The 71,027-nt window shown below is 46.4% G+C and overlaps 4 protein-coding genes and 1 long non-coding RNA gene across 6 annotated transcripts in view; all 5 read right to left on the bottom strand.

Annotated features, from left to right (window-relative positions):
• LOC119388038 (uncharacterized) overlaps nt 1–9,289 on the bottom strand; it is a 13,414-nt gene extending 4,125 nt beyond the window's left edge. Inside the window, exons 1-3 of the long non-coding RNA XR_007415010.1 lie at nt 9,187–9,289; nt 3,625–4,437; nt 1,221–1,331 (exon numbers count right to left, since the gene is read on the bottom strand). This is a non-coding gene — a long non-coding RNA (uncharacterized LOC119388038). The remainder of the gene's footprint in view (nt 1–1,220; nt 1,332–3,624; nt 4,438–9,186) is intronic.
• Nucleotides 9,290–25,908: 16,619 nt separating this feature from the next.
• Nucleotides 25,909–51,288, bottom strand: LOC119378838 (E3 ubiquitin-protein ligase MARCHF3). 2 transcript variants are annotated; one of them, XM_049411559.1, is made up of 3 exons: nt 51,127–51,288; nt 50,985–51,039; nt 25,909–27,034 (listed from the first exon to the last, which is right to left on the bottom strand). In XM_049411559.1, exons 1-3 carry the CDS (start codon nt 51,185–51,187, stop codon nt 26,239–26,241), a joined length of 912 nt encoding a protein of 303 aa, XP_049267516.1. In that variant the 5' UTR covers nt 51,188–51,288; the 3' UTR covers nt 25,909–26,238. The 2 variants fall into 2 exon arrangements, with proteins under 2 accessions (XP_049267516.1, XP_037511570.1); XM_037655642.2 differs by lacking the exons at nt 50,985–51,039; nt 51,127–51,288 and adding an exon at nt 27,174–27,387 and having other exon boundaries at nt 25,909–27,083.
• Nucleotides 34,419–36,026, bottom strand: LOC125756162 (E3 ubiquitin-protein ligase MARCHF3-like). The gene is made up of 2 exons (XM_037647859.2): nt 35,766–36,026; nt 34,419–35,677 (listed from the first exon to the last, which is right to left on the bottom strand). Exons 1-2 carry the CDS (start codon nt 35,824–35,826, stop codon nt 34,773–34,775), a joined length of 966 nt encoding a protein of 321 aa, XP_037503787.1. The 5' UTR covers nt 35,827–36,026; the 3' UTR covers nt 34,419–34,772.
• On the bottom strand, nt 42,343–43,657 carry LOC125756176 (E3 ubiquitin-protein ligase MARCHF8-like). The gene is made up of 2 exons (XM_037647865.2): nt 43,575–43,657; nt 42,343–43,484 (listed from the first exon to the last, which is right to left on the bottom strand). The coding sequence occupies exons 1-2, from the start codon at nt 43,633–43,635 to the stop codon at nt 42,706–42,708; spliced, it is 840 nt and encodes a 279-aa protein (XP_037503793.1). The 5' UTR covers nt 43,636–43,657; the 3' UTR covers nt 42,343–42,705.
• A 10,054-nt stretch (nt 51,289–61,342) lies between the features above and the next one.
• On the bottom strand, nt 61,343–62,486 carry LOC125756096 (E3 ubiquitin-protein ligase MARCHF3-like). Its single transcript, XM_037647864.2, has 2 exons — nt 62,228–62,486; nt 61,343–62,133 (listed from the first exon to the last, which is right to left on the bottom strand). The coding sequence occupies exons 1-2, from the start codon at nt 62,286–62,288 to the stop codon at nt 61,343–61,345; spliced, it is 852 nt and encodes a 283-aa protein (XP_037503792.1). The 5' UTR covers nt 62,289–62,486.
• Nucleotides 62,487–71,027: the final 8,541 nt, after the last annotated feature.

Below are 71,027 nucleotides of genomic sequence, written 5' to 3'. Positions count from 1 at the left end.
GTTGGTTCTTAATAAGGTTATATCTAACAAAGAAAAACGAGCCCTTAAATTCCCCTTCTTTTGTTCCCACATTTTGCAGCAACACACATGTGACAACTTCACAAACGTTGTAGCCTGGGAGCATTTGTATAAAAGTTTGCATAACAGCATATATAGTAATAAAAAAAGCAAGACACAACATGCACTTGTACCAATTCAGCACAAAATTTGAAATACTAATGCCACCACATAATTACATTGAGAAAAATGATCATTGTTTCCAGCAAAAGCTTAATACACAGAATGTGTTTGTGTACCATCAGCTACATATGGTCACCACTGGCATAGCTGGGGGGTATGGGTGTTTAACCCCCTTCCACCCACCCCCCCATTTTTAAAGTTCGCATGTGTACAAGCTAGGTGTTTCAAGAAATGTGTCCAAAATGCTCAAAACTTAGGGAAATGCAATATTTGTTCGATGTCTTCACAATTACTTCTTCTGTAGCCACAGGCATTTTAAGATGACTAAAGACATCATTAGGGAAAGTAATTAATAAAGTTAGATTAATTAACTTTTTAATTAGTTCAGTTAGGCAGTTATGTCAAATGGGAGAATCAACGTCCTTCTGAAGTCCTACTGTTCCAAATGATGTCTTTAACCATCTTAAGCTGCCTGCCGCTACAGAAGTCACTCACTCATTCTGGACATCTCAGAAGAATACGGCAGTTGCACTCTTCCGCGTTTCTGTTAAGGTTTTGCCATTGAATTTGGTTGAATTTCATTACTTTTCAATTATTACTAGAGGCTGCTTTTTTGAAATCTCAAAGCTGCAATGGGTTCTTCACATGAAGGAATTCAATTCTCTCATGTGACATAACCACCTAACTCCACTAATTAAAAAGTTAATTAATTTAACTTTCTTAATTACTGTCCCAAATGATGTCTTCTTAAGATGCGTGCCACTAAAGAAAAATTAATTCTGCAGGCAGCAAGCAAATATCGCATTTTCATGATTTTTGAAGATTTTGGACACATTTCTTAAAACACCTGGTATACACGCACACATGCAAACACATGCATGAGCATACATAAAGGGTGGTTGACCCCCCCCCCTCCCCCCAAAAAAAAATGTCCGGCTATGCCCCTGTGGTCATGCACAGGTTTCTAGAAGAAAAGTGAAAGCAGCCATGAGAATTATCAGCTTTCAGTGTTCACTATCTAAGCTCCTCCACAATAACACTTACCAGCATGTAAGGAAAGGTGGACCCAGAGTTTTCACTGCGTAATTTCTGGCATTCTCAAATGTTCAATTCCTGAGTAGTGAAACCAAGACAAAATCTTCTTCCTGCAGCTATCGAAGCAACCACAAATGCAATGAGTGACACAGAAAGCAGCATGCCATGGTTCACTGACAGTGGCATTTTTTCCGTATTGTTAAATCCTTTCTGCTCATAAAATTTGGGAGTGTATTGGAGCAAAGAGTGCAATTTTTCTATTTCAGGTGTTAGTGGTTGTGCATACATTAGAATAAAGGGCCTATTAAAATTCACTGAGTACATTTTAGCATCTAATCTAAATTTCTCGTGCATTTGAATGCCTCTATAACACAATGATCTGCATAACGAAGGATTCTGCATGTCTTGGCCAACTTATTCTTTCATACGTATTGTGACCTAAAACAGTGAATACCACTAAAATGAATTTGCCTGTGCAGCGATGATTTTTAGGCCTCTTTTAACAGCCGATTTGGTTGCCATCGGTGCCACTGCCATCAGTAACACACCCTTGAGCTGTGGTGCACATAAGTGTGTGCCTGAATAAATGACAAAAAAAACAGTGGAGAAGAGTACAGACTTAACAGTAGCTATTGGCTACGAAATCTAGCAGAGTTACTGCCTGGTGGCCATTGGGTGAGCCATGCGGGTATGGGTAGCTCCTGTGCAAATATGCACAAGTTGCTGCGACGATTTGCAACAGATATCAGCTATTTACTTTGTTATTCTTATGTTTGTCTTTTGTTCTGATTACTATTGCTGCTTTGTTTTTTTTTTCACATTGTAGGGCTTACAGGCTGAAATGTTTCTTTTCTTCATGAACATATCAATACCAAGAAACATCCAGCATATTCTCCTATACACTTTGCACTGCCTCACCAGCTGTGGCAAATTGCTGCCAAGCACTAGCTCACCAGGTTCCTGGCTGTTGTGGCTTCATTTTTAATGGTAGTGGAATGCCTAAATACCAAAATTTAGAACCATGCTCAGCAGCACAAAATGACGAGAATTAATTGGGAGCCCTCAAGAATGGGGCCGCTCAGAGCTCCATTGCAACCTTGGGATGCTAAACCCTATGAAGCAAGCAATTAATTTTCCTAAAAAATAAACACAGCAAAATCAGAAAACCAGAAAAAAAAAAACAGAACGAAAGTTATATGCCACAAACTAAAGAGCATGAATACTTACTATGGCAGGCGGAAACAACACAAAACAGGCAGTAGGCTTTGGCGACCCACACAATGAGGGAGTTCATGTTGCTATTTGCTCTCAGAATAAAGCACTATTAATGCACATAGCTGTCCACGTGTGCACTATAACAAACAAGAACCTGTGCCACGAGTGCCACGAACAAGTCTTTACTCAAGTTAGGGCGAGCTTCCATCCTTCTTAATCCTTCTATTCGTCTGCTAGGTTCCACCATGCCATAGTCAATTTTCATCTTTTGAGGGGAGAAGAAAGCAGAGACAACCAATGTTGCATAGCAAATTCAGAATTACATATTCCTATTGCCACATGAAGTTCCACATTAGGCTGCTCACTACTCGCCCTGCTGATCATCCACTAAATCCGACTGCAGCAGCCTAGCTACTGATGATGAGATAGAATATACAATGGCCTTACTGATCAATGGCGTTACAAAGAGTTTGTACACGAGTGCACCGTCAGTGCAGCAGTACATTGCAGAATGAAGAAAACTAAATAGAAGTGAACATTGTGCAATATTGAGGTTAGCCATACTGTTTAACAGCCTTATATATATTGCAAAATACACATTTCTGCATTTCCTACGTACTTGTGACCCTTGTGACAATGGTAATGGTTTTCTTTATGGTCATTTGTGAGCTATTCAATTTTCCTTGATGGAAGCCATTCACAGAAAAGAGAGGTCTACAGCAGCCTTCAATCTATACAACTGTGAAATACCTAGTTCCTGGTTTTTTGTCATGTAATGCTAGTGCTTTGGTATGGTTACCCCACACTGCAATCCTTTCAAATAAACTTTTCACATCACATGCAACAGGTATATTCAATGATAAACCTTCCTGCAACGTCGTCCAACTTCTGAATGTATTCGAAAATATCAGTAACTTGCCATTAATAGCAGGTGGGAAGCTGTATCCTCTGTCTCCCCCCGTTATCTACTTCATATGTGCCATTTCAAACCACACAGACAGTGACCAGGTTCTTCATGTGTTTACACTATTCCTGCAAGGATCAAGTCTTCTCTACAGATGATAGCTCAGAATTTTCTTGGATCACTGCATTACAGCGATGCTAGTACCTTTGGCCACTGACGTAAATAAGTGGCATAAGTGGGCATCTGATCCTCTTTTTAAGTGTGACTGAATGATGATGCCCAGCACTGACCTGGCCTTGTGATGTAGAAGCCTGCCTGCTGCTACTTTGCATAGTTGTTGGCCTATCCATTGTAAGGCCGTTGATCTTGCTTCAGGAAAAATAGGGCATGTGAGACAACATTCACGATCTCCTCCCTGTAGACCACAGTGTCGTTGAGTTGGCTGTCTGGTAGCAGCGAGGATCTCCATCTGGCTGGCACAGCCTAGTTTCCTTGCATGTCGAAAAGAAGACATATCAGGTGACTTCATGTGCGCTGAAATCGGGTTTCTGGGGCAGTTTGGCGGGGAGCATAGTATTTCAAGAGATGTTGGCTCTGAAACTTTCATGAACCTTTTGAGAATGCTCCATCAATTAATGGTGCTTGCTTAAGGGCGATTTCGAAGTTTCAGACATGAAACAAGGAACTGTGCCTGCAGTGACAGAGACATGATGGCAGTCGACGCGGCTGTGCCATTGTCTCCACTCTACTGAGACGCAGAAACCGAAGAGGAGCCGTGGCTTCCACCTCTCAATCTCGGCCAGGCGGCTTTCACCCAGCCGAGACTGTGAGTGTTCTGTACTCCAGCTAGGTCCACATGATAATCTTCTTTAGCCGAGGCTGGCTGTACGCGATTGTCGCGCTGCTACAGTGCCTTAAGCTACAAGAACCCATCTTTGCTCAAGCAAGAGCTAGCTGTTATCCTTCCTCGTCTTCTTCAACTCCTAAGTTCCTCCATGCGATAGTCCACTTTCAGCTTGCAGTTCTGGCAGGCGTGCCCTGAACATAAGAGCTGTTCTTTTGAAAAATTCGATGACGTCATAATTTCTTCTCGATGTCCTGCCCTGCACATTAAAATATTTAATTGACATCACGATTCACGCCATAATACACAAATTGACAGGTTTTGATAAAGGAAGCCACACACTGGCACATGTCACGCACTAACCTTCAAACCAACTCAAATGTTAAACTACCCACATTGTTTATATATTCTTATGCGTAATATAATGATATTCATATTCTGAAGGCAGCGGAAGATTAAAAAAAGTATTTTTCAATACACTCTCACAGGTCTTTGTCAAACAGCAAGATTCAGCTGATTATGAGAGACATTAATTAAGTAAACCAGAATCAAATAGTGGTTTGCTAAGCTGAAGCATCCTTATCATATCAACAGGTCCTGTAAAGGTTTCACTAAAAAAAAATTGAGCAAAAAGAATTTGTAAGCATGTAAAAATTAAGTTGCCACTTTATGGTATTTTATGAATGTAACATATTCCCATAAAATAGCGAGAATTCATATTTCCTGCAATAATCAGTCACAAAGTGTACCAAGCAACATTTGCTTTTATTCATAAGTTAGTTGTCTGATTTTATGCTAAGGTTGATTTTTGTACATGCACAAGTTGCTCAGACTCTTAAATGGGTCATGAAGCACCCCTTGGGCTTGTTGAAAAAACACATCCTGTGGAAAGCTGACATGGCTATGAACTGCCCTGCCAAATATTACAGTCGTGCGCGCCGCGTAAAGGCCACAAGCGGAGCGCGAAGTTGCCGTTTCCCCAGGCACCCTCTTTTCAAACAGAGGCCGGTTCTCACTCTCGTCGGTGGGCGGGGCATCTGCATGTTGACGTCGCGGATCTGCCAATTTACGTCGCAAGAGACATAGCATGCTTATTGGCTGATAGCCGACGTAAATCAAGAGCGGCGTTCGGATCAGATGCGCTTCTTGCCACGAGGTGCCACCACTTGCCGGCACCGCACTCCTCAGTACATGGTAGCCGCACTCGCGCACGCGAATCACAGTGGGAGAGCGATCGCGTTTCATGACGTGCGCTGACATAACTTCTTTCCCTCGTGCCATCCTTCCCTATGTAGCTTCCAGTGCACTCGTCGGAACGAGAAAAGAGAGAAAGCGCTGAGAGCATGCGCCAAACCCCCGTAACTCCGCTCATTCTTGACGGATTCGAGAAATTTTTGCGGCAATCGATTCGGGAGGCAGTAAACTCCGATACTGAGGTCATTAGATCATTACTTGGAAAAGTGGTTCATGACCCCTTTAATATACAGTCCGCTTCAAATAAGCATGTATAAAAGCCAATATTGGCACATAACTGTATGGCCAAAATTGAGGACATGAGTCATTATTTTTGAACAAGTGCTAAATCTCCGAGGAAAAGAAATACAGAAGATGACACACTCGCAAGCACGTGAGAAAATACACATATGTGCTTTCAGAATTTTTATTATTACGTCCAAACAGAAAAAATCCAGAAATACTGCAATTTTGAAGCTACAAAAGAAATTAGAAAAGTAAAAAAACAATTAAATAACTTACATAACAACTACTTGAGCATGTCTCCTATTAAGTTAAAGGCTTTTGCATGCCAAAGCAACTCTCACACTATGATCAAGAGAGACTGTAACAGGAGGCTCCATATTAATCAAAACCCCAAGCTGGGTTTTATATGTGGAATTACTTTCTAATCATGGACAAAAAAAAAGTTTATTTTCATGCTGGTTCTATTGCAACAGCGATTACACTAATACTCAAGGCGAATTTTGACCCGATACCAGCCAGTGCAGCTATGGGTCTGAACACCTTGTACTTACTTTGTGAATAATGTATTAATGTGAATAAAAAAAGGCAATCGATTAAAAACAAAATATTTGCCATTGCATCATAAAACGATTTCGTTACAATTTTTCATTGTGACTTTTTCTGGTTATACAAAGAGGTGGATTTAATAACATACTTCTGGGTTATGTAAACATTTAAAATATAGTACAGATTACTTCTCCAAATTTTATTGCGAAGCTGCAATTTGATGCACTTCTTGAACAGTTGGAAAACTCGCGACCAACTTTTGTTGCTTTTGTATTGAAAAAGACCAAGCTGCAAACAAAGTGCCGTGAAAGTGCCACTACTCCGACCCCGTAAACGTGAGCACACAAACATACATAGCACTGAAAAAAGTTGTTTCCAGAGGTAGCATTCTCGGACGTTCACTTCAGACTTGGTCACACAGGCCTTCACTCTAAGAAAAACAACAAGTATTTGGGGAGTACTTCTGCCACAAAACTATAATTGTCATCTACCTCACATACTTTCCTTGCGTTATCACCACGGCCCCGGCACTTCCCGGTCACGAAGAGCGTGCGCGTTATCAGTGTGACATAGCATTCTTGATAGGAAAGTGGCAAGAGCTGGGTTTTCAAGAAAGGATACGCGAGCAAGGCAGATGATTATGGTTGTGTGACAGAAATACTCCCCAAATACTAAACATTTTCTTATACCTGTGCCACGTGGGCACAAAAAACGACATTCATAGTTAAAGCCTTAAAGGGACCCTAAAGAGAAACAATGAATTGGTTTAGAATGATGAATTGTACTCTAAAAACTCTAATGATGTTAATTTAGCCATCATATGTTCATTAATAGAGGAGATAATCAAGGTCAATGTTTCACTTTCAAATTTCGCGCGGAAATCTCCACACGCGACATCACGGATTTCAAAGTGTATATTTAGTACTTTGGCGACATAGGCTCAAAGAAATTTCCTAAAACTTAGCAAGTTAAGTCTCTGGCCGCCTCAGAGCACAACGTACTTCATTTCTAACAATAAGGAATGTCGTATGCCCTAGTAGAAGCCATCAAAATCTATGACGTCACGGTGATTGGTGCTGAAAGTTCAAGGTGCCGTCGTCACCCGCATTTTCCTTTTACGCATTTTCTCGCTTACCAAGTGTCTTCTCACGCCAAGCATGGCGATTTTCAAATTGTGAAAGAGTAACTCACTCATACGAGAAAAATCTTATTTCTCTTTAGTGTCCCTTCAAGTTATTGAATGCCATTTCCTTCAGCGGAGCAGCTACATGTCTAAATTTAATGGCATTTGACCTGATGATGTTTATAACAGTGACTTCTGAAGTGAGCAATATTAAGGTAATAATAAAAAATAAGTATGCATTTTAACAAGTGTAATCAGCATTGAAGGCTAGTAAAATGTAGAAATAAGCATAGTACGTTGAGTTCATTGCTGTCTTTTTCAATGTTGCAAATGGTCAATGCTTGCTGAATCCAAAGTGTAGAAGCAACACGGCAACTGTCATGTCGAACCTGTGGCTTGGATTTCGCTAGGTGCAACTACGTAATAGCATTACATTTGTTAAAAGCCTTGCATAAAATGTTTGCTACATTATAGACACTATTTCAAATGTTTTAAGTATACTGCACCAAGTAAGCTTTGGCATCGAGAGTACACATATCTCAGCCAAATGAGTTCTGGATAGGGCATCAGGTGACGAATGGCATTAAGGCGAATGCCATTTGATTTGCCCCCGTGGCACTGCGCAAATGACATTAAATCCTAAGGCATTAGGAAGTTAACGCAATTTTGTGTGCCCGTGTGGCACGAGTATAAGGTGTGCCTACGCACAATAGTACATTGACATTAGCTTGTGTTTGTAGCTGTTTTTTACAACTTTGCAAACAATCATAGTAACTACGACCAATGCTTGCTGAATCCAAAGCCGAGAAGCAACACAGCGCCAGTCATGTCAAACCCGTTGCTTGAATTTCGCCAAGTGCGACTAGGTAATAACATTAGCTTTGTTAAAAGTCTTGTATTAAATGTTTTCTACATTATAAACGCCATTTCAAATATTTCAAGTATTGAGCACTAAGCAAGCTTTGGTGTCGAGAGTATGCATTTCTCAGCCGAATGATTTCTGGCAGTCATTAGGGGACGAATGGTATTAAGGCGACGAATTAAGGTATTAGGTGACGAATGGTATTTGCCCGTGTGGCACTGTGCAAATGGCATTAAATCTTAAGGTATTAGGAAGTTAACGCCACTTTGTGTGTCCGTGTGGCATTAGAATAGATAGGGTTTGTCCACCGCAAACTCAAACGCAAAAGAATCGCGCTCGGATCTACCCGAGATCAACGCGGAGGAGCTTCGGGGCATTTTGGAAAATATGGGCCGGAACGCTAACTCAAAGCAGCGTTGCTCAAAGGAAAGAGTAGTTTGCGAACGCATACGCAGTGGCGACAACCCAAGGCGACTGCATACGCAAAGCTCTGGTTACCATTCTAAAACTGCCTTATACGATCAGCTTCGCAAGATTTTGTATGGTTCAGAGCAGCACGCTTAAATACCGCTCCAGGTAATTCGACTGCATTGGCAGCTTGTTCCTTCACTTAAAGTAAAAAGTAATAATTCCACTTTTACAGCCTGATAACTGGCCACAATCCGGGGAGTTCCTTCTGCGGTTTCAGTACGACTAGATTTCCAAACGTCTCTTGAGAAACAAAATTACTCAAGCTTATAGTGTGGGCTTGTGGCGAATCTCTAGCGCGACAATCCGTCACAGAATTTAGTTATACAATTTGATACAACCGTGGTTTGCTGGCGAGTTGGTATTGCGTATTTACTTGGGCAGGGCGAAATAACGAAGACGAAAGAAGGTGAACAGAGAGACAGCGCCGTGGCTGTGTCCTTCTGTCGTCTTTGCTACTTCGTGCAGCCCAAGCTAATGACAACCACATACAGTACACGAAAAGGCCACACGAAAAACAAAACACTCACAATGTGCACAAAGGATCCTCGCGTAGCTCAAATGCTCTGCTCTGCACAAAACTTAATTGACCCGCGTTGGCTTCGTTGCAGTTGTCTCACAAGCCGACTTGTTTTCATTGTGGCCAGAGCGGCCTCCAATGCCTCTAACTAAGGCATATATTCTAAAAAGACAGAGCTTGCAAACACGGACACAAGAAAGAAGTCAGGACACCACAAACGCCGACAAACAACTGAAGAGACGCACTACGGCGGAAAAGAAAGAAGGCACGAAAACGTATCTGCGTATGCCCATGCAATGGGCGGACCTATCAATCCGGCACGCGTGGCGGTCTACCTTTGCACGCCCTGTCTTTTTAGGATGAATACTTACCAACTCGCTCAGCTCTCTGTTAATCGACGGTTGGCTCACGCATGCGCTACCACTATTCTCGATATGCCAATCATCAGGCGCGTATCTTCACTTCTATGCCGGTACAACACTGCGCATTCATCGAATTTTGGCGTGCACTTACAAACTCGACAATGTAAAGATAGATTAGAAGGTGAGCCTCCGGTTAGCGATCAATGCAGCGACCCGTCTGTCCTACGTAGAAGCGGCTGCAGTTGTTGGCGTGTTTTACGAAACGAATATCGGTCCGCTTCTTGTCACTTGCTCATTCTTCCTCTGCACAGCGGCACAAATCTTACCTAGCTTATTGGCAGCCGTGAAAACAACATTAACGCCGTATTTGCTTCCTACTTTCTTTAGCCTGTGAGATACGCAATGAATGTAAGGTATACCTACGACACGTTTCTTAATTCCTATCGCTTTCTGCAAGCATGCTCGGCTTGACATAATGGACTTCTTTAAACGTTCAGCGACAGTGGCCACTGCATCACGAGGATACCGTACTGTCGACCGCAAAAGTTTGCGGGATCTGCAGCGCGTGGCGGAGCGACGGAAAAATGCATTGCTGCGTCACCTACCGTGACGCGGCCGGTGTTCAGGCTATTGGCCTCGGCGATTAGCGACGGCGTGTTTAGACAACGTGCCGTTGCCGGATCTAATCGCGGAGGCCGCGGCCGATAGCCTCAAACACCCGCCGCGTCACGGTAGGGGACGCAGCAATGCAGTTTTCAGTCGCTCCGCCACGCGCTGCAGATCCCGCAAACTTTTGCGGCCGACAGTACATCTAAAAGACGCATAACCTGTGCGTTGAAGCTATCACTCATTTTGATCACACGACTTGGTGAGGGCGGACTTAAATGGCGATGCCGTTTTTTACAACCTTCGAGTGCTTCGACGAAAAATTTAACAGCAGTTTCGAAGATCTAGGACAATACTGCCAGCACACGTGGTTCTTCTGAAACGTTAAGGAAATGACTAGAAATTGTATGCCATTAATCTGAGGCACGTCTTTAGTAAAGTTCAGCCCTCCTTCATTTAATTCACAATTTTCGCTCACTGAGGTTACCACCGTTTCAAAGTCCTCACCACTACAAAAAATCAAGTAATCGTCCACATAACGAAAAACCTTAATAACCGAATTACTTAAGACGCCTTCCAAAAGTTTGTCAATTAATAAAAACCGGAGCAACCTTATAACCAATACATATCCCTGATTTCTGCACATAAACGCCTTCCTTCCAACCTACCAGCGTCGAATTTAAATAGATGGAAAGAATTTCTAGAAAAGCCCCGGTAGAAACACCACATTTATCGGTGAAAACCGTCTCGTGCCCTTGTTCGTTAATACATTCATTAACACATTTTAACAAGTCCTCATGCGGCAAAGAGTATAATAAAGGTCTTCAACATCCATACCAAAAGCTTTACAACAGCCGCGGTTCTCCTCTGAGAGGAACTGAACTAGCGCCTGAGAATTACGCATATGAAAATGGTCTGAAAAACTCAAAGAGGTTAAGCAGTTCTGCAAATAACTAGATACAGCGACTTGCCAGGTGCCTTGCTCTGAAACGATTGCTCGAAACGGAATCTCGTTCTTTATATGTGTTTTCGCTGAAAAAAAAAAAACAATTCTAAAGTAAGTGACTTAGCCTTCTTGACATTACAAGTTATTCTCTCAAGGTTATGTCTTAACAAAAGGTCGACAGCACGTACGTTGCCTTACCGATGGTTTAAGTTTTACCGTCCTAAAATTCTTTTTTATTGCTGTTAATGCTTTTTCTGAGAACAAACTGTCCGGCGTAATTACAAAATACCCTTCCTTATCTGAAATTACAGGCCTGAGTTTCTTCTCGGCACAGTAATTAACCAAAGGCCGGATAGGATCAGGACACTTGAGATGCATATTAGATCCCTTGATACTAGCAACGCAGTCAGAAATGCGGTGGGAGCGCTCTTCGTCAGGAACTAGTCTAGTGATTGTACGCGGCAAACTTAAAACGTCTATTGGTTTCAGGTTTGGCTTAAAACAGTATTTGGGACCTAAGGCAAGGGTTTTGCAGTGACTATCATCTAAGGCAGCTCCTCCAAGGACTAGCCAAGTTATTTTGCGCTGAAACAGTAGAAATAATCTTCCTGTTACATATGGTTGAAGTTCTCGAAGTTTTACCCTCCATATCAATTCCGCATGCTGGTTAGCTACCCTCATCCAGTCGGCGTACAGTCGATCGCGATATGAACGTTATCGCACGAGCGTCGACCAAGAACTACAACAGCGCGCCATGGCCCAGAATCCTCTTTCGAGGAGAGGGAGGTATCAGGCAAGCTTCATTCACTCGATTTTTGCTGTTCCTTAAGATGCGATCACTCCCGTCTGAGGAAGGCACGTTTTAATTTCTTTTTTTTTTTCTTTTTGTATGACAACGCGATATATTTTGTTCAACTTAGCAAGCCGCTCAAACGAAGCAATACCAAGCACCAGCTTTACCAGATCTTTCCCAGGAATTTTGTATCGTCCGCGGAGATATTAAGAACCAACGAAGAATACATTTGATCGCAACGACTGGAAAGCTTAAAATAGAGAGAAAGGGTGTAGAGTTCGTCGTAGGGACGATTGTTGTAGCATGGAACAGCCAACGTTGGCGAGAAGAATAATGCGTAATCTTGATTTTCACTGTTCCGAAATGTGCCGCTAGGTCCATGGGACGCTTGGCCGGTAGACGCTCGCGCGATAGCCTTTATATCGCGCTCGACTGTACATCTGCTTCTGGCGGCGATCGTCACACGGAGTCGAGAAACGGACCTTGATGCATTCTTGGTAAAATCTCACTTGACGCCATGATTCCGCGGTCAATATGGCACATATCCTCCTGGCATGTCCGGTAGATGGTTGCAGAAAGCCGCACAAAAGTTGAACTTCAACTGGGCAAACTCTATTAGAAAACCATGAAAAAGTCCTAGCACGCAACAAGCAAATAGTTATTATAAAGAAGCCAAAGAAGCAGGATATTTCTTCCAAAGCGATAGGAAGAAATGTGTCGTAGGTATACCGTACATTCATTGCGTATCTCACAGACTAAAGAAAGTAGGATGCAGATACGGCGTTAATTTGTTTTCACGGCTGCCAATAAGCTAGGTAAGATTTGTGCCGCTGTGCAGAGGAAGAATGAGCGAGTAAAAGACAAGAAGCGGACCGATATTTGTTTCGTAAAACACGCCAACAAATTGACTGATTGCCGTACAAGTGTGGTTTATAAGGTCCCTTTCAGCTGCGGCCGCTTCTACGTAGGACAGACGGGCCGCTGCATTAACCAGAGATTATTGGAACATAAGAGATCGCTAACCGGAGGCTCGCCTTCTAATCTATGTTTACATTGTCGAGTTTATAAGTGCACGCCAAAATTCGATGAATGCGCAGTGTTGTACCGGCATAGAAATGAAGATACGCGCTTGATGATTGCATGCATGGCATATCGAGAATAGTGGTAGCGCACGCGTGAGCCAACCGTCGATTAACTTGCATAAAGATGAAATCAAGTGCCTTCACAGTTATCTACCACGTAGACCCCATGCGTTCCGGATTGATAGGTACGCCTATTGCATGGGCATGCGCAGACACGTTTTCGTGCCTCCTTTCTTTTCCGCCGCGGTTGTGCGTCTCTTCAGTTGTTAGGCGTTTGTGGTGTCCTGACTTCTTTCTTGTGTCCGTGTTTGCACGTCCTGTCTTTTTAGAATGAATACTTACCAATTAGTTCAGCTCTCTGTTATCTTTTTCGGGAAGGGGCACTTCCCTGATCTGAAGTGGGGGTCGGGTAGGCAGATGCGATCGAGTGTCATTTTGTGCTCTGTACGCAATGGCAAAAAAAGAATTAAAAAAATGACACGGGCAATGGCACGGGCCCGGTGTGTCCGCCCCCCCCCCCCCCCCTTCCCCCGGCTACTCCACTGGATAGCATAATAAGGGATAGCATAATAACGTCTCTTGTGTGTGTGTGTGTGTTTTTTATCAGGCTTTATTACCGATGAAACCAGCTGCCGTCAATTCGTTTCGCTGTCCCTTATTATTAAAAAAATACGTATCGCAACGAGGTGATATCCTTGACTGCCTTGAATGGGTCATCAACCGCCCCTCGTGCCATGGTGAAGAAAACACATTCTGTGGAAAGTACAGTCGTGCGCGGCAAGGAGAGTATGAACGGAGCAGGGGCGTAGCCAGAAATTTTTTTCGGGGGGGGGTTCAACCATACTTTATGTATGTTCGTGCGTGCGTTTGTATATGTGCGTGCCTATATACGCAAGCAAAATTGAAAAATTTCGGGGGGGGGGGGGGTTTGAACCCCCCCAACACCCCCCCCCCCCTTTGGCTACGCCCCTGGAACGGAGCAAAGTTGCCGTAGAGTGCCTCGATGGCGCGCGCATCGAGGCACATAAGTTGCCGTTCTCTCAGGCGCCCTCTTTTCATACAGAGGTCTGTAATCACTCTCTTCGGAGCTGCCGGCGTCTGCTGTTTGACGGTAAACAACTGATAGGATGCTATTGGTCAGTAGCCGACGTAAATCGAGAGCGGCATTTGGATTATATGCGGATCAGGCGCGCTGTTTATGACGCGCGCTTGCGTAACTTCTTACCCCCGCGCCATCCATCACTGTGTAACTTCCAGCGCGCTCGTCGCGACGAGAGAATAGATAAAGCGCTTAACCCTTTGTGTGGCAGCGGGACACACACACCACTTTTCCTTCTGCAGAATTTTTTTTCTCCCCCATCACCTGGCGCAATTAGCGCAACGCGAAGTGGCTGCTATCTTACCTAAGTCTGTAAGCTCGAGCAAAATTGTTTTACCGCGGTTTCGGAAGGTGGCAGTAGTGCCACAATGCTGTTAAAATTTGTTGCATTTTTTACGGAAGCTTCCTCTCGTTCAGATTTTTAAAAAACCTGTCATTCAAAACACCAGGTAATTTTCTCTTTTTTTCTGGTTTTCTAGAGAGGCGATTTCAGCTCCCAGTCATCATGCGTTTTTGTAGACTTGGGCAGTAACTTGATTGAGAGATGCATCGAAACACAGTCATTTGCGAAATTGCCACGCTCTTCGCAAAGTCTAAGTGTGGATAACGGCACATGCGAATAATTTTCTTAATATCAGATACCTCTTGAAAAGTGGGCAGATATTCAGGCACATCAGTACTCGAACATTTCGACAGAGGAAGGATGGGAGAACAAAATCGACAAAAAATGGTTGGTGTACGCGGTGAAGCAAGCTTTACAGGAACAGAGCTCAGCCCCATGAAGGCTTGCAAGGCGAATGTGCAGGTGCTGTTCTGCAGCTGGAAATGAGATGCGCACAACATTCCTCTGCGCAACTCACAACTTGAGAAGTGCTCCTCTGCGCCACTAGTTTCGGTCGTTTCATCCCAAGTACTCGGCGATGTGGTCGCACGATAGTACCTTCATGATTCAGTGGGGCATATGTTATATGTGTCCTACTTTTTTTCCAGCAAAGTATTAGCTTGATATTGATGAAATTTGTTTTATGCTACTTCTTTGTGGTTTTTATGTATATACAGCAGCCAGTTTTTATAACGTCGCGTCAAAAATAACGGCGAACCTACGAAGCGTTAAAGCACGCGACAAATTCATGTAACTCCTTTCGTTTTTCGCGGATTCGAGAAATTTTTGTGGCAATCGATTCATGGCTATAAACTCCGCGATACTGAGGTCATTCGATGATTACTCGGAAAAGTGGTTCAGGGTCCCTTTAAGTGACTCATTCAAGTACGTGGCTCGTGCATACATGAGCGGGACCAAGAAATCTCAATCTGCGAAGGGAGCTAAGCAGAGTACCGCAAAAATGAGCAAGAAATCCTCAAGCACTGCTGTTTTACGGCAACTTCGACAAATCGCAGCGGTACGCAACGGGGCGAACTGGTGCGCTGTTTCGCCCAATCAACACCGTGGCCCAATCCCTGCAGCGCCTGGGTGCCTTGGTGCGCACCGGTGCAACTTGTCGAAGTTGCGATTAGTTATCCGACGGCGTATGAAACTGCTAATTTTGAAACACTTGCGCGTCTACATCACGTCGACGATATATAGTTGACGGCCCCATGAAGTGCTCGCGACTGATCAGGTCAAGGACGTACGTTTCCAAAATATTAGTTAAAACTCAATCTAACGAAACCCGATTTTAAGAATTTCCCGATCTAACGAAGAGACTTTCATTCTCCGGCAGCTATCCATAGGTATTCAATGTTATCAACTCGAATTGACGAAGCTGTCATGGCACTAAACCCGATTGAATGAAGTTTTTCCGCAAATAAATGAGTAAAAAATGCAGTGATTTCTTTCTAATTTTGACACAGACGGATTTTCCTTCGGGCTTACTGTAACTTAATGAATTATGAAGCACCTTATATGTATATGTAGCACTAGACAGGCGCATACTGCAGGTATGTACACATTTGCACAGTTAGATCTGTTCTTTCTTTTTTCTTTTTTATAAAGGACAGCTGGGGAGGGGGGGGGGAGGTATACTATACAGATGCGCCGCACGCACCTCCAACATATAAGCTGTCACTGACCTCTTTCAACATTTTGCAGGGACTGACCTCTGAACCTTCCTTGCATGCGAACATATTTCAGGCTTTCCATCGCTCTTATGATTACGGAGTCGTACCAAGCTAAAAGAAAAGTACTCTGATAGGCAGCCAGGCAATGGAAACTTAAATAACGTAAAAGAAAGAAAGAAAGGAGAACGTTGAGAAGTCACTTTTATCAGCGAAAATGATTTTGTTTTCAGGGGGTAATGCATGCAAACAAATATGCATCATGTCATCTGATATGATCCAACGAGCGCAAGCCGCACGATTGCGTCGGCGCAGCCGTTTCAATGCAGTAGTTTTTCTTTTTCTTCTTTATATACATGGAAGCGTTGGCGTCCCTGTCGACCGTTTCTTTATTCGCAGGGACGGAAGATAAATCTGAGGAAACGGTCCTAATTTGGTAAATACAGTGTTTTCGGAAATGATGTGGGATAGCGAGGAGAGTTACGGTCAGAAGAAAACGTTACGCCTTTACATTTGACGCGATTTATATTTTCCAGTTATGTACTTTTCCTCTCCTTTCTGGTTCATAAAAAAAGAAACTGGCCTGTCGGTCCTGCAGGCTGACATGCGACCATGCTGAAAGGCCGTCCTCTGGATGCCGGCGAGTTAAACAGCTGCGGGGGTGTCGTTGCAACAGGGTGTTTTTATTGGCGTTGCAAAGGGGAGCTACAAATCCCGCTATCAATATTTGTATTCGTTGATTTATGGTTGCGCGCGTCCACGGCGCTTACTCTAGCCGGCCGTTCCTCCGGAATGCTAGCCGAGGACCCCAAATAGCGCTCGCCGCAACGGATGGCCCGTCGGATGCATGCACACCGTGTTTGCGGGACCGCGAGACGTCAACGCCAGGGCGACCGCGCGCACGACATCGCCATTACGGCTCTTTTATACTTGTCACTGTACCCTGCTTTAGCAAAACATTCAGTCGGCGACAGCCGAGAGCTCCTCAAAAAAGAGCTTGGAGGTCTACGTGCTCTGAAGGAGGTGGTGTTTCACGAGGCTGAAGCCTCTCAAAGTGAACAGCGCGACCAGAAGGCTACACCGCACCGCGCAAACACACCTTCAATTAATATATGCATACATGTAGCTGCTGTTATACGCGCAAGCTATTTGCGCCGCGAATAAAAGTGCGCAATATAGGAACTTCACAATATAAGAGTAGGAGAATGTTGAGGATGTGTTGCGCGAGGAGGAGGAGATGTTGAGGAGAGGAAAAGACGCTGACAGTGCATCAAATAAGTGCCAGAGAAGGGGAGGTGAGCGAGCATAATATACGTGAGAGCATGAATCCCCGTCGCATAAGAGTTTGTTTTCATAATACTTTCACCTTACGTAAGGAAGTTTCCTGATTGAACGTAAGAGCACTTTCTTATTCAGTGGCCAGTGTTAGGGCCCTCTCTATCCATAATAACGATCGATGTGAAAACGAGGTGATGCTGCGTTGGTCGATCGGCCTACATGGGGCAGTGGGCACCATGTGCTGGCAACCTTGAACCGCCTATTAATGGGGTACTTGGCCCATATATAGCGTCGTACAACTATTGGGTAGAAGGTAAGGAGTCTTACAAGGCTATATATGCTATCTCGCGCCTGCTTCATTTTTTACTGAGGTTCACCAGTGCGCTGGAAACTGTCAGAGCGCACTGCAAAACTAGCCTGCAATGAATAGTCGAATATGTGCCAGAACAGGCACCATGGACATATCCTTCCAGCTCTATTAAAAAAAAAAAATACGCACCGGTGTGCACTCACCGGTGCGTATACTATAGAGAAATCTATGGCTGTCGTACACTTCCTCTGCATGCTGACATCGCTCCCTCGCTATTACTGCTATTCTGTTGATGTGTGATACACCGCCTACGACAGTTCATGTGACACCTTCCGCCACCCTTGCTGCGGCCGGTATCGGGCGAATCATGCGAACTCTACTCAGCACGCCGGTGCAGTGTCCACAACGCCGGCGGCTAAGAATAGTGTGCATACCAATAATTAACATATTCAAATATTATTTATGAACTCCTACTATCTATCTATCTATCTATCTATCTATCTATCTATCTATCTATCTATCTATCTATCTATCTATCTATCTATCTATCTATCTATCTATCTATCTATCTATCTATCTATCTATCTATCTATCTATCTATCTATCTATCTATCTATCTATCTATCTATCTATCTATCTATCTATCTATCTATCTATCTATCTATCTATCTATCTATCTATCTATCTATCTATCTATCTATCTATCTATCTATCTATCTATCTATCTATCTATCTATCTATCTATCTATCTATCTATCTATCTATCTATCTATCTATCTATCTATCTATCTATCTATCTATCTATCTCGTTAGTGATTTATCTGTATATTTCATTACGTGTACGTAAATGGGACGGGTTAAAAAATTATTTCGTTACCGCAGAACGGATTTCCGTGCAACCATGACATTTGTTAATTTTTATAACACCTCCAACTGCAAAACCACTCTGAAATGCTTTTCAAGGAGCTCACAATATGCAACAAATTTACTGCCTTCTCGATCGGTACCGTTATTCGAGAAGTGATGACTTCGAATTATTTTAAGACTTTCACGGTATATACGCGCACGTCTGTCAGTGTTCATGAACGGAAAAATTGACATTCCCTTTTTGTAGCACGAATTTACAAAAGGAAACACACGCGGATTCCATCCTCGGAAACAAAGCATCGCCGTTGAAGAACAATTCGTTCTGGTGCGTACACTATGCACAAGCAAAGTCTCAATTTTTTTTTTTACTTTGTAGTTCTTCCGCATCACTTTCTTGAAAATCACAAATGGTTCCGAACAAGTAACGAAGTTCCTGTAATTTTTCAACGATTCAATTGACTATAACATTGCCGGAGTGTGCATTACATTTCCCGCCCATTCTCGGCTTTCCCGACATTCTCGACCCTTCGACTTTCAGTTAGCCAGTTCAAGTTTCAGCCAGTCCGCCGCGGTGGTATAGCGGCTACGGTGCTCGGCTGCTGACCCGAAGGTCGCGGATTCGATCCCGGCCGCGGCGGTCCCATTTCGATGGAGGTGAAATGGTTGAGGCCCGTGTACTTAGATTTAGGTGCACGTTAAAGAACACCAGATGGTCGAAATTTCCGGAGCCCTCCACTACGGCGTCTCTCATAATCATATCGTGGTTTTGGGACGTTAAACCCCAGATATTATTATTATTAAGTTTCAGCCAGCCGTTTTCTTCTCCTGCAATCGACGTGGACGCCTTGCAATCAGATTTTCGCGCCAACCCGCCGCGGTAGCTTCGCGGCTAAAAGTTCTCGCGCTGATAAGCTCGAAGACGAGGGTGCTATTCCCGGCCATGCGGTCCCATTTCGATGGGGCGAAATGTAAAAACACCCGTGCGTATACTTTAATTTATGTGGACGTTAAAGAACCCCAGGTGGCCAAAATTAATCCACTCAGTACCCCCACTGCGGCGTGCCTCGTGTATAATTATATCGTGGTTTTGGTGCGCCAAACACTAAAAGTGATACGATTTTTCGGACACTTGACCGCATGTATAGCCACAGCAGGCCCGTACCCAGGAATTTTTTTCGGGGGTGGCCCACTTGCTGAAAACCTTGGCTTCTTTAAGAAAAACACTTATATTTATTATTTATTTTTGGTAAAAACACATACTTCACCAAAATTCCGGGGGGGGGGGGGGAGGAGGGGCTAGCCCCCCCCCCCCCTGGCTACGGGCCTGAGCCACAGTAATAGCTGTGGCACAGATAAGTTAAGCAAGGATGGCTCGATCTGTCAGTGTAACTAGTTCAGTTCTGCCAGTTGCCTGAACACAAGAGAAGTAAGTCTTTTTGAACGCGTAACAGCCGCACAGTATATAAAGCGTTGAGCTTATCGTGAAACCTTAATGCACGATGTAGCTATACTATTCGTTGTCGTGATCACGTGCTATGCATGTGCACCCCTGAAACACTAGGTCCGGTTGGCTTGTACAGTATCTGTCTTATGTAACAGCTTGAAACACGCTGGCCTAACAATTGGAGTTGCTTTATCAGTAGTGCCAGATTTACTTTGCATCGAGAAGCCGCATTGCCTGTAACAGTGAGATTCGTCTTCTCTTGCACAGGCTTCCTATCGCACTGCCGCTCCTATCGCACCGGCTGCTATCGCGCCGTTTCGTCTGACTGAGTCTGTAATGCACTCCTAAAAAAAATGCAGAAGCCTTCCCCAATCGAAGAAATGGGGGCAAGCGAAGCTTGGAGGTCTATGTTGTTCTCCGTAATGTTGTGAAAACTACATTAGAGTTAAACTAATCAAAGGCCAAATTTACAAAACCCAGTGTCCACGAGAACAATTCTTGATTGTCACGCGCGCACTCGCTACCGCACCTTGACCCACTTTTATTGGCAGTCAATTATGATGCAGCCCCTTAAGTCCAGCATCATAACAGTTGACCATCTTGCGCAACGCCGCAAACGCTGTAAGGCTTTCGAGAAATCGGGTACAGTTACTGGCAGTAATCGCTATTTATAGAGTTTGTTGTTGTTGTTGTTGTTGTTGTTGTAAGTTTAGAGCTGTGATTAGCCAGCCACGTTTAAAGGCAAGGACGATGACGGTGGACAGAAAACGAAAATCATGCCACTGTTGAGCAGCTGTTGAGAGCAAAGTAATTAGTGCTTCTGTCACTCCTTGTCAGCTTAGCATATGGCGTACTGTTCAAAAAGGCATAACAAATGTATTTCCATTAGATATGGGAGGCAACAATTTTTTTGTAAATATACGTGCCAGAACCAACGTGGTGACACGAGGGGCGTTCTGCTGCGGATTTTAAAACCGTGTGGCACCGTTCTGGTGGGAGTGAATAAGAAGGAAAAGTTCAGTTTAGCCTAAAATGCGGCGCAGTGATGCGATAGCCAGTGCCATATTGGACGCAGTAAGCCTTGAAATGCTTCATCTGCGTGGCATCGGTTCGAGTAAACATTAAAAGACGTGCCCGATGATAAACAGTTCGGCAGCATGTTGCACTCTCTGTAACACTTGAAGGCTAAACAGCCTGCTGCACCCTCGTTAATGCATTAAGTTATACGATCGGGGACCAGGGTTCTTGCAAGACGTAACGAGCCGCACAATAAAGCTGATTCAATCAATCAATAACGAGCCCTAGTGTGGGAGAGACGCATTAAACTATACCTTGACGTTCTCAGTCGGTTCTAGGATTTCAGACTGCACATGGATGGAAACTGCAACGAAGTGTTCTGCTGCAGTCAAAAATTTTAACTTCTTGAAAGATTAAACTTCAGGAAAAAATAATTTCGAAAATTCACTGCCGTTAACGATATAGTAAGTCAGAGTTTTAAAAAGTGCATGGTCATAGTCTCATAAAAAAAGAAAAAAGAAAAAGGCTCATCTGGGTTTTTTTTTCTCGTTTTTTTTTTTCGTTCGGTCGGGGAGACTAAGCGGATTAAAAAAAAGGTGGGGCCAAGCGTAATTACTTTCGCTTTTGTGAGGGAATAGCTTGTGGCAGGCTTAATTGAAATCACTAGTGGAGCCAGTTTTGCGCTTCATTTTCTTCTTTTGTTTATTTCGAGCGTATCGTTTTGGTTGTGTTTACTTTACCATGCGTCTGGGCAGGCAGGCGGGAGGTGCGGGGTATGGGAAGGTTAAAGTTTCCATTAGGAAGAAGTGGTTTCTTTTTTTTTCCTCGCCACATTTTGAAAGGGGAATTTTCGTATGCGCGAGCCCGCTTATCTCTGTAACTAAAATTCATTTTTTTTTTTTTTTTGCTTTGTCATTTCTGCACACTGGCGTCGACCGCATATGACGTGCCTTTATCTGTCTGCAGCAGACCCTGCGGTTAGTGCGTTATCTGCTAATGAAGGTGGGTGGGCAGAATGTTGTCGTATGGCAAAAAATTTTTTAAGTTTACGCGAATTATGGCGTTTAATGACATGAAGTATAGAGAGCAGCTCAAAGCTCTAAGTAAATTTTTTTTTTGCGCAAGAAAGAAACATGATAAAGGTAGGGGTAACTGAAATACTCGTGAAGGTGAAGCAGCAAGATCGAGTTTTTCAAAGGTCTCGGACGAGCTTTAAAAATGAGATAACGGATCGCTTGACTTAGGTGCTTGCATTCAGATTGCATTGTTCGCATGAGACATCGAAACATAGCAAACGCAAATAAATTGCTGGAAAGAATTATGATCGCTGTAGAGCTAACTAGGCAGGGGAGTAGTCAGAAGTTTTTTTTTTTGGGGGGGGGGAGGGGGAGGTGGGGGGCGGAGGTGGGGTTCAACAACCATTTCTGTATGTTCGTGCGAGTTTGTAAGTGTGCGCCTATGTGTACACATACAAAAAACGTCAAACTTTCTGGGGGGGGGGGGGGGGGAGGAGGGAGAGTTTGTACTCCTAAAAACCACCCCTACGGCTACGCCGCTCTCTGACTATAGTAACTTTCTTATCTTTCTACTTCATTTCATTTGCTTACATTCGTTTCGACAAAGAGAAACAAAAAAGCACGAAAGTTCCTCTGACATCATTTTTTCAAAGTTCGCATTATGCTTCTCAAGGAACATTCCAAGCGGTAAAAGCTCCAGAACATTTTCTGAGAAAAACTTTTAAGTGCGGTCACATCCATCGCTTGGGGTACTATGCTGTTCGTGCAACATATAGCAGCAAGCAGATTGAAGGGGCGAAGCAACCATGTACGTCAATTTTCAGAGCCGTTCGAGTACAGCACTTCGTCACGCCACAGTTACACGTGTCGTGGCGTTGGCACGATAGAAATAATAATAATAATAATAATAATAATAATAATAATAATAATAATAATAATAATAATAATAATAATAATAATAATAATAATAATAATAATAATAATAATAATATCTGGGGTTTTACGTGCCAGAACTACGATATGATTATGAGGCACGCCGTAGCCTAGGGGTCCGGAAATTTCGAACCCCTGGGATTCTTTAACGTGCACCTAACTATAAGTACACGGGCCTCTATAGCATGTCTCCTCCATCGAAATTCGACCATCGCGGCCGCGATCGAACCCGCGGCCTCATGATGGAAATGCACGTGCACGTATCGTAGAGTGAAGTTACAGCATAAATAAATTCAGATGCTGTAAAGCTGAAGTGTTTCGTCCTAAATGAAATTTCTACACCAGCTCATCCCTCAAAAAAGAAAACAGTAAAAATTTGAACTGCCTACAACTATACTCGGGGACAACTTTCTGTGGCAATGAAGGGGAAGGTATACGGGGGCGGAGCCGTCTGCACATGTACTGCTACGCGAAATAGTCCGGTTTGACGCGCGTTTCGTAACGCCGTGGAAAGTGATGGCTAGCGTTGCATTTCGACGCAGACGCTGCTTAGCGTCTAAGGTACGGGTAAAAGGTGCGACTTTTTCACGCACGCAAAAAACGCCAGGCCTGCGCGGAAAGCGCAGCACAGTCACAGCGAAAGCTCGAAGAGCGGCATTTCTAGAGCCCGTTATAAACTCTCTTGTGGCTACTAATACAACTACACTAACAACGCCACTACGCCACAAATGATAATTTTTGTGAAGTTGGAAGCACCCACCACGACATTACTCGTCATTCTGCGGAGAAGCGAGGTACCATCTTTAAGGCATTATGTGCAGTTTCTTCATGGGACGACTGATGACGATGAAGAATTATGGCTTAGCCTTTTGTAATGGGTTGGAAGCTTTAAATGATCCACTAGTTACGTAATTCGCATTGTGTGACGCCCGGTCGTTATTTCATTCTCCCACCACGCTTTATAACATACGCTGACGTGAGAAAGAGATAGAGAGAGGGAATTAACTTTATTGAGACCCTGAGGAAATGGATCATGGGAGCCTTATGGGCTTCCTTGGCAACCAATAGAAGTGCACTTGCGAGGAACCCACTACGCTATAAATCATAATTTTTGTGAAGGAAGGAAGCAGCCACTACGCATTTTTTTTTTTTTCATTCTGCGCAAAACCGTGGTACCTGCTAAACACCTGTAAGGCATTATGTGCACTTTGTTGATGCTGTGGCTAATGACGATGAAGAATTATGGCAGAGCCCTTTCTTATGGGTTGGAAGCATTCAAGAACTCACTCGTTGCGCAATTCGCATTGTGTGACGCTTGGTTGTTATTTTACTCTTCTACCACGCTACATTACATATGTTAATGTGGTTCCTTCCCGATATGAAGACTGTATAGGGTCTTTTTGCAAAGCAGTTTCAAGCACCGGCATGGCTGTGAGGTAGGATACTGGGCTCCCACACAGAAGGCCCAGATTCGAACTTCGTCCCATTCTGGAAATTTTTTCTTATTTCGAGCGATAGGGGCTACGGACACCGGCGGCGGCGGCGGACAACTACGGCGCCAAAAACGGCCCTTGTTGTGATCTCATAACAGCTTTCGCTGTAAAACGCAAAGGGACAACGTATAAAGCAAAAGAAATACAAATATCTCGCTTGTGTGCGCTACGTTCCGTCTCAAAAAGCTACATGTAGAAAATGAAGGAGTATTTTATATATCTCACGCAGAAAATACGGACGCAACTGTGGGACTACATTCATTAGCGGTAGGATACGTGCATTGTGGCTGTGTAGTTTTCCCTTCATTGCCACAGAAAGTTGTCCCCGAGTATAGAGGTACTATCGTGAGCAATATGCGTGGGAACAGGCGAGCGTGTGGCAAATAGCCTCAAACCCTAATTCGACCGATATCGGATGGCACTGTCAAAAATAAAGCGTAAAGGGTGAAGCTTTTCCGCGAACTGGGGTGCAATCGCGGAACGATGCTATTTCCGATTCCAATGTTTTTTGTGCTTTTCGCGCTTGCCCAGTGGTCAGAGCGACAGTCCGTCCGCGTTTTCAACGCGATCAGCCAGCCGCGAGTGCTGGTTGATAAGAATAGCATAGAATATGGCCTAAGGCGCGCTCCGCGATAGCACCCTGGGGTGCGATAGAGGAACGATTCCCTTTTCCGATGCCAATGCTTTTCGCGCTCGGCCAGTGGTCAGAGCGTCGCTCCGTTTGCGTTATCAACGAGATCAGCCAGCCGTGAGCAGTGGATGATACGAATAGCATAGAATATGGCAGGCCCGTAGCCAAGGGGGGTCCCTAGGGGCCCTACCCCCCCCCCCCCCCCCGAAATATTAGTGAAGAATGTGTTTTTTCCAAAAATAAATAATAAAAATAGGTGTTTTTCTCAAAAAGTCAAGGTTTTCAGCAAGTGCCCCCCCCCCCCGAAAAAAATTCCTGGCTACGGGCCTGGAATATGGCATAAGGCATCGCTCCACAATAGCACCCCTGGTGTCACTACGACCCCGCGTCTTGTTTTACGACACGCTGAACTTGTGACGCGCATAACAGCTTGACATCGTAGCGCCTAGCGTTCACGCGTAGCAAAAAGCAGCACTGTTTCTTTTATTTTGCTGTATCTTGATTTTGCGAGTGACGCACAAGCGATTGTAAAACCGGTGATTTGCGCGTAGATTTAGACAGCGTACTGTCGCGCTGGGCGTGGCCGACCAGCCTTATCGCGAGCGGCGGTGACGCCAAGTCAGCTACCAGCACTGGCGAGGCGGGAGTGCCAACCTGTCCACTTTGTTTCCGAGGGCGCGAGTCGCCCTGCGTCGGGTTTAAAGCTATTTTCCACGCGCTCGGGTGTTCCCGCTCATACTGCTCACGATAGTACACTAACGATAGTACATTCGCGCCTAAATAATGCACACCGCGTAATGGACATAAAAGCAGGATTTTATTCAGAGTACGTTGGAGTAATGAAATTATAAAACAGCAGAAAAAGACATGAATATCAATTACGTGAGTATGAGATAAATTGCATAACAGATAGCGTGACATCAAATGATGTCACGCTCATGAAGAGCACTGATGTATTAAAAGCTGCCACTACACAAATTCTGCGAATGCTTGAAACACATTGCTAGCCTGAAGCACGTCTCGACTATAGATGGGCGTTCTTCTTGCAAAGAGTTTTTAGTGGTGGTTGAAGTTCCTTGAATTTGTCGCCCCCATCTTGATGTTCTGTCATCGGTTCTCGACCACTGATGCTAGCGGCGGCGACGCCGACCCGACGTCGCTGGCTCTGCGGCTGCCCGCTCGTCGTTGCCCCGTTCTGTACGGCCAAGAGTTACTACTCTTGCGGAAGGCACTGTCAAGATCCGGCGGCCCGGATGCGCATACTGCCACGCCAGGAACATATTGTGCCAATCGCACAGCCTGTCGAACATAAGCAGGTATAAATAGAGTAAGACGCAGACCATTAAATACAGCAGTAGGCCATAATAAACCCACTCGAAAAAACGGTCCCAATGACGCTCTTCCGACAAGACTAAGCGCAGGAAAAAAGCGATCGAAGCTACAGTGACCATTATCAAGGCGACCGAGAGTAAAAAATCGCGCAGCAGCGCTCGCCGCAGCCGCAGCGTGCTCTGCGAAACCCAGTGGATGAACCTAAGCACGTCTCCACGTCGGGCCGCCATCGGGAAACGCTGACCGCAGAGTTCGCAGAAGTCCACGCTCTTCTCGTTAATCCAGCGTTCGAGGCAGGACACGTGCACGAAGCCCATGGTGCCAGAGCAGCTGCAAAGCGACACGAGCTGTTCTTCTTGGTAGCCTTCGTGGCAGATCCGGCACATGGCTCCGTTGCTCCCAGCGCCGTTGTCAGTGGGTGTATCGGAAGAGACGTTGTCATCCGTGGGGTCGTCCTCGGAATCGCTTACCAGTTCAGGCTCTGGCAGCGATGGCGCTCTATTGTCCTGGGACCATGCGGCGACGTCGTCTCCGCCCTTTTGGCTCGAGTTCTCGAAAGCAGGCTGGTCGTTGACCGCAGATGACATTGATGACCTGCTGTCACAGGGCGAGGGCACGAGGCAGCTCTCCTCTTCCCTGGGGGCTGAAACGTGAGGTAAGTTAGCGGGGTGTTATGGCATTCGCGGAGCTTAAGCGTTAGCATGGAAAGATGAGCAGCGGTAATTGTGTTTACCTGATTGCAGGGAAGCCGCGCTTGTATCCGCTTTCGGATTCTTGTGCTGTTCACTGGACATAGTGCTGTGCTTCTGCTGACAAAAGGTACGCGAAAAACTGCGCAAAGCAGCTGACACTGATCTTTGTACAGGTCTCCTCCTTTCTTCCGCGGTGAAATGCAATCCGATCGTCAATGAAAGGCTGTGGAAATCTGCAACACCTTCTCGCCTGCATGATGAAACGTTACCTCGGTATATCTTGCAATCTTTCATAGCAACGGCACGATGAACAACGTGCAATATGGCATGCGCAGTGTTCATGCGCACCGATCGATCTCTACGTATCTTCCCCCCTCCCCAGCCTTCAACAAATATGAGGCTGATGTATATCTGAGCACAAGAGAACGTTTGCGCACTTTTTGCTGTTACCGACCACATCATGACATAGAAGCAACTGCGCCACAGGGAACTACGAGCACTTCTCAGGCCGCTTTTCTGCTGTATCAGTGGCCAATTTAAGCATGCCGTTGCCTGATTTCTGTCACTTTGCAAACAGTAAGCATTCTAAGCAGAAACACCCACATGGCCGGTTCTGCGCTCAGATGTTTATGACCAGCTGACAATTGATAAAACACAGGGCTGCATAACCGCATGTCGAATGCATTACCAAGGTATCACCACGCCATTATTGGATGGTACCGCTGCTGTAAAAGTGAACGACACCACCCAGGTTGTACGTACATACATTGTAAACAGGCAAGCGCGGAGCGTAGACCATAGTGTGACTACAGCGTTTTCTAAATATTACGCACATGTAGCTGCAAAAACGTGTGGTCTGTGTTGTCTAGTTCCCTTCTGTGCCCGTGTTTGTCCGCCCACCCTCTTTCGAGGTGGAGCTTCAAAAACACGTGATATTAAAAAAAAAATGCCTCATGACGTACTCTCCGCCACTCCGACAACCATCAGAGATGACGCCACGCATGAGGGCTCCTGACATGGGCGTCCAGTGGCGTAGCCAGGGGATGGCGCACCGGGCCCGTGCACTCCACCCCCCCCCCCCATTTTTTTTTGCCAAGGCATGCAGAGCACAAAATGACGCTCGACCACGTTTGCTTGCCCGGCCCCCCCTTCAGATCAAGGAGGTGTCCCCCCCCCCCCCCCCCGAAAAAAGTTCTGCCTGCCCCTGTTGGCGTCCTCACCCTCACGTGGTTAGGTGAGGAGCTGTTTGAATAAGTTGGAGCGGGTGAGGTGATGCAGGGAGGACGTCGTGAGTGGAGGGTGAGGAAGGTGAGACTGACAATGTGAGGCTAAACGAGGAAGCCGCGACTCATTTCGCTTAAAATGTAAGTACGTGTTCTTTAGGAGATGGTGCTTTCATATAGCGCCGGCTGCTGCAATTCTACATCAAAAAAATTAGCGCGGCTTGCACGAAGTCGTGCAATGCTGGGTCACAGCAGAGCTGGTGGGTAGCGTCCCCGTTATTAGCAACCTCTTGTTAGCAAGATTTGACAGAAGCCTTATGGCTCACCATCCGCTGACCAGTGTACCAAGGTTTTCCGCTACGTGGACGACTTCCTTGCAGGCCCGTAGCCAGGAAGGGGGGGGGGGGGGGGGGTAGGGGCCTGCCCCCCCCCCCCCGTAATTCTGGTGAAGTATGCGTGTTTTTACCAAAAATAAATAATAAAAATAGGTGTTTTTCTCAAAAAGTCAAGGTTTTCAGCAAGTGGCCTCCCCCCCCCCCCTGAAAAAATTCCTGGCTACGGGCCTGCTTCCTTGTACTTCACATGAGTGGGTCGTCAACACAGGAAATTTTTAACATATTTCAGTGTGAAATTAAACCACTAATTCTAACGGTTTAGCATCCCTCCGACAAAAAGATAAGATCTTTAGACCTATAGGGCTATCTTTTGACACTGACCATGTGTGCTGGCAATATAACCCCCGCTCGATGAAAGCTATATCCTACCCTTCACGTCTGCGCACTCTAAACATGTAAAGAGGGGTATCGCAGTCTCCTACCAAAAAGCGTCCCTGACCCGCTCGTGCCACCACAAGGTATCTGGTAGCTTCGAGCACCAAGTGCAACGGCTCAGCCATGCTGGTTATCCCCGGGCCTTGCTGGTGTCTGTTTCGGAAATGCTTTTGGTGAGCTTGGTAAGGGGAGGGGTGGCACGCGACAAAGAGGATAAAAGGTCTCATGCAAGCACAACCGTTATACCTTATGTCCATGAGGTTTCACACAGATTGAAAAAAAAATCAGGTGAAGCTTGCACTAAGCCGCGCAAGGCTTGAAACAGCGAAACTGGGCGATTCTGAAGACTAATCTTGTTGCTTCTAAGTTGTTTCTAGGCCTTAGCTAGGTGACAGGTTGTTTCTAGGTTGCTTCTATGTAGTAGCTAGGCTTTAGCAATGTGATACTAGGTTGTTTCTACGTTGATTCACAGCGCAGAGAGGTTGGCGTTAAACCACAGACAGTCACAGACACGACACGGATGTCCAAACTCCAGAGACAGAACCTCGCTCTGAATACAGACACGACACGGATGTCCAAACTCCAGAGACAGAACCTCGCTCTGAATACAGACACGACACGGACGTCCAAACTCCAGAGACAGAACCTCGCTCTGAATCCAAGCGTTCGCACCTCTCATAGATCTACGGACACATCGTCGTTGACCTTCCATCGCTTTGGAGTCTTCTCGCAGCCGCCGTTGCCTTTTTCCCGTTACTTAGTATTCTCGCCTTGCACGTACTCGGGGTGTTCGACTCGACGCCGTCACTTCACGGCCATTTGTTGAGCTAAGTGTTGCCTTCTTCCTTTTTAGTAGAAGTCGTGTGTAGTGGGATTTACCCAATTTCTGTGGCACATACGCGTTTAAGGTGATGATAGTTTTCTGTAAGGCCGCACAGTGGCACATACCGTTTGATGACGACAGTTTTCTTCTTCATTTTTAGTGGACCAGTGGTGAGTAGTGGGATTTACCCAATTTCTGTGGCGCATACCCGTTTATGATCGTGATAGCTTTTTGGTAAGGGGTGAACAAGGAACGATTTGCTAAACAGCTTCGCTGTTAAAAGGTTGCTGGTAAGATTGGAGTACGCCTTTCATTCAGTGCAATAAACAAACTTGCAGCGCTGTGCCGCATAGTGAGCAAGGAGGGCGAAAAGAAAGAAAACTGCGAGAAAAAGCACACGAAGCACTTTGTTGAATGCACCAATGCTGTAGTGTACAAGATACATTTCACGTGCGGGCATTGCTTCATCCGCCAAACCGGCCGATGCTTGAACGACCGGCTACGAGAGCACGCGTACTCTCTTAACAGATCTGTGCCTATAGTCACTTAGCTCAGAACTGCAAAGCATGTGGCTGACTGCCAGTTATTGAGCAGTGCACCGTTTTAGAAACGTACAGAGAGCAAAGAGCACGTGAGATTAGCGAAGCTTACCATATTCATACACACGGGAATGCTTGCGTCAGTGTGCCGTCGGTTACCCTGCATAACTGTGAAATCAGTTACTTGTTAAAAACGTGAGAGCCTGTTTTGCCGACGCATGTAACATGATGAGGTCTTGTCTATCTCTGTGCAGATGCTGTGTTTTTGTTGGTCGTCTGCGCAAAGCTTCTGTATGTATTGCATCTCCCAGCAACCGTCCCGTGTCACGCGCTGTTTGTTCCCGTCTTAATAATGTACCAACCAGCCCAGGTAGGAGCACTCCTGCAATTCTCTTTCTTTCTATATATTTCTGTCTTTCTCTCTCTTTCTCTCTGTAATCGTTCTCTTTCCCTCCTCCTCACCCTCACATCACTCCTCCTCACACACACTTCCCTTACCCACCCCCTTGCTATACTACACTACACAAGGCTATGCTTTGCTCTGCCAGCGTGCCTGGACAGCCGAGTGGTTAACGTGCTCGTCTTCGGATCGTGGGTACGCGGGTTCGAATCCCGCCTCGTCAAGAAATCTTTTTTCCGTTCTCTCTATCTTTCCCTCTTTTTTTCTCTCTCCTTGTGATCGATCTCTCAGCCGTCAGAGTTATGGCATCTCATGATGGACAAATCGGCCCATGTGTTCTGGGAATGAAGCAGAAGAGGAGGTAGAGGACGAATAAGAGGAAAAAGAGAGCGTGTGTTGGTTCATGATGATGATAGGTTTTTTTTTCTTCGACGCACGGAAAACCTTGAGCATGACGGCGCTGCTGTAATGAAAACCAACAGACAATGAGGCCAAGGAAGGTATAGTGGGAAGGTAAAGGTGTACTGTAGTAATTCTGATATAAATACGAAGAGATTAAAGTGGACGAAAAGACGACTTGCCGCCGGCAGGGACCGAACCTGCAACCTTCGGATAACGCGCTCGATGCTCTGGCTGTTGAGCTACGGCGGCGGTCGTCCTCTCGTCCACTTTATCGGGCATCTATGTACATGCAAACCTGGGCATGTTAGTCAGAGAACACTCGAAGCTTGCAGGTTCGATCCCTGCCGGCGGCAAGTTGTCTTTTCGTACACTTTAATTTCTTCACATTTATATCGTAATTACTCTAACGTCTCCTATACCTTCCTTGGCCTCATTGTCTGTTGGTTTTCATTAAGGTTGTATCAAACAAAGAAATGAGCCCTTAGGATTCCCTTCTCTAGCTCTACCGTAAAGCTACTTTAAATTGGATTCAAAGAAGCTCGTATAATTTAGCCAGCCATGAAGAAATCACATAAGCACGAAGTCTAGTCGAATAACGACACTAAGGTTGACGCAAGATACAGTCCAGTCATATAGTAACACTAATGTTGACATAACGTACCGTCGCAGGCATATGGAATATGCTGACGTTTAACGCTAAACATAGATACAAAGCCAAAGTCTATGGAACAACAAAATGAACTAAGAATTGGACAGAAACCACAGACGATGTTTATCAATGCATGGGACTAGCCGTACCTCTAAAAAAGCTAGTGCCTATTTAGAAAGAATGTTGTGCATTACAATGTACATTTGTTGCAGCATGTATAGTTAAGCGATTTTCCTTTCGCTTAACTATACAGCAAAACTATACAGCAGCAAAAAGCGCGGCGGAACACCGACACTCAACGTTTTTACCCATTCAGTTTCACAGCTCTCCCTCAGCGTGGTTAGGCGAAATTCTAGAATGGCTACTCAAGGAAGAATGCGAACGCCGAGCAACGCGGTGTGCGTCGCAAACGGCAACGCGCGTCGCGGCTCGCGGTGACAGGTGCTTGTGCCGGCACGCGCGAGGCTGTGAAAATTTATTGGTCGTTGGAACGTTGCCGATATCAACGCAGACGCAGTCGGTGTCATACGTCATGTTTCGCCGCGCTCTCGGAGCGCGGCGCCCGCGAGACGAAGGGCAAGCGACGTTCAATTTGATATTTTAGCTCTTTCCGCGGCGCGTAGCGTTGTGAATCTTCGCAGATGCGATCGTGAGCGCACGATGTATTCACTGAGCTTGTCGTCTCAAAATGACCAGACCTGGTGAGGGGCCCTTTAAGCATTCACCTAAGACGACTCGCAGGCGAAAGCCATCCTCTTTTTCTTCTGAGTCGATGTAGTGATGCTGCCCCGTCACTCTCCGAAAGATTTCTGCACATAACGTGGCTTTAACGCGATAGCGTTAAAGAGCTCGTTTCGCAGAAATTCCGGTGTCGGCGTCGGCATCGTTGGTTGTGAGCGAAAAATCAGCGTTGTCCGTGAGCGAAAAATCGAGAAAGATGCAAAAAAAAAAAAAAACCTCACAGGGTTCCTTATGCATTCATTTAAGACTACTCGAAGACGAAAGCCATCTTTTTTTTTTTTTTTCAGTCGATCTAATAATTCTGCCCCGCCATTCTTCGAAAGCTTTCTGCACATGACGTGGTTTCGCACTGCCTCCGTAATCGGACCACGTTTGACCAAGCTACGATGTCATGTAATGACGTCATCAATGACGTTACGTCACGTGAAGTCATGATGAGGTCCCAATGACGTCAAAAATTTTGTTGATATGTGACGCCGTGATGACTTCATCACGTGGTGAGGATTTCTTGCATCACTCGTGCTGTCCCCGCGCCGCCCACGGTCCATTTTCGCGTTTGATTAGGCATCTAGCTTTCGCCTTAAAATGGAGTGATGACGCCCTTCTCACAACGGCCTGCCTTTGGTCCCTGGCTTTGCTGGAGTAAAGGTCGGAAGTAAGCATTTCTTGGAATGGAACATCAGGGGCCTTCCTTCGGCCGCCATTATCGCCAAAAACCTGCGTGGCCATAACCGCCCTCTTTAAACAATGACGCAACAGTTCCTACTGAGTAAACGTATACGGGGCAGGCCACAAGAGATGTCGCCGAGGGCACAGATCGCGTGCTTCAAACCGCGTGGGCGCAAAACAAATCATTCTGGTTTATTCTTTTCCTTTTTTCATCATGCCTCTTCCCGACCAGACGATTCATCGTCTAACCATCGACTTCTTCATTCTGGAACTTGCAACATGACGCCACCGCATCACCAGCGCGCCCGATCGAGACGGCAACAGTGGTCGCGGCGATCGACACCACGAGAAGGTTCTCGGGCTTTCCCAGGCTTGCCATCAGTAGTGTAGCCACAAATTTTTTCTGGGGGAGGAGGGGGGTCCAACCATGCTATATGCATGTTCGTGCGTGCGTTTGTAAGTGTACCTATACACATGCAAAATTGCAAAAATGTTTTTTTGGGGGGGTCAACCCCTCCCCCCCCCCCCCCCTGGCTACGTCAGTGCTTCCCATGTACTGCGAACGGACCAAATTTCTGGAACCCAGGCGGAAACCAGTATTTGCTTGCGGAGGCAAAGGGGAGTGGGAGTCGGACAGTCAGTCGGAATAGCCAAGTAAAGCCCGACTGTGGAATCCGACAATCCCCGTCCCAGCGCTACAGCCAAATGTCAACATAAGGATTACGCCGAGGACTGCTGATTAGGAACAAACACTGGTGAATGTGAACGGACAATTAGAGTTCTTGAACACCATATAATATATGCTTGTAAATGTACATGCTTGTGCGCATGTACGTTAAATTATGAAATGTTCGTAACTGCCTGGATTAAGAATGTAGTACGCTTTTTGTGTGTACTGTTCTGGGCTCTGACTCGGCCTTGAAAACAACCAGCGCACCAAATACTATTAAGTATCCGCGCTTTGTTGGGGTTTTTGGGCGATAGATATATCAGCCTTTGGAATCAGCACAGCTATCTGCACAAGGTCTGCATCGAATTTACGGGGCGTGACAAAGGTACTGTCACGTCTGAACAATTATGCACACCTTTTAATAGACATAAAACCGGGATTTTATTCCGAGTACGGTGGAGTAATAAAATACTAAAATACAGGAAATGATGCGATTATCTAGCACATGAGCATGAAATAAATTGCATACCAGATAGCATGACATAATAAAATGGAAGCACCATGAACATCGCTGATGCATTAAACGCTGTCATGTAGATAAAGCCTGCGAACGCCACAAACACGTAGCTTGTCTGAAGCACGGAGTAACCATAGATGGGTGGTCTGCTTGCAAAGAGTTTTTGGCGGTGGTTGAAACGGCTTGTATTGATCGCCGCCATCGTGATGTTAAGTCGTCGGTTTTCTCTTGCTGATGCTATCGGCGGCGACGCCAACTTGGCGTGGCTGGGTCTCCTGCTGCCCGCTCGTCGTTGCGTTCTGGCCGGCCAAGGGTGCTTTCTCTTGCGGAAGGCATCGTCCTGATCCGGCGCACCGGATGCGCTAACTGCCACGCCATGAACCTATGGTGCCAATCACGCAGCTTGTTGAACATACCTATGTAGCAACAGAGTAAGAAGTAACTGATGTAACACAGTATGACGCCAATGGAAACCCATTCGACAAAACTACCCCACTGACGCTCTTCCGACAACAATGACTGCAGCATAAAGGCGACCAAAATTACTGTGACCATAATCAAGAGAAACAAGATTAAAAGGTCGCCCAGCAGCGCCCGCCACAGCCACCCATCCTGCGAAATATAGTGGAAGAACCTAAGCACGCTTCTAGGTTGGGCCGCCATCGGGAAACGCTGACCGCAGAGTTCGCAGACGTCCACGTTCTGACTGTTAAGCCAATGCTCGAGGCAGGACACATGCATGAAGCCAATGGTGCCAGAGCAGCTGCAAGGCGACACGAGCGGTTCTTCTTCGACGCCTTCACGGCAGATCCTACACATGACTTCGCTGCTCCCATCCTCGTTGCAGCTACCAGTGGGCTTATCGAGCGAGACGTTGTCATCCGCGGGGTCATTCTCGGAATCGCTTACCAATTCAGGGATGCCTAGCGGCGGCACTTTGTCGTCCTTGGACCGTGCAACGTCGCCGTCTCCACCATTTAGACTCGAGTTTGCGAATGTAGGCGGGTCGTTGACCCCGGGTGATATTGAAGACTCGGTGAAGTTACTGATATACGGGGAATGGCGAACACTGCGGGCCTCGGGGCACTGCGAAGAGGATGGCGAGGACCAGGACACCCGGCAGCTCTCCTCTTCTCTGGGCACTGAAATATGATCAGTTATAGCGGTGGTATGATATCCGCGGTGTTTATGCGTTAGCATGAAAAGACGAGCGGTAATCATTGCGCTTACCTGATTGCAGGGAAGACGCGCTTGTTTCCGCGTTCGGATTCTTGTTCTGGTCATTGGGCATAGCGTATGTGATTCTGCTCGCAAGAGGTACGAAAGCATACGCAAAACAGCTGACACTTCTCTTTATACTGACCTCTTCCTTTGTTCCGCAGACCAATGTAATTCGATCGCGAATGAAAGGCTGTGTAAACCTTGAACACCTTCTCGCCTGCTTGGCGAAACGTTAACTCGACATATCTTGTAATCTTACATAGTAACGGCGCGATAAACAACGCGCAGTATGGTATACGCGGTGTGTATACGCACACGGAGCGTATGTTCCGTGTGCATACACTCTAATCAACAAATATAAGGCTGTGCATATCTGAGCACATGGGAAGGTTTAAGCACTTTCAAATGATATCGACCATATCATTGCATACGGAGAAGTAGCTGCGCCACAGGGAACTATATGATCCATTGTCAGGCTGCTTTGATTCCATATCAGTGCTCAATTCAATATTGCCGTCTCCTGATTCCTGTCAGCTTGTACATAGGAAGCATGCCAAGCGGCAACACATGCAAGACTGGTTTGGCGTTTGGATGTACACGATTCGCAGAAAGTTGACAAAACAGCGCCGGCATAACCGCATGACCGAATGTTGAAGGTATTACCAAGGTATCCCCACGTGAAAAGAAAAGAGAAAGAAAAGCGCAGTGCGTAAATCATCCTGTGAATAGAAAAAAACGCCAGGCCTGCGCTGAAACCGCAGCCCAGTCACAGCGCAAGCTGGAAGAGCGGCGTTTCTAGAGCCCGTTGTAAGCTCTCTTGGGGCTACTAATACAAGTACACTAGCAAGGTACCCACTACGCCATAAATCACAATTTTTGTGAAGTTGGGAAGCACCTACTAAGCCATTATTCGTCATTCTGCGGTGAAGCGAGGCACCAGCTACACGTCTGTAAGGCATTATGTGCACTTTGTTGACGCGACGACTGATGACGATGAAGAACTTTACTGAGACCCCGAGGAAATGGATCATGCGCGTATGGGCTTCCTTGGCAACCAATACAAGTGCACTTGCGAGGAACCCACTACGCTATATACCATTGTAATTTTTGAGAAGTAGGAAAGCACGCATTATGTCATTTTTCGTCATTCTACGGAGAGCCGTGGTACCTGTTAAACGCATGTAAGGCATTATGCACACTTTGTTTGTTGATGATGTGCCTGATGATGATGAAGAATTATGGCGGAGCCCTTTGTAATGGGTTGGAAGCATTCAACAACCATCTCGTTGCGCAGTTCGCATTGTGTGACGCCTGGTTACAGAATTCGCGTTGTGCGATGCTTGGTGCTTATTTTACTCTTCTATGCACGCTATATTGCATATGTTAATGTGGTTCCTTCCCGACATGAAGCCTGTATAGGACCTTTCTGCAAAGTAGTTTCAAGCACCGGCATGGCTCAGAGGTTGAATACTGGGCTCCCACGCAGAGGGCCCAGGTTCGAAACTCGTTCCATCCTAGAATTTTTTTTTTTTTTCATATTTCGAGCGGTAGTGGTTACGGACACCGGCGGCGGACAACCACGGCGCCAAAAACGGCCGCTGAAATGCTCTCATAACAGCTTTCGCTGTAATAAAACCAAGTCTGCGCTAAAACTCTCCATGAATGGTCAGCAGCAAACAGTCTACAAATTAATGCAAACATGACAAAAGCCGCGATTTTCAGGTCGTGATTGAAGCAAACAAACCATAATCTCACCACCCTTCTTTACGTACGCCGAAACGATCGACATAGTAAGTGGTATGAAAATACTAGGAATAATCTTCGCGCAGAATATGCTTTGGGATGCGCACATTGAATCGGTTTTCGGCAAGTTATCCCGTTTGGTTGGCATGATGATGGCGCGACACAGATCTACAAGTACATTGCCTTTCAAAATAAACCTACTTGTTTGCAGTATACTCTACTACTGAGGAGCTGTTATGCTTTTCGTTGTGCCGTTACGCGTTCGCATAAACTATCATCATCATGAATGGCCTCTGCCTTTCTAGCGCGTGCAACGCAATAACTCAGCCGACACGCGCTTTTTTCGTCCTCCTCTTCATCTTCTGTTTCGCTCCCCGAACATGTGCGCCCGGCGCGTGTTCTCCCGTTGCGCCGATATGTCCGGCGTGGGATGCAATAACTCGACTGGGAGAGAGTTATGTCATGAGTTATGTCACCTGTATAAAAACACGCCCCGCCACGATGGTCTAGTGGTTATGGCGCTCGACTGCTGACCCGAAGGTCGCGGGATCAAAACCCGGCCGCGGCGGCTGCATTTTCGATGGAGGCGAAAATGTTTGAGGCCCAGTGTACTTAGATTTAGGTGCACATTAAAGAGCCCCAGGTGGTAGAAATTTCCGGAGCCCTCCACTACGGCGTATCTCAATCATATCTTGGTTTTGGGACGTTAAACCCCAGATATTATTATTATTATGTATAAAAACACATACGCCGCTCGTTACACAGGACAGTGGAAGGAGGTCACTATGCGGACAAATTATCCTATGGAAGAAATTATCATAAACACGGCCAACCCTCTTATATTTGTTTCATAAATCCGATATTGAGCTTAGAATAACTTCGGTACGAGTACTACGCGAACATTTCACCAATCCTCGCTCGCATGACAGATGAGGGTATTATCCTACCTTTTTTTTTTTCTTCTTTTTTTTACTTCTGCGACTGTAACATGTGAAATTGCGTCCAGCAACCTACAACATTCTCATCTCATTATATTCATAATGTGTGTGCTATCCCTGCTTGTGGTGTAAAGGTGGTTGATGGCGTCTGTGAAGTGGTTTGTCATTATTATTATTATTATTATTATTATTATTATTATTATTATTATTATTATTATTACTATTATAATTATTAGTGGCACGAGCAACGAATGGCACTCTTGTTTCTCTTCCAAGCACTTCCGGTCGAGAAATTACTTCCGGTTTTCCGAATATTTAGAAAGAGTATTTAAATATAAAACTAATACCAAATTGGAGGTCCTGGTTTAAGATTTATATTGGATACTTGTCATATCGGAGCACAAATTTACTTCGGATAAGGACCAATTAACGCGCAGGATACTTCATGAAAATTAAGTGAATGGGCTCACTGAAAGAGCAGACGGCTTTCTTGTGAGCATGTGGGATCGTTGCTGCTCATGGCGGGGCAGATCTCAACCACGCGCTTCTTTCTACGTAGCCTCCGAGATCAGCTTCGGCAGTCCGGCGAAACCAGGGTTTCGTAACGAAATGTTTTTCGTTTCGGTTTTAGTTTCGTTCCCCAGCAGAAAGCTCCGTTCCGTTTCTGTTCCGGAACGAAAAAAAAAAAATGTCCCGTAACGGTTCGTAACGGATTTTTTAAGCAAAAATTTGACGTTCCGGAAATCGTAAAACACATTGGATTTGTGATGCAGTTACTTGCCCTCCTATTAAGAAAGTGGGACAAGGGTAAAACACGTTCTTCAGAGGAGTGGACGTAACTGTACCACGAATTCCTACCAACTAGCAGAAACCAGTATTAATTTCAAAGTCATAGTATTTATTTTCTCAAAAGGCAAATACGAATTTTTTTAGTAGGCTCAATGCTTTGTGTCAAGGGAGTGAGCACGATCTCTGAAGCAGAACGTAATTGAGTGTACTCTCTCATGTGCGAGACTGCTGTTCTGATAAAAAGATCGCCAGGCCTGCGCGGAACACGCAGCACAGTCACAGCGAAAGCTGGAAGAGCGGACTTTGTAGAGCCCGTTGTAGAGTCTCTTGGGGCAACTAATACAAGTACACATGCAAGGTACCCACTACGTCATAAATCATCGCAATTTTTCTGAAGTAGCGAAGTTCCCGCTATGCCTTTTTTCGTCATTCCTCGGAGAATCGTGGTACCCGCTACAAATGTGTAAGTCATTATGTGCAGTTTGTGCTGTGGCTGATGATGATGAAGAATTATGGCTGATCACTTTGCAGTGGGTGGGAAGCAGTGTTGTGGAATGGGCGCCTCCATTCTATTCCTATTCCATTCCGGGGAATTAGAACTTGCCGCAAAAAACTTAGCCCATTCCCACTCTAGGAATGGCTGGGCAGTTCAATTCCATTCCTGTAACTCTTGAACGCAGGAAAGGCATCTTGATAGTTTTATCGAGTTAAGAATGAACGCCCCACAAAGCTGATGTCATCAGATGCATTAAGGATTGCAAAAGTACGCTAAACACGTTACCAAGGTCGAGGGATAGTAGCTTGGCGACATATCTCGTGCAGTACAACCACTCTAATTCCCATAGGGGCAGTTCTCCCGCTACCTATAGTATTTGCATGGTCAGCATGTTTGAACAAATGGTGGTGTTTTAATATTGTTTAAGCTTAAACGTGTTAGTGCTAAAACGAAGACATATTTTTACACAAAAGTAGTATTCAAGAAGACTAAGCAGTCTTGCCACGCGTCTGGAGCGGTCGTGAATATGGAGAAATCTAAGATTTGGGTAATGGGGAACAAAACCCTCTAGATCTGCTGGTATTAGTGGAACAGTGCACCGCTAGGACAACTTGTGCCTTTGCATCGAATACGGAACACTGGGCCGCACTGCTCTACAGCACTCACGCTTGTCAAGCGCGCCTCGCAAGCATGGATGGGGTGAGAACTTTCTGTGTTCGCCTGTGGGCAGGTATGCAGTGTCTTCCTTGTCGCAGAAGGTTATTTACATGTGTCAGGTACTAAACTGCTCGTGAGATAAAGATCAGGCCGTGCATAGAGTATTTGCCACTTTCGTGTGGGGTTATCAATGGGAACCAACGCGCAGGGGCAATTTGTTTCTCCCTTCGGTATCTGCTGGGATAATCCGTTTGTTTGTACACTAACTGATGCCTCGGTTTGTAGTAGGCGCGTTGCTTATAAATGTACCGTGCTTGTAATCAGCCAAGCCATTTTAAAAATGCTGTTTTATCGTTCATTTCGAGGCTCTGACTTCCTAATGTTTGAAAACGTGCTCTATTTTCGGAAAAAGACGTAATTCCATTTCGATTCCATTGCGGGCAGAAGGTGCTTAATAACATTCCCATTCCACTCCTCCAGGCGTTGTCTTCATTCCATTCCGGGGTCGCGAAAGTGTGGAATGATTCCGGAGTCATTCCAATTCTGGTGGGGCAACTCCGAAACACTGGTGGGAAGCATTAAACCACACACTCTTTGCGCTATTAGCATTGTGTGATGACTGGTTGTTATTTTACTCTTCTGCCGCGCTATATTGCATAGGTTAACACGATTCCTTGCCCTACATGACGCCTGTATAGAGTGTTTTTGCGAAGGAGTTACAAGCACCAGCGTGGCACTGGTGGAAGACCCGACTGCCACGCAGAGGGCGCGGGTTAAAATCCCATCCGATCACAAAAAAATTCTTTCTCATTTAATGTTTTCTTATATCACGTGATAACCGACACGGACACCGGCAGCGACGGGAAACTATGGCGCCAAAATCAGCTGTTGTAATCTCATAACAGCTTTCGCTGTAAGAAACTTCAGCGCCGACAATGCCCTCTCCACTTTGGCCTGCGTGACAGGCGTGCAAAAGTCCACTTGTGCTAATATAAACATCTCTGGTTGCCACTGTTTTTTCGTTTTTCGCGCAATTTCAACATATCTTTGCTTTGGAATTCCTGCCTGAGATATGCTCACATTGCATGAGCTCAGTTGTTCCGGATTGCCAAGTTTTCTCGTGAACCGAAAAACGATTGAAAAAATTTCGGTTTCACTCCAGAACGAAATAATAGATAAAGTTTCGGTTAGGTTTTCGTTCCGGTCAAAAATATCGTTTCTTTTTCGTTTCCGGTTTTTGTTCCGTTCCGACACCCTGGGCGAAACACCGTGTTAACGAGAGCCGAGGCGCGGGTGCCACAACCAGCACCTAAGTCAAGGGGATAGGGTCGCCTCCAGTTAACTATTACTACTACTACTACTACTACTACTACTACTACTACTGCGTCTGCTAAATGTTACCCACATATATATGCAAGAACAGATGTCATGCTAAGAAAAGCATCGCGCCATAGGCAAAACCAACAACCTTCGAATTGCGCCTTATTCGAAGGTAGTGGGTTCAGTCCCCGACGACGGCGAGTTGTTTCTTTTTTTTCGTCCGCTTTGTTTCATTTACATTTATGTCATAGTTGCTACAGTACAATTAAAAACTACAGATAATGTCCCCTACGCATTCCTTGGCTTCACTAGGTTGCGTCTAGCAAAGAAACGAATATATGTGTTTTTATAGGAGACGGAGCTTTCTCATAGCGCCAGCTATACTGAAAAAGAAACGATAATAGTGATGACCACAGACAAGGATACATAATGATATGAGGTGTTTATACTGGCAAAACGGATAAGGTGTGGTCAAAGATCGCCAATAGAGACATGGAAAGAAAGACTACATAAAAATCAAATTTGAAGACAGCTCGTACAATTGAGTCAAAACACGAAGAAATCACAAAAGCTAGAAGCCTAGTCAAGGCTGACCCAAGATACAGTCCAGTCACATAGCAACACTAAAGTTGACATAACGTGCCATCACAGGCATGCAGAATTTGTCGATGCATGAAGCTAACAAAGTCCAAGTTGATTGAACAGATAGCACGTCATCATCAAATGTAAACATTAAAATGATCAAAAGAACCATGAACAACACTGATGCATTAAACGCTCCTGCTACACAAAGTCTGCGAACGCCTCAAACACGTAGCTGGTCTGACGCACGTCGTGGCCGCAGGTGGGTGATCTTCTCGTTAAGAGTTTTTGGCGGCGGTTCAAACTGCTTGAATTAGTCGCCGCCATTTTTTCATCGGTTCTGTCTTGCTGATGCCAGCGGCGGCGACGCCAACACAACGTCGCTGGCTCCGCGGCTGCGCGGGCGTCGTTGAGCCCTGTCCGGTTAAGAATCACTATTCTCGCGGAAGGGACTAGCGATCCGGCGCAGCGGATGCGCCAACTCCCATGCCACGAACACGTGATACCAATCGCACAACATGTCGAACATAGGCACGTACACAAAGAGCAAGGCGCAGCTGAAGAAGCCGAGCACGAAGGCTCGACAGAAACATTCGACAGAACTGTACCACTGACGCTCTGCCCACGAAGCTGCCTCCAGGACCGATAACAACAGAGTGACCGTGATCAATATCATGGTGATCAGGACTAAAAGGACGAACAGCAACTCTCCCCGCAACTGCCTATCGCTTTGCGAAAGCCAGTGGAAGAACCTAAGCACGCTACTAGGTTGGGCCGCCATCGGGAAACGCTGACTGCAAAGTTCGCAGAAGTCCACATTCTGATTGTTAAGCCAAAGCTCGAGGCAGGACACATGCACGAAACGCACGGTTCCAGAGCATCTGCAAAGCGACACGAGTGGTTCATCTTGGTCGCCTTCATGGCATATTCGGCACATGGCTCCCCCGCTTCCACCCCCGTTGCAGGTGCCAGAGGCCGTATGGAAAGAGACGTCATCTGCGAGGTCATCCTCGGAGCCGCTTACCAATTCAGGGATTTCAAGCGATTGCTCTCTATCGTTCATGGACCATGCGGCGACGTCGACTCCGCTCTCTAAGCTCGAATTCCCGAATGCAGGCTGGTTGTTAGTCGTAGACGACATTGTTGAAGTGTTGTCACAGGGCAAGGACGAGGGCACGAGGCAGCTCTCCTCTTCACTGGGTACTAAAACATGAGGGAAGTTAGCGGGGTGGTAGGGCGTTCACGGTGTTTGTGCGTTAGCATGAAAATACGAGTAGTAGTCGTTATGTTTACCTGATTGCTGTGAAGTCGCGCTTGTTTTCTCGTTCGGATTCTTGCGCTGGTCATCGGGCATGGTGCTTCGATTCTGCTCACAAGAGGTACGAATGCCTGCGCAAAGGAGCTGGCACTAGTCCTGATACACTGACCTGTTCATTTGTTCCATAGTGTAATGTATACTCCGCTCCTGAATGCAAGGCTGTGGAAATCTGCGGCCCGTTGTCGCCTTGCACGATGAAACGTTCACTAGACGTATGTCTTAAAGAGTAACGGCGCGGGGAATAACGGGCAAGAGTGTTTATGTACACATCCCCCTACCCCTCCCACTCCTGCTTTCGAATAATGTGAGCCTGATGAATATCAAATCACAGGGGAACCTTTCAGCACGTTCAAGTGGCCCTGACAATATCATGATAAAGAAGAAGCTGCGCCAAAGGGAACTGCGATTCATTCTTAGGCCCCTTTGATACCATATCAATGCCCAGTTCACTTGTGCCGTCACCGGATTCCTGTCAGTTTGTAAACAGAAAACATTAGCAGCAACGATATACGTATGACTGGCTCTGTGCTTGGGCGTATATCATGCGCAGACGTTTTATAAAATGGCGGCTGTGTCACCGTATGGCCGGATGACGAAGGTTTTACGAAGAAATGAACGCGCTATTGTTCAACGCGACCGGAAAAGGTCGTACCGCCGCTGTAAAGTGTAAACGACGCCATCCAGATTGTGCCTTGCAAACAGGCAAGCGTGGTCCGTAAATGATCAGGTGACTATAGCGTCTTCCAAATGTTACGCACATATAGCAGCAAAAACAGACGAAATGCAAGGAAAAGTCACGTGCAATTCTTCTCGGCCACTCCGATAACCGCCGGAGATGACATCACAGGTGTGGGGGGAAGTATTACGTTTGAGCAGAGGAAATACTCTTATTAGACGTGGGCATCTGTACGAAGGTGTCCTCACCCTCAATGCGATCACCCTCGCATGGTGTGATAAGTGTGATAAATCGGTAAGGTGGAGGACGGCGTACGTTGGGAGCTATATATATATATATATATATATATATATATATATATATATATATATATATATATATATATATATATATATATATATATATATATAAGAGAGAGAGAACCGGATATTCCTTTTTACAGAAAATCACATTAGTGAAGACCGCAGGCACGGACGATGATGCGCGGTGTTTAATTGTGCAAGGGCCAAGTGCAGCCAAGGAGAGCCAACATAGACAAGAAAATAAGACTGCATAAAATAGCACTTCGAAAATAGATCGTTTAAGTCTTTCAAGCGAGTCATAAAGAAATCCCATAAGCACTAAGTCTAGTGCTACAAGGACACTATAAGATTGATGCAAGATGCAGCCAGGTAGGTGCGGGATTCGTTGCCGCATAACGCTACACATAGGTATACATACAAGGTCCAGTCACATAACAACGCTTTGATCGCACGTGTGATATGTTTAGGATCGGATGTTTTTAAGCTCACTGGCAGGAAGCCTCTCTAGCTCATATGCACATCGAAGGTCTCTTGTAACCGACCTTAGTCGTAAGTGGTTGTTGCTTCTTGCAGATAGATGTATAGCGATTGGGAGCTTATTGATCGAAAACACGTTTTATTGTCACTTTTGAGCAAGTGCATTGCTTCGGTGACTATAAAAGTTGGGAAAGGAAAAAGGAGTTCACTGAAGGAGTGGCAAAAGCAGTATATACAGTGGGTCGGTGACTTCTTGGTGTCACTACGACATTTCTTGTCTTCTCCACTGATAACCGTAGTTCAGCGCGCTCTTTCGTCCGAGGTAAAAATCCTGGAATTCACATTTTCTTGCTTTAAGGGAGGGACAAAAAGCTCACTTTTCAGGCTTTTCAGGCATCGTTAGCATTTGTTGACTTAGTGAATAGAACACCAAAAACAAGTGAGAAGTGGTAGACGATGATTCTCAATGCATACGAATAGCCGTGCTTTAAAAATTAAAAAAAAAAAACTGTTCAGAATGTTAAAAGAACGGTGCGCATTACAGTGCACATATTTGTTGCAGTGAAAATGCTGAAGTCGATTTTTTGTATGTCTTTTTATAAATAACAGTTTATAATCAGCCCATCGCTGTAGCATACTATATATCAGAGGAGTCAATTATGGGATGGCAGGGAAGATGCTCGCCTCCCCCTACCCCGGGTCGCATAGCTCAGAAGCTTTGAATAGCGGCTGCATTTGTTGTGGAGATGCAGCGTACCGCTCGAGTGAGCCCCACATAATCGTTGAAACAGTGACAACAAGAATGACTTTTTTTGATGCGAAGCAGCTTATGACCCAGTTCAATCCGGTGGTGTGCGTCCGGACCACCCTTACTGCGCATGCGCAGACCCTCTCCACACACCTCCCATCACCCTCTTCACTCCCCCCTCTCGCGCGCCTGTCGACCGCGTTCCCCGCTCGCCCTGTGTGAATTAACGGCTAGGCTAGAGGGAAGACACGACGCGCGTAGCGTTCCTCCTCGTATTCCACGACGCTCTGAATGGGTGGATGTAGCTTACGGCGCAAGACTTTGTCCCAGCTTAAGAACCTGGCGAGCCAGCTCCTAAAAAAAATTACACCATCTCCCGCTCAAGCGAACCATCTCCCCGCTGCTTCGCATCCACACATGGTTCCCTTTAGCGGGAGATGGTGTAATTTTTTTTCTTTTGCGTAACTCGCTTTCAATACCCAGGGCACAGTTAGTACGGCTTCACACACCACCATACGCCCTCTCCCACCAACACCCTCACCCGGGCAAATAGAAAACCTACGCCTCTGCTATAGATGACGAGCATGTGCGCCTCGAATAGCGTGAACAGCTTGCGTTTGAGGAAATATGCATCAGCTTGCGTTCGGCGTCGGCTTGTGCAAAGTTAGCTTGAGTCGTTACAGAATAAATAGATCATACAAACTTCGGGATCGGCTTACCTTCTATGATACTAGCTTCGGAGTCAGCACGCCGAGTACAGCGGACCGATCCTGGATAGTGCAGTGCTGAACTTTACTTTACTTGTGAGACAGACCAAACAGGCGCATCAAACCTAAATAAGAGGCAATAATAATAATATCTGGGGTTTAACGTCCCAAAACCACAATATGATTATGAGAGACGCCGTAGTGGAGGGCTCCGGAAAGTTCGACCCCCTGGGGTTCTTTAACGTGCACCTAAATCTAAGTACGCGGGCCTCAAACATTTTCGCCTCCATCGAAAATGCAGCCGCCGCGGTCGGGATTCGATCCCGCGACCTTCGGGTCAGCAGTCGAGCGCCATAACCACTAGACCACGGTGGCGGGGCATAAGAGGCAATAGAGAGGTCTTCTTAATTAAGACATCGTGTTCTCGATGACGTACATTTCTTACACTCAGTTATTCAGGTACATGTTGTTGTTGCAGTGCGCAGTCGCAGAGAAGACAGTCGGAAACCTGTGCATCTGTGAAGGTTGTTCCGATGGAGATATTAAATTGCAAGCGTAAGCCATTCAGTGAACACGGCGGTTTGCGCGCTGTCCTGTTGTGATCGAGCAGACAAACACATGCGACCAAAATCTGAGAAGCCTATACATTGTGGAACGTGCACTCGTATCCACACCGGTCGCGATCTGGACGTGGCTTCCGTAATAGCGCTGGAAGACATTCGCAGTGACCACGATCGACAACACTGCTTTATTTATGTATCCGACAGATGGCACAGAGATTTTCGGCTTGCAGACGGACCACGGCCAAAAACTCGGCGCCATAGCCCCAATAACGCCATTCGCATTAAAAAGACGAGATGTTAGCGTGTCGCAGTCGACTGCCTTTCCGCATTCCGTATTTCTTCAGAATGATTTCGTGCAGAGCACTCTTTAATGTATGGTTTTATCATGCGATTTTTTTATGCGTTTTGATGCACGACATAGTGTATATATTTCGGTGGGCATTTTTCGCAATAAGCAGTTGTCAGTAGCGGCTGTCCTTGTCTGCCTTGTCTTTGCGTCCGTCTTCATTCGCGCTAATTTCTGTTCGTTACTCCACCCCGGTGGTCTAGTGGTTATGGTGTTCGACTATACTGACCTGGAGGTCGCGGGATCGTGGTTATGGTTCATATCGTGGTTCTGGGACGGTAAACCTCAGATGTTATTGTAATTTCAGTTCGTAAAAAAGAAAAAAAAAACATTTGCGTGTGCACTTTCCTGCTGCGACATATATATTCCCCTCCCCCCCCCCCTTTTCTTTTGTATTGGACGCTAATAAAATGACATAGTTTAATAACACAAAAGAGGCCATAGTCTTTTATTCGTTCATCGCATCTATTTTAGTCTACATAATATTCGGTTTCCGTAAAATCATGCTTGTCATGTTCTTAATTTAAAAATGGACTTAGTGTTTGTCTCCTATTCACCTTATCGCGAATCGATCGTAACTCCCATAACCCCTTTGCGTATGCCACTCACAATTTGTTCTGGATGGTATTTCGCACAACGCTTCGCGACCATATGAATGACCTTGCCTCCTATCTGAGTACGTGAGAGGGCAAAAATTATTTTTTTGTTTGTCTGTTTCAAGGCCCCTGCGCCGAATGTGAAAAGCTTGCTGCATTTAAAACAAGAAAAAAAAATGTGAGAGGGCGATAGACATTTGCGCTAGTTGGTAGGGGTTCGTTCACCGTGAATAAAAGTTAAGCGTGCGAACAACGATGAAAGAAACGATAAGAAAAACAAACGCCTGTTAAAATCTACCAAGTTCGCACTGTGGCGGAAAGGAAGGTAGACACAAGACTTATCGGCGCATGCTCAAGAATGGCGGCACTCTCCATCAATCAGGCCATTTATTCATAAAAGTTCTTCAAAACAACAAAATTCCGGGGAAAAAAAAACTAAGTTGCCATGCTACCACTATAAACGCCAGTAATGAGAAATGATATCAACACACTCTAATTTGCACCTATGAAAACATATAGCGAACATATGCAGCAATGGTGCACTAACGCAAGAGCACAACCTCTGCAGAACCATATTGACGTGAACAGCGCGTGTAATACACAAGGACGAAGAAACGACGAGGACTAGCGCTGACTTCCAACTGAAATTTATTAACACAAACATAGAGAAACGAGAACAAGTAGGCACACGTGATCAACGCTCATTTGAATTGCGCATGACGGCAGGCATGGAGAGGGAACCAAGAGCCAAGAAGAATTATTAAGCAAAAACCACGAAACCGCGAAAAGATGTCAGGAGAAGCAACCAGAGTATGTCTAGGTTATCTGGCCTCTGGTTGCTTCTCCTGACATCTTTTCGCGGTTTCGTGGTTTTTTGCTTAATAATTCTTCTTGGCTCTTGGTTCCCTCTCCATGCCTGCCGTCATGCGCAATTCAAATGAGCGTTGATCACGTGTGCCTACTTGTTCTCGTTTTTCTATGTTTGTGTTAATAAATTTCAGTTGGAAGTCAGCGCTAGTCCTCGTCGTTTCTTCGTCCTTGTGTATTACACGCGCTGTTCACGTCAATATGGAATACCAACTAGCCCGGTCACACACCTTTCTGCAGAACCCTTTTTAACATATTGATGACCTTAGGTATGGCTCTAACAAATGTAGTTTTCACAACTTCGATATCGGCTAAAAGGACTTCTTTTTGGGCGAGTTGGTACTTAGACTGCGCAGGTATGCTTGACGGTGGCGCAAAATATATTTCGTGAAAAGGGGGATACAGAAAAAAGAAGGAAATGAAGCGCCAGAAAGTGAAGTGGCGCTTCAACTTCTCTTTTCTGTCTTCCTTTTCACAGAACATAATTTGCACCAGAGTCAAGCATTCGATATATGCTTTTGGTGCAGAGTTGCGTGTGCGCAAACTACATACTTACGGATGAATCGGAGTTTCCTGCGAACTTAGCATTTCCCTTGAAGGTATCTTGAGAGCTTATGTATGTGTCGGGATATATGGAGTGCCCTCCATTCCCTCCCGCTTCCTTCTAACCTCTTCTCCGGCCTAGGGTAGCAAACCAGACGTGCGTCTCATTGACCCTCCACGCATTGCCTCCTCCTACTATACTGGCTACGTAGAGCGAAGTCCCAGCGCAAATAATTTCAGATACTGTAAATATCATGCGTTTCGGCCTAATCCAGATCCTTTTTAATACCAGCCAATCATTCCTGCCTTAAAAAACGCATCAGTATAAACATGGATAACTATGAACGTACAGCCGCGTCCGGGTAACACACATTTGTTAAGAGACATACGACCAAGGCTTTATTCCGACAACAGTAATGAAGAAGTTTGTAAAGAAAAAACAACAAAAAAAAACGGCAGAGTAAAAGAAAAACAAACAGCAGAAAATGACATGATTGTGCTGTACATGAGTTTGAAATGAATCGCATAACAGAGCGTATGACATCAAATGCAAGCATTGAAATGATGTAGGTCAATGATAAACTCATGATGCATTAAACGCTGCCACTACACAAAATCTGCGAATGCCTCAAACATGTAGCTGGTCTGAAGCATGCCGTAGCCCTAGATGGGTGGTCTTCTTGTAAACAAACAGCTTGAATTAGTCGCCACCATCTTGATGATGGGTCATTGGTTCTGTGTTGATGCTAACGGTGACGACGCAAACTGGACGTCGCTGGATGTCCGGTAGCCTGGGCATTCTTGCATTATGTTCGGCCAAGAGGCACTTCTTTTTCGGAAGGCACTGTCACAATCCGGCGCCTCGAATGCGTGGACTGCCACGAAAGGAACAAGTTGTACAGATCTGACAGCCTTAGGAACATAAGCCGGTATAAATAGATCGAGATGCAGCTTATGAAACTGAGGATGGAGGCATGATAAAACGCTTGGTTACTACTTTCCTGCTCACGCTCATGTGACACGCTCATGTCACGCTCATGTGACACCGCTACTTGCAGGACCAAGAAAAATATAGTGCACATGAACACTTTCATTATGGCCAAGAGTAACAGCTCGCACAGCAACACTCGCCGCAGTCGCCCACCGCCCTGCGAAACCCAGTGGAAGAATCCAAGCACGTTGCTAGGTTGGGCCGCCATTGGGAAACGCTGACCGCAAAGTTCGCAGACGTCCACGTTCTTATTGTTAAGCCAATGTTCCAGGCAGGACACATGCAAGTAGCCCATGGTGCCAGAGCAGCTGCAAAGCGACACGAGCGATTCTTCTTGGTCGCCTTCGTGGCAGATCCGGCACATGGTTACACTGCTAACGCCGTTGTCAGTGAGCGTATCGGAAGAGACGTTGTCATCCGCGGGGTCGTCCTCGGAATCGCTCACCAGTTCAGGGATTGGCAACGTACGCGCTCTATTCTCGAGGGACCGTGTGGCGACGTCGTCTCCGCCCCTTTGACTCGAGTTCTCGAAAGCAAGGTGGTCATTGACCACAGATATTATTGATGACATGGCTTCACAGGGCATGGACAAGGACACGAGGCAGCCCTCCTCTTCTCTGGGCGCTGAAACGTGAGGGAAATTAGCGGGGCGGCATGGCCTTCGCGATTGTGCGTTAGCACGAAAAGACGAGCAGCGGTCGTTATGCTTACCTGATTGCAGGGAAGCCGCGCCTCTTTCCTCCCTCAGATTCTCGTACGGGTGATTGGACATAGCGTTGTGCTTCTGCTCGCAAAATTACTCAAAAGCCTGCGCAAAGAAGCTGACACTGGTCTTTGTACTGGTCTCTTCCTTCCGTAGTGCAGTGTAATCCAATCGCGAATAAAACGCTGTCGAAACTTGCGCCACCTTCTCACCTTGCATGATGAAACATTATCTTCACATGTATCTCTGATCCCGTCGTGAACGACGTGCAGTATCGCATAATGAGAGTGGAACGATTACCCCCACCTCTCTCCACCACTCACCACCATCAGCCTCACCAAATGTGAGGCTGATGTCTAGGACATGTTTCAGCACTTTCAAGAGATAGCGACCATGTCATGATACAAAAGTAGCTGCGCCGCAGGGAACTATGAGCCCTTCTCAGGCCGCTTAGCTGCCTTATCGATGCGCAGTCGCAAAGAGCCGCCGCCTGATTCCTGTCAGTTTAAGAGGAAAGATTTAAAACAGCAACACACGCATGACTGGTTCTACTCTTGCATGTGTATGATGCGCACGGTTGAAAACAATAACGGCCGTATAACCGTAGGGGCGGGTGCCGAACGCATATGCGTGCGCACGGGAAGTGGGAGGGGGGTGGTCGCCTCCCCCTCCCGCCTTGTCACCCAAAGGGGGGCGCGAATTCTGCCCCATACCTTTATCAGTCGGACCTTCCATGCCATTTTTTAATGCGCGCGATTGTGGCTACTCATGTTTTTTGACGATAATGGTGACCGAGTACACCTGGTGTTGCACTGAAAGAACAGGGACAAATCACAGGCCGCTGTGAGAAGCGCGTCATCGGTTCATTTTCATTTTTGCACCCATTGCGGGGCTTGCATTATCCTTGTATTATGCTATTCTAGAAAAAGGTGAGCAGAAAGTTGGTAACTGCAAGTAAATAAGTAGTAACTGCAGTAGTAACTATCTTCCTTGGACCGTTACTAACTTTTTGCTACCTGTTTACTACATTCAATATTGTCGTTATTGCCTAATGCGTTAAGTTAGTGAGTGGAATTATCTCGAAATATCAAAACTGGCGAAGAAAATGACAACTAGATCGAGCAGAAAACTACAATTCCTTTTCTTATGATTTAGCAACAGGATTGTGTAAGCGCCTTTTCTGCTAGTGTAAAAGCGGAGGAGAAAAACGTAATGAACCGCAGGGACACTACATTCCGCGTTTTAATATACAGTATAAATGCCAACAAATTTGAGAGAAAGGAGGCTAAAGCATGCACATCTAAAGTCCCTAGATTTTTTGCTTTTTAAAGAACAGGGAAAAATCTAGGGACTTTATGCACATCACTCGAGCAACAAGATCATATTTCCGGCGGCGGTGACCGCGTGCGTCGCCGTGTTGACGGCGATCGCGGAGCTCGTGGAGCTGGTGGCGGCGTCAAGCTTCGATCAGAAGCCGGCGAGGGGTAGCGGAATCCGGTTGGTGCGCGTGGTGGCTGTGGCGTGTAGAGTGGACGGTCGAAAGGCTGAGAAGGCTGTCACTGATATGGACTGCGGTGGTTGCAAAAACGTGCGATGTGACCCGGGACGCCACAGTTGTAGCACACCGGATCAGGTCGAGATACAGGCGGCTGCTCAGAATAACCACTCCTCTCAGAAGGCATGGAATAGTAGTGCCGGAAACGTCGTCCGTAATTGGGTGGTGTGCGATGTGAGAACCCAGACTGCCGTGTGCCTCGGTATTCATCGGGATCAGCTGCGTTGACCGATGGCTGCCATGGAGCAAGAGTAGCCGGAGTTCGCGCACGCTCTGGGTCTCTTGCATAGGCCTCCTGAAAGTCGTTGGGGTGATGAGATGTTTGCTGACATCGAAGCAGCTCTTCTCTAACAATCTACCGTATTGTGAAAGCAAGGTCGTTGGGCGACACTGTTTCGACACTAGCCACAGTTGGAACGTTAGACAAGCGGCCGAATTTCGGAGAGATCCGTCGCATTTTCAACGATTTAAAGGTACGGCAGTGCTTCATCACGTCAGACACGGAGTTCAGGTTTTCCTTTCCAATTGAGGAATTGTACACGTCTTCGGCTATACCCTTAAGAACGTGTCCAATCTGGTCTTCTTCAGACATCCGAGTATTCACTATCTTGCACAGCTTCAAGATTTGTTCAATGTATGTCGTGCATGTCTCTCCTGGAAGCTGTGCCCTCTGAGCCAATGTCTGCTCCGCGCGCTTCTTCTTTGCGTCAGAATCACCGAAGCACTTCTGCACTTCTTCGACAAAGTGTTCCCAAGTCGTGAACATGTCCTCGTGGTTCTCGTACCACATAAGAGCGGTGTCAGTTAGCGAAAATACAACATGCCTGAGCTGCGCTTCCGAGTCCCAGCCGTTGCTCCTGCTCACCCGCTTATAGTTCTTGAGCCACACGTCGACGTCTTCTTCTGAGGTTCCGCCGAAGTTTGGTGGCACTCGGTAGTAGGGCATGGAACCTGTCGGACTTGGCGTCGAAGCAGCAGAGGTCTGCTCTTGGGACAATTCGATCGGCGAAGGCGGGAGTCCGGCAAGGCGGCGGCTGCGGCGAAGTTCAGGTAGTGAAGCTTCCGTTGTTGGGTTCGTCTTACCCAGCACCTCCAGCAATCTGTTACGTACTCTGGAGTAGCGTAAGGGGGGGTTTTAATGGGCACTGAGACCGCGGAAATCGTAGAAGCTACGTCGTCGTCCTCTTTCTCTACTCGCTCTTCGCTTGTTTTTCACCGACAGTGACAATTCGTATCAATATTACAAGGAGCCAAGCCGTACAGCCTCCCCATATTCCCAGGGGGTGGGAAAGGGGGAGAGTTCGCGTTGGTTGTTCTCCAGCAATTCGCTTACCCTGCGAATTCTTTTTTGGCAGAAAGGTGCAGTAGGTAGTGATTCATAGACTACAAAGTACTGTATCAGAGTGTAGGTCCGGATCCCATGAGTTACCTCCCGGTAATGTTCAGTTGTCGTTGTTGTACTATATCAGAGGGATGCGTATATGTTTTTGAACAGGCTTTTGCACTTGCACAACCGTTGTTGAAACTAAGATGGCTCTATGTATTGGTATTATTAGGCATGCCATGCCCGGAAACCGACAGGAATTCTACTCTGTGATAATTTTACAGCAGCATGATTGTAAAAAAAAAATGAAGCTGGTAGTGGGTTCTGCCTAAGTGATCCCCCGGGGGGTCGGTGTAATCAATCAATCAATCAATCAATCAATCAATCAATCAATCAATCAATCAATCAATCAATCAATCAATCAATCAGTTTATTATCATGACATGGTAAGGGGAGTTAGTAGCATTGATACAATGAAAAAATTAAGGAAGCTCGACGACAAAAACAGCAGATCAGGCAGCACATTATTATGGGACGAAATATTAGAGAAAATAACGGGCCTATAACCGCGCAACATTTTGCACATAATTGCTACCTTGCTATAGAAGGTTAAAGGCAGGGGCGTAGCCAGAAATTTTTTTCCGGGGGGGGGGGGGGGTTCAACCATACTTTTTGTATGTTCGTCCGTGCGTTTGTGTGTATGCGTGTATATATACACAAACAAAACTGAAAAATTTCGGGGGGGGGGGGGGGGTTGAACCCCCCCAACCCCCACCTTAGCTACGCCCCTGCTTAATGGTACTTCCAACCTTTAGCGTATAGTAAATACGCTATAAAGTTAGTAAATGCAGCCAGGTATTACCTCGACGTGCGCGTGCTGGGTTTTTACTTCACACCCACAGTGGTGGCTTACCAGGCAAGCTGTGGCACTGATATAAGCTCGAGAACGCTGGCAGGATTCACGGCGGCCGCATTGCGACGGGGGCGAAATGCAACAGACATGTACTTAGATTTTGGTGGATATTAAAGTACTACAGCTGGTCAAAATTAACCCGCCGTACCCCATTATGGCATGCTTCATAATCATATTGTTAGTTTTGGCACGTTAAACCCCAGACGTTATTAAGGCGAAAGCTTTGTATGCCTCATCAAACGCGAAAATTGACCGTCGGTGTCCCGGGGCGTCGGCGTCAGCCCGAGTGATGCAAAAAATCATCGTCACGTCACAGATGCCAAAATATGTGACATCATCACGACGTCAATATGACGTCACATGCCGTGACGTCACATGATGGTGTCATCACATGACACCGTCGCTTGGTCAAAGGTGGGCCGATCACGGAGGCAGTGAAGTGCAGAAAGCTTGCAATGCCTCTGATCCTGGAGGCAGCACAAAACCACGTTAGGTGTAGAAAGCTTGCGGAGGGGGCCCGGAAGGATCACCACGTTGAGTGAGAAGAAAAAGAAGGTGGCTTTCGCCTTCGAGTCGTATTAGGTAAATGCATAAGGGACCCTGTGGGTTTTAACTTTTTACTACCTATTTACTAGCACGGGGATCGTTTAAATTTCACTGAGAATATGTTAGTAAGTTTTAGTACCTCGTTGTGGCAGCTTTACGCAAAATAGACATAACATAGTGGTTGTTTCATTACGGTTGATTAACAGTCATGTGCTGCGTTCCCACGTGCACATAATTGGACAGTAGGCCATAGAACGGCAGGTACATAATTTTATTTGTTCATCCTAAAACATAGGTGCTTCCTACATGTAGCTACTAACTGGGTAGTAACATAAGTAACAAGCAGTTACAACCCCGAAAATAACAGTTACTACTATCTTTTTTCTACGAGTGTACCGCGGAATTATATAGCGCAGCCAGAAAATATGGTACCGCCACCGTAGAGCGAAAACGACACCACAGAGGTTTTGCACTGCAAATAGACAAGCGCGGTGCGTAGGTCATCCTGCGGCTATAGCGCCTGCCAAATATACCGCACATGTAGCCACATTCACGAGACGACGTCACGTGCGGGCTCCAGACATGGGCGCCCTCATGACGGGCGTCCTCACTATGAGCGCCTTCACCCTCAGGTGGTGAGGTGAGGAGCAGTGTCAAAACTCACAGAGTCCCTTGCGTAATTCGCCTAAGACGACTCGGAGGCGAAAGCCATCTTCTTTTTCTTCTCAGTCGATGTATTGATCCTCTCCCCCGACAGCTTTCTGCTCCTAACGTGGTTTTGCACTGCCTCCAGGATCGGAGGCACTGTAGCTTTCTGCGCCACACCTGGTTTTGCTCTGCTTTCGTATTCGGCCCACCTTTGACCAAAGCGACGATGTCATGTGGTGACTTCACCATGTGACGTCACAATATGACGGCATAGTGACGTCATCACGGGATGAATTTTTTGCATCACTCGTGTTGACGCCGCGGGACGCCGACGGTCAATTTTTGCGTTTAATGAGACATCTAAGGCTTTCGCCTTAGTATGTTGGAGAGGGTGATGTGATGGAGGGCAGGCGTTGTGATTTGAAAGCGAGGGAGGTGCCGCTCACAATGTGAAGATAAATTAGGAAGCAGCTAGCGATTCATATGTGATTATGTGCATACGATAACTTTTGAGAAAAAATGTATGTTGTTCAGGAGATGTCGGAACTTTTAAATAGCGCCTGTTGCACTATTTTACAGAAAAGTAATACTAGTGAAGACCGCAGAAGACAAGGATGCATGATGATATGTGGTGTACAAGAGAAGAAGTTTGGGCGGGTTGGTGTTGTTTCATGACGGCGTATAGACCAGAATTTTCATCGCTTGCAGGGCGCAGCCATCTTTGCTGGGGGGGGGCTGCTGATTACGTGGAACGGACGACTACGCTAGCATCCAGCCTGCTCTTATCACAGTGCTGGCCGCCAGTGTTCGCTCGCCATCAGCTGTGACGTAACCATTCCGCAGCCTCTACGCTGGCCTCGCCGACAGATGACAACTGGGGTCAAGATTATGCATGCTTGCTCTAAACGCGGGTGCGAGAGTACAAATAATTTGCACAAGAGCAGGGAAATAAAGGACAGAGTAGAAAGAGCGCGCTGCTTCCAACGGATCTTTATTTTGCAGAAGAGTAAAATGTGTATGTGCAGAAAATGATACATATAAGCCTAGTCAGAGCATCGTTGCAAGTCAAATCACTTTGAGCCATGTGCCCACGATTGCCTTAAAACCCGATCAGGTAATAACGCTCAAGCCCTGATAGTGCAACAGAAGGAGCGCGTACGCAGCAGTCACCTAACTTGTATATCTTTTCTGCTTCTCTTAGGTCGCGGGTTACCTTGCCCTGACCATCCACTGATGAAGAAAGGGGCTGTACCCACAATCGCGGCTGCTTATCTTGAACCTGTACGCAAACTTCAGAAACGAGCCCTGAGAATAATTACCAATTCAGGCTACGACGAGCCTAGTCTGCCCTTGTTTATAAAAATGAATATTTTGCCCTATGATAAGGTACACGAATTAAAAATTGCCACGTGTGTTTTCAATGTTGTTAAAAACAACCTGCCTTTTCATGTTTCTTTATTTTGCACATCCTCTCGTGTGACCAGAAATCAAGTATATGGAAACTTTAATCTTCCCCCAACAAAGAATGCTTACGGACAACGTTTGCTACAGTTTTCAGGGCCGAAAATTTGGAATAAATTACCAGCAGAAATAAAACAAGCAAATAATTTTCCATCAGTGCTAAAAAAATACTTACTTGCTCTGAACAGTGTTTATCAATGTGAACAATCATGATGTCATTTTGGTGTGTGTGTCAGTAACTTGTTGAAACCTGTTAAAAAGACCATTCTCAACCAGTGATTTATTTTTTTGGGGGGATTAGCCAAGTATGTTTAACCTTTCATAAAAATGTAAGAATTTGCCTTAGTTGCACGTGTTTCGTAAGTTTAGCTAGAGCTGTCAAGTACAATCGTTCACTTACCCAAACTTTCGCTTTCCTTTTGTTCGCTCGTACAAATTAAGGATGTACGATTGCTATCTATATGTATGTATTATATCTTTCTTTTGTACATGGAACTTTTATTTATTCATCTTTTTGGACCCGCAACTAGCCTTTGGCTATGGCTCCAACCAGTTTTGATATTTCTGTATGTTTGACGTCTGCAAATAAAGAATTGAATTGAATTGAATTGAATGAATGTCAAGAATCCCCTGCACAACACTGTGCGCGCTATTTCGGTGCTGACGCAGGCGGTCCTTAAGACATCGGCCGGTCTGAGCGCTCTTTTTCTACTGCGAGCCATGGCTACCTGGACTGAGGAGGCCACCCACCTTAGGGCTGAAGCACAGAGAGCCTGGTCAAAAATAAAGTTCATTTCTCTCTCTGCCTCTTTCCCCTACATTCGCGCGCTATGTGTGTATTGGTCGATATGTGTTGTTTATTAGCGCAAGTGTCAGGCGCGTCCGAAGAGCGTAGACACAGACGTGAAAAAAAACAAAATAAGCTGCACAAAATCGCACCTAACGTCAGCTCGTAGAAGTCTTTCACTCAAGCCATAAACCCCGTAACCACGAAGTCTAGTCGCGTAGCCTAAATTGTGCTTTTCTCAAGCCTGCCCACATACACGTGCACATATTTCAAGACGTCCACAGTTCTGTCAACCAGAACATCCGCAACGTCGGTGCTTCCGAGTAGCATATGCGGTTTTGCGAGGCACAGACGAATGTCGGGATGGTGGTTTAAAGTTTCCGCTTTACCCAGTCTTTTCAGTTTACTCAGCCCGCGTCGGCCGCATTTTCGATGGAGGCGAAAATGCACGTTAAAGAACCCCAGGTGGTCGACATTTTCAGAGCCCTCCACTACGTGTCTCTCACAATCATATTGTGGTTTTTGAGACGTTAAATCCCAACAATTATATTATCAGTTCACTCAGCGCCTGTGCAAAATCAGTTTGCGGCCTGCGCCTAACGATCTTAATTTGTCCTCAGCCACGCTAGAGAAGGTGTAGCGACCGTCTTGAACTGGTTCACCGAGAAGTCAAGGCACCACAAACGCCGATTAACAACTGAAAAAGGCGCAGAGCGGCGGAATAGAAGGTAGACACAAAAACTTATCTGCGCATGCCCAGGCAAGAGGCGATACCTATCAATCCGGCACGTGTGGTTGTCTACGTGAGAGATAACTGTTCAGGCACTTGTTTTCTTCTCTATCCAGGTTAACCGACGGTTGGCTCACGTATGCGCACTATTATCGATATGCCAGGCCTCAACCATTAGACGCGTTTCTTCATTCCCGTGCATGTACAAAACTGCCGATTCATCGAATTTTGGCGTGCACTTACACTCTCGGCAATGTAGATATATTAGATGGTGAGCCTCCGATTAGCGATCTCTAATGTTCCATTAATCTCTGGTTAACACAGCGGCCCGTCCATCCTACGTAGAAGCGGCCGCAGCTAAACGGAATCTTATACACTACACCCGTACGGCAATCAGTAAATGTGTATAATCCCTTAATCGACGGTGTGTACAATTGTGTACATCAACTGCAGAGGCTTGTAACGGACCGTGTGTTTCTTGAACCGGCTTGAAACACGATGTGCACATTTGTACACGCTTCTTGAGTGAACAACTATTGCTCATTTAACTTCATTGTGGTGCGTATTGCTACAAATGACTACGTTACTGAAGAAACTACCATGTCCGACGAGCCGATCGACGTGCCCCGTTCCGGGAGCCACGACAAAATTATCATTTTCGTTTTCTCGGAACTGATGTGACGGATAAATTGCCTATGAATTTCGAGCCTGAGAGTTGATGATTTGTACGCAACGATGGAGCATGACTGACCACAGAACAAATTGATTTTTAATTACAGATTAATTAACACACTAATTAAGACAAAATTAATCAAGACGAAATGTTCAGTGTGTTTAAATCCTTTGCTAATCCCACATGAAGCACCAGAGAAAGACTCCTTGAGGTTTCTTGACCTAAAGCTCACGTTCACATTTGAGCACATCTGCTGGCAGTACGAACCACGCGGTAGCAAACCTCTACTGCCTGTCTCATCAGGCCATTCCAAGCTCGTTAAACGAGGGATCGCCAAACTCCCCCTAAGAAATGCTTTAAGTAAATCCTGTTCGCACGCATGTGAGGCCAGCTTTCTCGCCCAAACAAATCGTTTGATCACAGCAGGCTACCCCCAGCGTGCATCACTTCAGTAGCTGATGGACTTTAAAGGATAGTCAAACGGAATGCACAAATCCTCAGGTGATACCAATGATCACATCAGCCAGCAACGCACCTCTGTTATCCCTTACATACACGACATATCACACCGTCTCAAGAAGGTAGCCAGCAAGGCGAACATACGGGTGGTTTTTTCCGCACCGAACAAACTTTCGAGGCTTTGTAAAGGAAGCTACAAAAAGGTCAGCTTTTCATGCGTCACAAGATATCGAAACCCTTTCGTTTCGTGTCGAAAAGGCGTCGTGCACTTTTTCCCGCTGTCATGTGGAAAGAAATATATCGGACAAACCGGCAGGTGCCTAAATAACAGACTTCGTGAGCATTTTAACAGTTCTCGGAATACAGCAGCCAGTCATCTTAGTCAGCATTGCAGGACCTGTGGTTGTGAACCTTCACTTGATAATTGCATCGTCATCGGCCCTAGCAACAATAAGACAACCCGCGAGATTATTGAGGCAGTGGAAATCGCGAAAGCGGGAACTTCTTGTATCAGCACAGCATCTATTGACCTAACGGAAAAGTCACCATAATTGACGACCGAAGTGGATAAAAGCACTAAACTAACTAAACGAAAGAGGGGGCGGGGGGCTCGTTTCTTTTGTTAGACAGTACCTAATGAAACCAACCAATGAAGCTATGGAATTTATAGGTATGTCTGTTGGTTTCATTAGGTTAAAATTAACTAAAGGAACAGTCGCATCTGAATAATGCACACCACTTGATAGACATAAAACCAGGATTTTATTCCAAGCGCGGTGGAAAAATAAAAATACTAAAAGAGCAGAAGATGGCATGATTATCTAGCACATGAGTATGAAATAAATTGCATAACAGATAGCATGACATCATCAAATGCGAGCGTTAAAATGATCAAGACCCATGAGCAACAATGATGCATTGAGCGCTACCACTACACGATATCTATAAAAACATGAAACATATAGTTGGTCTTTAGCAGGTTGTTGCCTTAGATGGCCGGTCTTCGTAGAAAGCATTTTTCGTGGTGGTTCAAACGGCTTGAATTAGTCACTGCCATGTTGATGTCGCGTTATTGGTTCTGTCTTGTTGATGCTGGCGACGGAGACGCCAACCGGACGTCGCTAGCTTTCACGCTGCCCTGACGTCCGTTGCTTTATGTTCGGAGAGAGCCACTACTCTATCAGAAGGCAGTGGCGCTATCCGGCGCACCGGATGCGCCAACTGCCACGCCAGGAAATGACCGTACAGATCGCAGAGCCTGTCGAACATAAGCTTGTACAAACCGCTAAAGGCTAGGGTTATCATAAAGAGGAGCAAGGCATGTAAAAACCTTTGAAGGTGAGTGTCCCGCTGTCGCTCTTCCAACCCCGCTACCTGCTGGACCACGAAGCACACACTGACCGTGAGCGTTATCAACATGCCCAAGAATAGCAGGTAGCTCAGCAACACTCGCCGCAGGCACCAGTTGCTTTGCGAAACCCAGTGGAAGAATCTGAGCACGCTGCTAGGTTGGACCGCCATCGGGAAGCGCTGACCGCAGAGCTCGCAGACGTCCACGTTCTGGTTGTTAAGCCAATGTTCAAGGCAGGACACATGCACGTAGCCCATGGTGCCAGAGCAGCTGCAAAGCGACACGAGCGATTCTTCTTGATCGCTTTCATGGCAGATCCTGCACATGGCAGCGCTGCTCCCCTCCTCGTTGCAGGCTCCTGGAGGCGTATCGAAAAAGGCGTTGTCATCCTCGGAGTTGCTTACCAATTCACGGACTGGCAACGACGGCGCTCCATCATCCTGGGACTGTGTGACGACGTTTTGGCTCGAACTCATGAATGGAGGCTTGTCGTTGATCGCAGATGATATTGAAAACGTGGTGCCAGGGGGCAAGGACGAGGGCAAGGGACAGCTCTCCTCTTCTTTGGCTGCTGAAACGTGAGCTATAGTTACTAGGGTGGCATGGCCTCCGCGGTATTGTTGCTTTGGCTTGAAAAGACGAGCAGTGGTTGTTATATTTACCTGATTGCAGGGAAGTCGCGCTTGTTTCCTTGTTCGGATTCTTGTACTGCTCATTGGACATAGTGCTGCGCTTCTACTCGCAAAATCTGTACACGAAAGTCTGGGCAAAGCAGCTAGCAGTGTTCTTTGTACTGGTCTCTTCCTTTCTTCCGCACGGCAGTGTAATCCGATCGCGAATAAAAGGCTGTCGAAACTTGTGCCATCTTATAGCCTTGCATGATTAAATATTAACCACCGCTCATGCACCAGCTTCAAGAAATGTGAGGCTGACGTATATCTGAGCACAAGCGGAAGATTTCGGCACTTTCAAGTGATACCAACTATCGTATGATCAAGATGAAGCTGCGCCACAGGGAACCATGATCCATTCTCAGGCCGCTTTGCTACAATATCAGTGCCCAATTCAAAAATGTCATTGCAAGATTTCTGTCAGCCTTTAAACAATAATAATAATAATATCTGGGGTTTAACGTCCCAAAACCACGATATGATTATGAGAGACGCCGTAATGGAGATAGATAGATAACTTTATTGTACACCGAGGGAGGAGAGCCGGGTTTTACCCCGACGCCCCTGCGGGCCGCTCCCACGTTGGAACAGGCAGGGAGTACCTGCCTGCGGCATCGTGGGCCCCTTGGATTGCCCGAAGCTGACGGTGACGATCCGTACTTTTTGATGGCGGAATAAAACCCTTGTCTTGGGATGATTTGCGCCTTGAGTTCCTTGGGACGCCGTAATGGAGGGCTCCGGAAATTTCGACCACCTGGGTTTCTTTAACGCGCACCTAAATCTAAGTACACGGGCCTCAAACATTTTCGCCTCCATCGAAAATGCAGCCGCCGTGGCCGGGATTTGATCCCGCGACCTTCGGGCCAGCAGTCGAGCGCCATAACCACTAGACCACCGTGGCGGGGCCAGCCTTTAAACAGAAAACATTCAAAGTAGGAAGAAACGCATGACTCTGCGTTTGCGTGTATATGATGCGCAGGCACCCGATAAACAACGGCTGCATAACCGTATGGCTGGGTATCGAATCTATTTCGGAGATATTACCGCATCATTAGTCAACGTGACCAGCAAAGATCGTATCGCCGTTGTAAAACATTAACGACCCTATCCAGGTCGTACATTGGAAAGAGACAAGCGCGGTTCGTAGATCATGCTGTGCCTGTAGCGTCTGCCAAATGCTATGCACATGTAGCTGCAAATAAAATCCGGGGGCACCTGATCATTTATGAATGGTGAATTCGAAAACATTAACGTCCAGTTGAACGCCCTAGACGGTAAACTGCATCAGCCTGCGGGGCCAACGCCGCATATGCCACCGACGCCCCGCGCGACGAAAGACCAAGGAAGCAGCAACAGATGAAATTCAAACAAAATCTGCGCGACGTCTTCACTTCTTCGCGGCCGCTGCTACAAACGTCAAAGATGACGTCACACGCATGTGATGCAGACATGGGCACCCTCATGAGGACGTCCTCACCCTCACAAGGCGAGGTGAGGAGTGGTTTCACTAAATTGGTGAGGGTGAGGGAGGGCGGACGTTGTGAGTTGAGGGCGAGGGAGAGGCACCCACCGCGGCGGTCTAGTGGTTATGGTGCTTGACTTCTGTCCCGAAGGTCGCGGGATAGAATCACGGTCGCGGCGGCCGCCCTTCTATAGAAGCAAAGTGCTAGAGGCCCATGTGCTTAGATTTAGGCGCACGTTAAAGAACCCCAGGTGTTCCACATTTACGAAGCCATCCACTACGGCGTCTCTCATAATCATATCGCGGTTTTGGGACGTAAAACCCCAATAATTATTATTATTAGAAGGCGAGGGAGGTGAGGCTAAATGAGGTGGCCAAAGTTGGTTTGCTTATTGCAGCGACGTAAACGTTTTCTTTTTTTTTAATATACGGGGAAGTGACTAGAACCAAATATATATATATATATTTCTTAAAATGCGCAGCTTGGACTACTGGCGCAAGGTTGGAGCCATCAGCGGAGCTAATGTACTACCTAGCTAAGTTTTGCTAGCAATGCCAAGCTTTTGCTAGAGATTCCAAGTTTTTGCTAGTAGCCCCGCCGCGGTGGTCTAGTGGTTATGGCGCTCGACTGCTGACGCGAAGGTCGCGGGATCGAATCCCGGCCGCGGCGGCTGCATTTTCGATGGAGGCGAAAATGTTTGAGGCCCGTGTACTTAGATTTAGGTGCGCGTTAAGGAACCCCAGGTGGTCGAAATTTCCGGAGACCTCCACTACGGCGTCTCTCATAATCATACGGTGGTTTTGGGACGTTAAACCCCAGATATTATTATTATTTTGCTAGTAGTACTAAGTATGACTAGACTTGGCTAGACATGTCACGTGATTACCTGTTACGTGATGTTGTGATTTTAGTCGCGTGACTAGCTGTTGCGTGGTTTTTGGCGGGAGCAGTCACATGACTAGTTAGGTAATTTTCAGTCACGTGAGTGTTGTTACGTGACTAGTTACTCCGCGACGTTACATGATTTCCAGTCGCTCGATTGGTTGTTACGTGATGTTACGCAATTTAAGTCCTCTGAATATTGTTGCGTGATGCTACGTAATCTTTAGCCACGTAACAGACTCGCCCATCATAGTTTGTGTATTGCGCACCGGACAAATCGGCTCACGTGTCGTGGGAGCGAAGCAGAAGATGAAGAAGAGGACGAAGCGAGGGCGTACAGGTTCATGATGATGACAATGACTGTTCGCACTACCCGACGCAACGAAAAGCTTAGAGCTCCGCTCTTAAATGTATAGTTGACCATAGCTGAATGAAACCAGCACTGCACGGGCCCGGGCCGGCCCGAAAGCCCGGGCCCGACCCGGCCCGCGGGCCGGGCCGGGCCGGGCCGGGTAAGGGATTGTTGGATCGGGCCCGGGCCGGGCTCGGGCCCGTGATCTTCGGGCTCGGGTCGGGCTCGGGCCTGAGCCAGGCCCGTATTAGGCCCGGGTCTCAGACGTATCTGTATAATTGCGTGTGTACGTTGTTTGGCTTTGTTTTTGTTGTTTTGTGGGGTTTAACTCTCCGAAGTGACCCAGGCTATATGAGACGCCGTCGTTGAGGGCTCCGGGTAATTTAACCACCTGGAGTGCATTGGCGTGCACAGAAATTGCACAGTACAAGACGTCTACAATTTTGCTCCATCGGTATGCTACACGTAATTTCAAGAAACGCCTAAGATAAGTTTCCTCCATTATAGTGAGTGAAAGACGTTCTTGGGTACCGTGTAAGGAAACGGTAAAGTGCCTAGATTAGTGTATATAAGATGTGTTCACTTCGGCGCTCTAATAGACAGTTGTTTTGGAAGCCCTTAGCCCGGTCTTGCTTTAAGGCGTAACATTTTCAAAGATCGAAGGCGGTCACACGAAGACAGGGGCGTAGCCAGGGGAGGGTTGGGGGGGTTCATACCCCCCCCCCCCCGAAATTTTTCAGTTTTGCTTGCGTATATATACACGCGCACATACAAACGCACGCACGAACATACATAAAGTATGGTTGAACCCCCCCCCCCCCCCCCCGAAAAAAATTTCTGGCTACGCCCCTGCACGAAGACGACGAGACAGCCACCTTCAGGGAACAGCGAGGACGGTGGCTCGCTCGCTAACGGGTGTGCCTCACTTTGACAGATCTATGGCACTGCAGTGGCGGTAACTCGGGGAAGAAGGGTGAGACAAAGAACCTTCTTGTTTTCAACACGAAAACGTAGTGTACGTTGGGTGCAGTTTCCTGCCAAGGAGTCAACACGACAGCTTTAATTTATGTAACGCTGCCCAGCCTGGTGTATTCCTCCCAGAAGCAGCTATAAGCACGTTATATAGAGCACGTTTTTTTTTTTTTTTTGTCATTGCATTGTGCAGTAGATGAAGTTTGCAGGAGACTTGCTACTTTTACTCAACAGCCCTAGCTCGTATGCAGTTGACGTAGACTCAAACTAAAAATGTTTGCCATGTTTATTTTTCCCGCTTTATGGAGGTATTTTGTAGTCGTTCTTTGAAATACAAAAGTAAGATTGCGTGGTTAGCACTGCGTGCGTACATGAAACAGCCAGCTATGACTCCAATTATATGTTATATTGCCCTGCAATTATTTCGCAAGAGTGTTACGGGCGTAATTAACAGAAAAGTACCAGTGAAAGTCGTGACACTGAAAGAAGTTCCTTAAACAATCTCTAGATAATATCTGGTGTGCGGCAGGTATCTTCACAATCACCGAAGGTTGGACAGTGTCTCCTTTATGCTCAAGGCATAAGTAGCTGAAACGGGCCGGGCCGGGCCGGGCCGGGCCCAAACCTTTCGGGCCCGGGCCGGGTACGGGCCACATTAAAGAACACCGGGCCGGGCTCGGGCGGGCCGGGGCATGGCGTTTTCGGGCCGGGCCGGGCCCGGGCCGGAAAAATCGGCCCGTGCAGTGCTCTACCAACTACATGTGGTTTGCCGTAATTTGGCGCTCGTTAGGGTATTTTATATTGCGCTTAATTAGTTAATTAACTATAGGATCAATTATGAAAAATTAATACTCACTTTAGGGCCAAATGCGTTTCCTCACAATGTAGAAAGCATTCCAAAACGACCGATCCCGTCTTTGTGGCAACGTATACATGCTGCGTGGTGATTTTTTCCGGCGTTTAATAACGCCCACGAAATATGAAATAAAAGCACAAATCTTCGCTCATGCGCTACCGCATAGAGTTTCCTAAAATTAACTAGAGAGGACTCTGGCGCTGCGATCGTTCAGCCACCATGGGAATGATGGGTAGTACCCGGATTTGCCTGTATAGTCTTCGTACTTGTGCAATAACGTCGAAGTCTGGGTCAGTTGGTACATGGCGCTGAGGCAAAAACCAGTCAAAAAGACGCCGGGCAAGGGGAAGAAGTGACACACACAACGACTGGCCGTTGTGTGTGTCACTTCTTCCCCTTGTCCGGCGTCTTTCTGACTGGTTTTTGCCTCAGCGTCGTACTTGTGCTTTGGTTTTCTTTCGGATAAAAGAATGGATCGTTGTGAATTTCGTGACCAGATTTGAATTGGTGAGCCTAAAAAGGTTAAAGTGGTGAAGTGGAACTGCTGACTTTTGCTGAAGTTTGTTTTGCGACAAAGCGGATGCAGGCGACGCGGAGCCAAACGGAGCCGAAAGAACGAAGTTTAGACAAATCCGTGTACTACCCGTCATTCCCATGCTGGCTGAAGCGCCATGCGTTTCAGCTCCTATAGACACTAGCGCCAGAGTTCCCTCTAGTAAGTATTGTAAGAAACTCTATGCGCTACCGTACTGCAGCGCTATAAACCATGCTTCCAAAAAAAAAAAAAGAAACAAAACCACCGCGCCGGGCGACCTTGCCGGGCGCGCAGGAAATGCGGGAGCTGTGTTACGTCAGACCATAACTACCTGTGACGAACATTGTAGAGAGACGCGTCGCAGTAGAATCGGGTCAGGAAAACGGCAAGTCGTCTGAAACACATAAGTTGATCGTTTATTCTTTGCGTGGTATGTGTAGTGCTTATATGTTTCTTTCTTAAACGATAAATAGGCGTAAAGAACTCTTTCGCTTGTCTGCAAGGAAAAGCGCCGTCGCGGCTGCCCTTGCGTTTTGTGCTCTACAGTGAAAGAAAAGGTGGATATTGCGGCTTGTTTGCGCAAACACGAAAGAAACAGATAACACTACACATCGCATGCAAAGAATAGGTGGCCCACTTGTGCATTTCAGACGATTTGCCGTTTTTCCTGACCTGATCCGCCTGCGACGCGCCTTACAGCGAAGTTGTTCAGCAAATCGTTCCTTGTTCACCCCGTACCAAAAAATATCATCATAAACGGGTATGTGCCACAGAAATTGGGTAAATCGCACTTCTCACCGCTGGTTCAATGAAAATGAAGAGAAAAAAAGCTATCGTCATCAAACGGGTATGTGCCACTGTGCGGCCTATCAGAAAACTATCATAATCATGAACGGGTATGTGCCGCATAAATTGGGTAAATCCCACTACACACAACTTCTACTAAAAAGGAAGAAGGCAACAGTTAGCCCAACAAATGGCTGCGAAGTGACGGCGTCGAGTCGAAGACCCCGAGTACGTACAAGGAGAGAATACTAGGAAACGGGAAAGGCAACGGCGGTCGCGAGAAGACCCCGAAGCGATGGAAGGCCAACGACGACGTGTCCGTAGATCTATGAGAGGTGCGAACGCCTGGTTTCAGCGCGAGGTTCTGTCTCTGGACTTTGGACATCCGTGTCGTGTCTGTGACTGTCTGTGGTTTAACTCAACCTCTCTGCGCTTTGGATCAACGTAGAAACAACCTAGCATCACCTAGCTAAAAGCCTAGCTACGATCCAGAAGCAACCTAGAAACAACCTGCATCACCTAGCTAAGGCCTAGAAATAACCTAGAAGGCTAGTAGAAGCAACTAGATTAGTGTTCAGAATTGTCCAGTTTCGCTGTTTCAAGCCTTGCGCGGCTTAGTGCAAGCTTCGCCTTTTTTCAGAGTTCGTCACGGGAAGTTCCAGTCTGACGTAACACAGTGGCCGCATATTCCCCGCGCCAGGCGCGCTCAGCTCCGGGGATATCGCCTACATTGGGTCCTTCAACTGAAATTATTTATATCTCAAATTGCGTGCGCGTTTTGGGATTTAAAAAAAAAAGAAACGTCATGCCATAAGCTATCACATCCTGCAACTTTTCGATATACAGGTAAACAACTGCTCTCGTGATGATAAATAGAAAGTTAATTAACGAGTTTTTGTTAATCATTTCAGTGGGTCTTTAGGTGCGTCAAACTATTTCCGCCTCGACGTAGATTTCGTGTGTGAAGACGACAGGTGCCTCATCCCATCGAAATTGATTTCGGCATTTTCCACGAGTCCATCGGAAATGGCGGAGGAGTGCTTTCGCAAGGGATTTCTAAAAATATTGACAAGAAAAACAGTTAGACCAGAACTTAGTATTTGCTGCGCCGCGTCCAGCTGCGGGCGTCATGGATGACCCCCTCGTTTCTTAACTTGCGACTTCATGCTCACCGTGAGCCGTTCATGTGCGCTTAACATACCTATAAGATTTAGATATCTCCAAAGATGGTGAAGTCCCCTTATAATGCCGATAGCTGACAGAAATAAACGCGATTCCAACTGTGGTATCAAAATCTCTGTCTTCCAGCAAAATAAACCGTTGCTCTAACCAATAGGCCAGGATCGCACGCTTGTTTCTCTCGCTCCAAAGTTATTCTTTGAAACATCTGGCGCGTGCCTCACGCGCCAGATAATAAACCAAGGGGCAAGGACACACGCATCTTTTGATTTCTACCAAGCGTGAATACTGAGTAATGTGTCATGAGAGTGGCAATAATTTTACGCGCTGGAATATTTGTGTGCAGTCGAGGAACCAGCCGGTGCTGTACGAAGGCAAAAGAGAAAGCGTTCACGTAAAGCAACAATGTCGCACGAAATGTGTCAAACAAGTCACAGCCGTAGCCGTTAGCGCTGGGTTGTTAGGTTCTGAAACCTTTATTATTTTGCCAGTAACACATAGAAGATCGCCTATCCTCACTTGAAATGACGACGAGAAGCTCTGACGACGTTGAATGCATCTAGAAGCGTGCGAGATAAAACTTTGGAGAAGCGCGTGGTTGCAGGCACGTGGCCAGGATTTTTTTTCGGGGACGGGGGGGGGGGGGGGAAGGAGGGGCCAAGGCTTAATTCTTCGAAAGAAAGTCTTTCCATGGCAAAAAGAAAAACAGTGGCCCGGTATTATCGAAGGCGGGACGAACTTCGGGGAGGGGGGGGGGGGGGGGGGCTGCCCCCCTTGCCTACGTGCCTGCTTGGTTTTATATGCAGTAAAACATGGAAGTTGAAATCCGCGCTTCTCCGGAAATAATGTTGTTTACGCAAGTGAATTTCTGTTTCTGGCCTGATTTTTCGTTTATGGACACCAAAGACAACAATGGGGGGGGGGGGGGTCAAGCTATGACGCCTCCCTCCCCCCTTAATACGGGACCTTGAACACGCCTTTGCCCACAGCATTGCACCACCGTATCAGCTGCAGTTCATATATAGATTAGTTAATTGATGGAGCGTCTACCCAGCATGCGGAACTGCATAAGTCATTGCTACATGAGTGCGTCAGGGTTCAACGCCTGGCTCGCAGCAAGAGCTTAACTGCAGTCAGGCTTCCAAGACTGCAGAGCGAAGAACACGTTCTGGCAATACTTCTGTCACGTGTGGCTTTTCTGGGCAGGGGAGTGCGAGTGAATGTTTCTAAGTCAGGCCCTTAAGCAGAAACAGCTAATAAGGAACGCGTGTTTCCAAGTCAGACACTGGAAGAAAAACTCCAAACAACCACAGTGTTTTAACGAAAGCGTTAGAACTTCCACAACAAGGACGCAGGCTCCCCGAAGATTTACGGACGCCGCGAGAGCCATAAATTTCTTTTTCTAGCAAAGAAATTTCGATATCGGAGGCGCTAACACAGACGCCTGCGCGTGCTTGCATGGCACAAGGGGGCGGCATTAAACGGGAGGAAGCCACGCGCTCGTAGCGCCGACAGAGACGAGGGGCGGTCGCCCGTCAAGAGAGAGGCCGACAACCTTGGCCGGCCTGGTCCTGGGCGAGTGTCCCAATAAACCCATCATGGTGTAGGGGGGGTAGACCGGCCATTCCGCCAGGGGTGTCGCTTTACAGCCGCGGAAGGGCCGCCTGACGGCCGGCAGCGCGCCTTCGCCCGGGCCAATGATGACGTATCTGCGCAGACGTGAGGACAAAGCGGCCGCTTGTTCGGCGCATTGTCGGACGGCTCCT

This window comes from Rhipicephalus sanguineus, chromosome 1, assembly GCF_013339695.2.
Source record: "Rhipicephalus sanguineus isolate Rsan-2018 chromosome 1, BIME_Rsan_1.4, whole genome shotgun sequence".
Lineage (NCBI taxonomy): Eukaryota > Metazoa > Arthropoda > Arachnida > Ixodida > Ixodidae > Rhipicephalus > Rhipicephalus sanguineus.
The sequence above is the reverse complement of the archived record's forward strand: the minus strand, read 5'-3'. Positions and strand labels throughout refer to the sequence as shown.

Excerpts from the sequence above, each read along its gene's own strand:
- LOC125756162 (XM_037647859.2), bottom strand. The coding sequence starts at position 35,826 with ATGCCCAATGACCAGAACAAGAATCCGAACGCGGAAACAAGCGCGTCT. Across the intron at positions 35,678-35,765 it reads CGCGTCTTCCCTGCAATCAG|TGCCCAGAGAAGAGGAGAGC; the intron begins GTAAGCGCAATG and ends ATCATATTTCAG.
- LOC125756176 (XM_037647865.2), bottom strand. The coding sequence starts at position 43,635 with ATGCCCGATGACCAGCGCAAGAATCCGAACGAGAAAACAAGCGCGACT. Across the intron at positions 43,485-43,574 it reads CGCGACTTCACAGCAATCAG|TACCCAGTGAAGAGGAGAGC; the intron begins GTAAACATAACG and ends CTCATGTTTTAG.
- LOC119378838 (XM_049411559.1), bottom strand. The coding sequence starts at position 51,187 with ATGTCCAATCACCCGTACGAGAATCTGAGGGAGGAAAGAGGCGCGGCT. Across the intron at positions 51,040-51,126 it reads CGCGGCTTCCCTGCAATCAG|CGCCCAGAGAAGAGGAGGGC; the intron begins GTAAGCATAACG and ends CTCACGTTTCAG. Across the intron at positions 27,035-50,984 it reads TCCATGCCCTGTGAAGCCAT|GTCATCAATGTCATCTGCGG; the intron begins GTCATCAATAAT and ends CTGTGACAGCAG.
- LOC125756096 (XM_037647864.2), bottom strand. The coding sequence starts at position 62,288 with ATGTCCAATGAGCAGTACAAGAATCCGAACAAGGAAACAAGCGCGACT. Across the intron at positions 62,134-62,227 it reads CGCGACTTCCCTGCAATCAG|CCAAAGAAGAGGAGAGCTGT; the intron begins GTAAATATAACA and ends ACGTTTCAGCAG.